Raw genomic sequence first — 72089 nt, 5'->3', positions numbered from 1 at the left:
GTTTGATGGGATATTCTCGGTGGTTATTGATTTTTTTTACCAAGCTCATCGGCCTCTCCTGATTCTCAAATGTATGGGGTTAGTGTTGGTATTCTGAATGAGTTGCTGCTCTACTTATGAGATTAAGGATGCTATCTTTAGTCAGGGTAGTGATAAGGCTCCGGATCCAGATGGATACAGTCTTATTCTTCAAATTTACCTGGCCTGTTGTGGGTAGTGCTTTTGTTTCTGCCGCCCAACATTTTTTTGTCACTTCTTGTATGCTGCCTTTGTTTAATGCTATGGCGTTGGTCTTGGTTCCCAAGAGGCAGAACTCTTACTTGGCTAGGGAGTTTAGGTTGATCTTCTGCTGTTCTTTGGCGCACAGGACGATCTCTAGAATCGTGGCCACAGGCTAACCCTTTTCTTATCTGATATGGTTTCCTTGAACCAGGCTGCTTTTGTAAATGGCCGAAGCATCATTGATAATACTCTTTTGGCTCAAGAATTAGTTAAAGGCTATGTTCGGATGTCTCTTTCGTCGCGTTGTGCTCTTAAAATTGATTTCCAAAAGGCTTTTGACACTCCTCTGCTGCGGGTGCAAAATTTAGTTGGCATCTGGTCGGTTCGTCTAAGTATGAGGGTGGGCTCGGGGATTCAAGGATCTTTGTTCTCGGAACAAGCTTGTTTGTTCTCTCTGATTCGGAATATCTTAGCTGGCCAGGGTTCCCTTTGGGTTATATGGATCCATTCGTATGTTTTGAAGGGTGCTAGCTTATGGCAAGTTAATACCAAACATAACTAAACAACAAGAGAGCCGTGCAAGGAAAAACCAAACGCTAACACAGGATAGATAACAATACTGCCTCCATCTCAAAAACTCCCCCAACAGCCAGCCACCGGAAGGGTTGGATCTTACCACCACGCTTTAAACCCCCCATTGTGTTAAATCTTTAATATTCAGAATCCACTATTCATCCACTTATTCGGAAGTTATACACAGGCTGTCTTTGTCTTATAAGTTATACCAGCGATGAACTTCATCACACCGGGTGGAATTCTGCAACAAGTTTATCCCATCGATTGTCGACGGTTTATCCATTTTAATTTAAATTGAGAGTTGTAACCGATGAGAGAACGATCATTTGATGGTTTTTGAATGAAGAAGGGAATAGATCATCGTGAATAGAAGATTCAAGACGGGTCAATTTTGGTAATGAGCCGTTCATCCCCTCTTTTCAATCTTGATGAAGTCTTTTTTTTAACAATGACAACTGAATTTCATTAATTAAAATCAGAGGAATCAAAATTACAACGTATATAAAGAGAAAATTAAAGATAACAGTTACCAAAAACTCATACATAAAATAAAAAATATTAAACCCAAAGATACGAAGAAAATGAAACCTTCCAAACATCAAAATAATCCACTAACATTTAAAAACTCTGTCTCTGTCGAACGAGACACTTTTCGATGTTTAAAAGATGGTGAGCGAACAAAATAATTTGATAATCTGCTTCGCTATACAATTCTGATTATATTAGCAAACAACTATTTACAAAGAAGGGATCTGACAATACGTATCCACCGAAAAGTCAATCAGAAAACAAATGTCGTGATGATCTTTGTGGAAACACCAACACGACCGTAAAAGTATGCAAAAAACTTACCAAAAAGCATAAGGAACATGTCACAATAAGAGAAAAAAAAACGTTCCACAAGAGCAGAGAAAAGCGTGTCACAAGAATAGAGATTCTTATTTAAAAATGAAAAAAATCAAGAAAAACATAATATGATATTTTCTAATTTAGTCGAATCTTTTCAAAAACTTACTCATCGTTTTCAAGCTTTAAAGTCAAGTTTCCAAAGATTTTTGGCTCAAAGGATCGACCCTTAACACAAAGATCGAACCCCTTAAAAAAGGATCGATCATTTGGATTCCAGTAAGTTTTGGATCGATTTCTTCACAAAAATATCGATTCCTCAAGAGAAAAAAATCGATCCCTTCCCCTAATGGATCGATCCCTTTCTTGCAACCGAAGAATTGTTTAAAAAATGATCGATTCCCGAATTAGATCAGTGGCATGGAGTGCAACTGTGCAAGCGATTCCCGGTCAGTGGCATGGAGTTGAATCAGGCTCAGACCAACTGTCGAGGGACCGAATTGGATCAGATTCCACGGTTACCTTGAGAGCCAGAAGAGAGAGACCATCAGAATTGAGAGACAAAACCAGTGAAGCAAAGAGAAATATAAAAGAAACAATTTTTGGAAGTGAAAGTATCATTCTTTTTTACTACTGATTTCGCTAATGCCACTTTTTCTAAAGCTTCATTCGTTCTTTATCGAAAATATGGGTAAAAAAACCAGTGATCAAAGTCGATCAGACCGAAAACAAAGGAGACTATTGGCATTGTTTACCCTTTTTAAATTTTACTTAAATATTTTTTTCATTGTAATTTTTAGAAAAAAGTTTTAACATTATATTAGATGCAAATGAAAAAAAGGATGTAAAACTAAACAGGCAACAATGGAAATGAATACTGATGAGGAACTCACCAAAAGTCATTGCATGAACATTTCCCATCCTTAAAATGGTGATATCTTTTGGCATCCCGGACAATGATTTCTCTTCTCACTATATCACTAATGAGTTTTAAGACGGCGTGACAATCTCCGCATACGCGGAGATTCTTCACGATCCGTATGACGGTCCCCGGAACGGAGTTAAGAAGCCCATAAGCAACAGCCAACCTCTCACTGTGCCAAAACAGTTGCCTCTCCTTCTCTTGGTGTTCCGTGTTATGCAGAATCCCGCTGGTATCAGGAACATAACCTCTTCTTCTCATCTCGACGTCCAACTCGTTCAACAAACCGAAAATCTCTTCCTTCATCGGATGAGATGATTCGCCGGCGTAAAACATTTGGCTTTCTTTGCCGAAATAGACGTAGCTATAACCGGGTTCTTTTCTAACTTCCAGGGTTTCCAGCATGTGCCTTGATTTCGAAGCATGTTCCCATAAACCGGAACTAGCATAGATGTTAGATAACAGAATATACGTCGAAGGTTCTTCGGGTTTCAAGCTAAGTAGATGGTCAGCAAACCTAATGGCCATTTTGGCATTTCCGTATTGTTTACATGCACTTAACAATGCTGCCCATGTAGGTTCATCTGGCTTAAATGGCATTGAGTTAATGATAGCTTCGGCCTCCTCAAGGTATCCGGATCGACCAAGAAGATCCAGCAAACATGTGTAATGCTGCAAGGAAGGATGAATACCGTAATCCTCAACCATTGACTTAAAAAGTTGACGGCCTCTATTTACTAGACCGACATGGCTACAAGCATAAATCAATCCAACGAAGGTCACTTCATTCGGTTTTATTCCATTCAAAACCATCTTATCGTACAGATAGAATGCTTCCTCAGCCTGTCCATGCTGAGCAGCCCCAACTATTATCGACGTCCAGGAAACAACATCTCTTCGTGACATCCTACTAAAAACATCTCTTGCTGCCAATATATCACTACATTTTGCATACATGTCCACAAGAGCATTGCTTATAAACACGCAAGATTCGTACCCAAGCCGTATAACGAGTCCATGAACCTGTTTTCCCAGTTCCAACATTGCTAAATTAGCAGAAGCACCAACTATGCTCGAAAGAACAAGAGGGTCGATTATACTAATCCGTTTCCTTCTCATCTCAACAATTAAACCAAATGCATCAACCGCATCACCACTCTGTACTAACCCGGATATCAAAGCAGTCCAAGCAAACAAATCTTTCACGGGAACCCTCGAAAACAACTCCAAAGACTCTTCTTTTCTCCCTTTTCTAGCATAGCCATGTATCATAGCAGTCCAAGAAGCCATATTTTTCGACTTAATAGAATCGAAAACTAAACGACCATTTCCGGGTAATCCACATTTTGCATACATATCAACCAAAGATGACTTAACAACATCATCATCAAAAAATGGTGATACTAAAAAGTTGCCGTGAACTTGCTTACCATGTTTAATAGCCCCCAAGCTACCACAAGCCTTAACAAGGCTAGCGAAAACAAAATCATCAGGCAACAACCTGTCAAATGAAAACATTGGAGGGAACATAGATAGGGTCTTCTTGGGTAAATTGGATTGATTTTGAGCAGTAAGAATGGTAGCCCATGAGACATGGTCTCTTTGGGGCATTTCATCGAACAGTTGGAGAGCGACTTCAAGGAGGTTGCATTTCGCATAAACGTTTAAAAGAGTATTGGTTAAATGGATAAACTTAGTCAAGCCGAGCTTGATGAAGTGTCCATGGAGTTGTTTGGTGGAGACGATAGAACGGTGCTTGGCACAGTTTTTGAGCTGGTGAAGATGATGAAGAATTGGCATGCATTAGCCTGTGTTGAAGACCTGTAGCCAAGCGACTCGGTTTAAAGAATCGTTTTCTTTTTTGTTTTTTTTCTCGTTTCTCGTTTCTCGTTTTTATTTTATTTTATGTTTTAAAATGTCAAGAGTCCATATACTATTTCAAAGTTTAAAATATAGTCCTCGTACTTTAATATTGTGATATTGAATCCTTATACTATTTTATTTTAAAATTTGGGTAAAGTATATGAATGGTCCCCCGACTATAGAATACTATTTTGTTAAGTCCCTTAACTATTCAAAGTTATAAAATAGTTCTCTGACTATAGGGAGTTGCTTTTTTTAGTCCCTCGACTGTTAAAAGTTACAAAATGGTCACTTGACTATTAATTATGTTTCAAACTCGTCATTTTCCATTAAAAAATAAAGCTCGTCTGAATCTGACGTTAACACATTTACTTAGATATGGTAGTTTGAGATTATAACATCAAATTTTATCATGTTTCGGTCAGCATGTTTACGTATATCTCAGACTACCATAAAAAATTAACAAAAAAGGATGAGTTTGGGACATAACAAATAATCAGGTGAACATTTTGTAACTTTTAACAGTCGAGAGACTCAACAAATCAATTCCCTATAGTTGGAGAGACTATTTTGTAGTTTTTAATAGTTAAATAACTCGATAAATCATTATCCTATAGTCAGGGACCATTTATGTACTTTACCCTTAAAAATTTTGAACATTTACTAACTTTGATCAATTTTACTTGGTAGTTATAAGAATGGTAAAATAAATTTTTAATCATTTATATATTTATAGTTTTTATCAATTTAGTCCTTAAAAATTATAAATGTATAAAAAGTATTTTTACTAGCGCTCTTAGTACCGTTTAGAGGGTTTTTACTAGCGCTTAAAAACGTTGTTATAAGACTAAAACAACACAGTTAAAAAACCATTTTGTTGTAGTGGACTGTATATGAATTTGGTTTCGTTAAACATTAGAAAGAGGATAACCGTGGTCGAAAGTGATAAACAACCGATAATTTGATTTGATCGGTTAATCGAATTAACCGATTGAACACCGCTACCAAGTATACCCCAGCAACTTCAAGGTCTTCAAGATCAATCCCTAGGGAAAGTTCAACTAATCCGTCAAGTCTACTGATAACTTAATGGAGATGGGGTTTGGGAGGTCCCCAAGGGGACTGTTTTCCTTGTGGGGTTTTCGTGTTTATGGTAGGCATTTTGCAGGTTTGTAGTTGAGTTAGGTTGGCGTTTCTTTGTGTGGCTAAGTTCGATTGGTATTTTCTTTCGTGTTGATTCGGTTAGAGTGAGACCTCTCTGTATTTCGGAAAGAATGTATTTTTTTAATTTCATCTAAGTTTAAGGAGGTTTTTAACGAGATATTTTTTTTATTTTAGTGTTAATAAAAATATTTATTTGACCAGAAAAAAATATGAGAAAGAGGCCATTAGTGATCGAAAGTGACGAAACAATCAGAGTGTATGTAGGAGTCACAAATTTTAAATTAACTTTCAAATAACTATCAATTTCTTATTTGTATGTAGGAGAGTGATAAAGATTCACGAGAAAAAAAATATGAATAAACGAATAACATAATAAACTTAGACCATCTAATAATTTTTCGTTAGGGTACAATTATCGGAGTAAAGGGGAGTATAGAACGAGATGAAATGTCATGAGATCACAAAGATGAAGGTTTACAAATTCAAACTCAAAATATAAGGTTTACAAATTCAAACTCAAAATATTATGGATCAAAATTAAACCACAAATTTAATAATAGAAATACAAGTTAAATTTTACTTGCAACCTTGAGCAACTTCATCAACGAAAGCCTTAAGGTTCATGTCCAAGGAACCACCGTCCACGGCGGCCTCCCTCGCCAAGTCTCTCCATTTTACAACATTCCTTCTCACTTCCTTCCCTTTTTCTCCATCGCCCATCGTCAAATCCAAGCACCTAACGATCTCGCCACGTTCCACTATCCCTTCTTCATTAGCACTCACTCTCACCCCACACTTCCACACATCTTCGATCAGCTTCGCATTGGTCCCTTGATCGTTCCACTGAGGAAACGCCACCACCGGCACGCCGGCGACCAAGCTCTCCAACGTCGAGTTCCACCCGCAATGCGACACGAAGCAACCCAACGACGGGTGAGACAGCACTTTCACTTGTGAACACCATGGGACTATCATCCCAAGCTTCTCTAACTCTTCCCTGAAACTCAGTTTATCCTCTTCCATCTCTTCTTCTCCTCTATCTTTCCGATTTCTCACCACCCACAAGAATGGCCGCCCGCTAGCTGTCAAAGCTCGGGCGATTTCCTCCATTTGTTCCTTGGCCAACACGGACATGCTTCCGAACGATACGTAAACAACACTCGATTTCGGTTTCGAGTCTAGCCATCGGAGATACTCGTTTGAATCGCATTGAAAAAGATCAATTCTTAAGGAACTGTCCAATTGATCTTTAAGAAAAGAAGATGGGATCAAGGGACCGACTGCTGTCATTTTGAACTTGTCGATGGCTTTGAATGCTTCGGGTTCCAAAGAATCGAAGGTGTTGATGAGGATTTTAGCGTTGGGTTCTTCAGCTAGAACTTCCATTTGCTCTTGGAACGTCGAGAGTCCCCACTGGTAAACATTTGAAGAGGCGAAAAACGAGGGAAGGTCGCGGGCGGCGAGTGGCGGCAGGCCTGGTAGTTTTATCTGACACTCGGGGTTGGACTCATCGGCTTGGTCTTTAATGGCGGATTCGTATCCGTTGAAGTAAAAATAGTAGAGGTCGAAGACTGTGGCGGGTTGAATCCAAAGGAGAGCCGATGGGATGTGATATTCACGCGCCACCTCCGCCGCCCAAGGTTGGAGCAAGGTGTAAATGATGCAGGTGACGGGTTTGGCTTCGTTTTCATTAGTTATGATGAGGTCTGAGAGAGCTTCTTTGCTTCGACGTCTGAATTCAGTTAAGTAAATGACAGGGTCGTCGCCGGGCTTAACCCCGTAGTCGTAGCCATCGGAAAAGGGTGAAAATGAAAGGCCTTGAGCGGCGGGGACTTTCGTCATGCGGCGGATGGCTGAGATGGTGGTGACGAATGTGACACGCACGCCGGTACGTATGAGACGCTTGGCGAATTGGAGGGCAGGGTTTATATGGCCTTGTATAGGAATCGTTACTAGGACGAATTGAGGTTGTGCCATGGTGATGAATGCGGCGCGTATTGGCGCGTGGGTAGAATAAATCGGATGGTCTTCTGAAATTGAGGAAGGAAGGAAAGCATCGGGTTTTAATAAGTGGTGGGCATTGAAAAAGATGACGTCTGAGCTAACGAATTTGGCTGGTTTTTTATGGGGAAATTACTCGTTTAGTATCTAATTTATCAGGTTTAACTGTTTTAGTACTTAAACGTTTAATATTTTTAAAATCATATTTAAAATTTAGTTTATGTTCTATTTAAGTATTAAATAGACCAAAACTGATAATTTAAGTATTAAACCTGTTAATTTTTTAACGGCGGGATACTAAAATAAAATAAAAACTAAGCATTAGGTATTATTCTAAAAATTAAAAGTTTAAGTATCAAAACAGATTATAACTAATAATTTAGATATTAAATACGTAATTTACCCTTTTTTTTTATCACAGTTAAAGAACAAATTCCTGGAAACCACGAGTTATCGGAGACTCTATGAGGTTCAAATTCAGTTAGCCAACTTGTGATATTTTTAATGATATTTTTATTATTATTATTTTCGGTAAGTACAAGGTTATGTTGTTAGTTTAAATATAATTTTTAATTATTCGATATTAATGTTGACACTCCTGATATTTTTAATACTCGAATTTAGTTCTTAAAGAATAATAACAATTCATTTCATATCAAGATAGTTTGGTTTGTGCTCTTAATGATGATAAAAGAAGACAATTTGATTTTTTTAGGGTAACTACAAGTGTAGTACCTAATTATTACTTTGTTTTGTTTTGGTCATTCAATTATTATTATTTATTTGAAGTCATACTTAATGTTACGTATGATTTTATTTTGGTCATTCACAGTTAAAATTTTAATGACACATCATCAATAAAATAATTTCAAAAGATGTTACGTCAATAATTATGCTAATTCTTTTTAATGATAGATGATTAAAATGAAACTAAAATTTAGCGTAGTCTTCCCAACATTATTATCGTATATGAATTATTACTTGTAAGCAATTTATGGTGACAATGTGTTAAGAAAATTATAAAACTAAAAGAGATAATAAGAGAAGAACGCAAAATGAGGAGAAACTTTTTATCATTTGTATATTATGAACTTCAAAATGTCAAATATTCATAGGCTTCAACGTTTCATTTCCTCATGAATTATATTATTTGTACCGATTTACTTTCTAAAGTATTTTTTTGAAATGTTTTGTCCCTTAAATTATAAATTGTTATTCTTTTTGGCCAATTTATTAATACCGTTAAAAATAAAATTTACGGACTAATCAGAACCTTCTCCTCCTCCACATCTGATTTGCTTCGATGTGCAACAAAGAAACCAAATCATAACCCATCATTTTCTTCCCCAACCGAATAGATCATCGTGGATAGGAGATTCAAGAAGGGTCAATTGTGGTAATGAGCGGTACATCCCCTCTTTTCAATCTTGATGGAGTCTTTGTTGTTGTTTTTTTAACAATGACAACTGAACTTCATTAATTAAAAATGGAAGAATCAAAATTACAACGTATCTAAAGAGAAAATTAAAGACAATGGTCACAAAAAATTCATACATAAAATAAAAATATTAAACTCAAAGATACGAAGAGAATGAAACTTTTCAAACATCAAAACAATCAGTAACCTTTATAAAACTCTGTCTCTGTTGAACGAGATGATTTTACGATGTGATAAAAGAGTGGTAAGCGAACCAAACAATTTGGCAGACTGTTTCGCTACACAATTTTGATTATATCGGCAAACGACCATTTACAAAAAGGAGATCTAACAATACATGCCCACCGACAAGTCAATTAGAAAATAAATGTCGTAACGATCTTTATAGAAACACCAACACGATCGCAAAGGTATAAAAAAAAACTTACCGAAAACCAAGGAACATACCACAAGAGCAAAGAAAAAATGTTTCACAATAACATAGAAAAACGTGTCACAAAAACAGAAATTCTTATTTAGAAATTAAGAAAAGTCAAGAAAAACATAATAGGATGTTTTCTAATTTTGTCGAACATTTTCAAAAACTTACTTGATTGTTTTCACACTTTAAAGTCGAGTTTCTAAAGATTTTTTGCTCAAAAGATCGACCGCTTAACACAAAGATCGAACCACTTAAAAAAGATCGATCCTTTGGATTTCAGTAAATTTTGAATCGATCTCTTTACAAAAAGATCGATCTCGGTAGGAAAAGAATCAATCCCTTCCCCTAATGAATCGATCCCTTTCTTGCAACCGACGAATTGTTTAAAAAATGATCGATACCCGAATTAGATCAGTGGCATGGAGTGCAACTGTGCAAGCGATTCCCGGTCAGTGGCATGGAGTTGAATCAGACTCAGACCAACTGTCGAGGGACCGAATTGGATCAGATTCCACGGTTACCTTGAGAGCCAGAAAGAGAGACCATCAGAATAGAGAGACAAAACCAGTGAAGCAAAGAGAATATAGAAGAAACAATTTTTGGAAGTGAAAGTATCATCCTTTTTTACTACTGATTTCGCTAATGCCACTTTTTCTAAAGCTTCATTCGATCTTCATCGAAAATATGGGTTTCATGCAACGAGAAGTTGCAGAAGAAGAGACGAGAAAGAACACTTCTTTGATGTGTTTGAAAGTGGGAAAGAGAGTGAACTCAACATGAACATGGCTGGTTTTTCGTTATAGAAAATTTTTGAATTTCTTCCAATAGTGATTTTCAAATTATTATTTGTTTATTGAACATTACTCACATTTCTACTGTTATCGTCAAAGAAGAAGAAGAAACAAGCTCTATTGTTCTGAAGAAGAAGAAAAGAAGAAGAAGACACCCACACACGTGGGTTTTTTATATTTTTATTTTTTTAATTGTCAACACACGTGGGTTTTCTTCCGTTAACTAATGGATGAGGGTCTTGAACCGAACGAATAGACAACGTTAAGAACCAAACACATTTAATTAAAAAAATCGGTAATCAAAGTCGATCAGATCGAAAATAAAGTAGACTACATTTTTTAAATTTTACTTAAATATCTTTTTCATTGTAATTTTTAGAAAAAAGTTTAACATTATATTAGATGCAAATGAAAAAAAAAAGGATGTAAAACTAAACAGGCAACAATGGAAATGAATACTGATGAGGAACTCACCAGAAGTCATTGCACGAACATTTCCGATCCTTAAAATGGTGATCTTTTGGCATCCCGGACAACGATTTCTCTTCTCGCTATATCACTGATGAGTTTTAAGACGGCGTGACAATCTCCGCATACGCGTAGATTCTTCACGATCCGTATGACGGTCCCCGGAACGGAGTTAAGAAGCCCATAAGCAACAGCCAACCTCTCACTGTGCCAAACCAGTTGCCTCTCCTTCTCTTGGTGTTCCGTGTTATGCAGAATCCAGCTGGTATCAGGAACATAACCTCTTCTTCTCATCTCGACGTCCAACTCGTTCAACAAACCGAAAATCCTGTCCTTCATCGGATGAGATGATTCGCCTGCGTAAAATGTTTGGCTTTCTTTGTCGAAATAGACGTAGCTATAACCGGGTTCTTTTCTAACTTCCAGGGTTTCCAGCATGCGCCTTGCTTTCGAAGCATGTTCCCATAAACCGGAACTAGCATAGACGTTAGATAACAGAATATACGTCGAAGGTTCTTCGGGTTTCAAGCTAAGTAGATGGTCAGCAAACCTAATGGCCATTTTGGCATTTCCGCATAGTTTACATGCACTTAACAATGCTTCCCATGTAGGTTCATCGGGCTTAAATGGCATTGAGTTAATGATAGCTTCGGCCTCCTCAAGGTATCCGGATCGACCAAGAAGATCCAGCAAACATGTGTAATGCTGCAAGGAAGGATGAATACCATAATCCTCAACCATAGACTTAAAAAGTTGACGGCCTCTATTTACTAGACCGACATGGCTACAAGCATAAATCAATCCAACGAAGGTCACTTCATTCGGTTTTATTCCATTCAAAACCATCTTATCGTACAGATAGAATGCTTCCTCGGCCTGTCCATGCTGTGCGGCCCCAACTATTATCGACGTCCAGGAACAACATCTCTGCGTGACATCCTACTAAAAACATCTCTTGCTGACAATATATCACTACATTTGCATACATGTCCACAAGAGCATTGCTTATAAACACGCAAGATTCGTACCCAAACCGTATAACGAGTCCATGAACCTGTTTTCCCAGTTCCAACATTGCTAAATTAGCAGAAGCACCAACTATGCTCGAAAGAACAAGAGGGTCGATTATACTAATCCCTTTCCTTCTCATCTCAACAAACAAACCAAATGCATCAACCGCATCACCACTCTGTACTAACCCGGATATCAAAGCAGTCCAAGCAAACAAATCTTTCACGGGAACCCTCGAAAACAACTCCGAAGACTCTTCTTTTCTCCTTTTCTAGCATAGCCATGTATCATAGCAGTCCAAGAAGCCATATTTTTCGACTTAATAGAATCGAAAACGAAACGACCATTACGGGTAATCCACATTTTCCATACATATCAACCAAAGATGACTTAACAACATCATCATCAAAAAATGGTGATACTAAAAAGTTGCCGTGAACTTGCTTACCTTGTTTAATAGTCCCCAAGCTACCACAAGCCTTAACAAGGCTAGCGAAAACAAAATCATCAGGCAACAACCTGTCAAATGAAAACATTGAAGGGAACATAGAGAGGGTCTTCTTGGGTAAATTGGATTGATTTTGAGCAGTAAGAATGGTAGCCCATGAGACATGGTCTCTTGGGGCATTTCATCGAACTGTTGGAGAGCGACTTCAAGGAGGTTGCATTTCTCATAAACGCTTAAAAGAGTATTGGTTAAATGGATAAACTTAATCAAGCCGAGCTTGATTAAGTGTCCATGGAGTTGTTTGGTGGAGACGATAGAACGGTGCTTGGCACAGTTTTTGAGCTGGTGAAGATGATGAAGAATTGGCATGCATTAGCCTGTGTTGAAGACTTGCAGCCAAGCGACTCGGTTTAAAGAAATTTTTCTTTTAGGTTTTTTTTTTCTAGTTTATTGTTTTTTTTTAATTTTATGTTTTAAAATGTCAAGAGTCCATATACTATTTCAGAGTTTAAAATATAGTCCTCGTACTTTAATATTGTGATACTGAATCCTTATACTATTTTATTTTAAAAATTGGGTAAAGTATACGAATGGTCCCCCGACTATAGAATATTATTTTGTTGAGTCCCTTAACTATTCAAAGTTATAAAATAGTTCTCTGACTATAGGGAGTTGCTTTGTTGAGTCCCTCAACTGTTAAAAGCTACAAAATGGTCACTTGACTATTTATTATGTTTCAAACTCGTCATTTTCCGTTAAAAAATTAAAGCCCATCTGAACCGGACGTTAACACATTTACTTAGAGATGGCAGTTTGAGATTATAACATCAGATTTTATCATATCTCGGTCAACATGTTAACGTACAACTCAGACTACCATAATTTTTTTTAACAAAAGGACGAGTATGGGACATAACAAAGTCAGGTGAACATTTTGTAACTTTTAATAGTCGATGGACTCAACAAAGTAATTTCCTATAGTTAGAGGGATTGTTTTGTAGTTTTTAATAGTCAAATAACTCGATAAAGCATTATCCTATAGTCAGGGACCATTTGTGTAATTTACCCTTAAAATTTTTTATCATTTACTAACTTTGATCAATTTTATCAAAACGTGAATTATATTAATTTGATGGAATGACACGTTACTAAAAAAATTATTTCTAAATTGAAACTTAAACTTCTAAAAAATTTATTTTTTCATACTATTATTTCCCTTATACAGAAGTATGAGTTAACAATACTTTAACAAGAATATAAGTTATATATATATATATATATATATATATATATAGCTTGACATTTAGCATCATTTTATAAACGCCGCTATAAAACTCGACATTTAGCGATATTTTATGTTCAGAAACACCTTGTACTACTCCAGCGTTAGATTTAAAGGCATTTCTTGCGACGCTCTTAGTACCGTTTAGAGGATTTTTATTAGTGTTTAAAAATGTTGCTATAAGACTAAAACAACACAGTTAAAAACCATTTTGTTGTAGTGGACTGTATATGATTTTGGTTTCGTTAAACATTAGAAAGAGGATAACCGTGGTCGAAAGTGATAAACAACCGATAATTTGATTCGATCGGTTAATCGAATTAACCTATTGGACACCCCTACCAAGCATACCCCCAGCAACTTCAAGGTCTTCAAGATGATCCCTAGGGAAAGTTCAACCAATCTTTGTGTGGCTAAGTTCGATTGGTATTTTCTTCGACTTTTTGTTGCAAATGAATCACTATTGTGAAACCATGTATACTTGATAACATATTATGGATCAAAATTAAACAACAAATTTAATAATAGAAATACAAGTTAAATTTTACTTGCAACCTTGAGCAACTTCATCAACGAAAGCCTTAAGGTTCATGTCCAAGGAACCGCCGTCCACGGCGGCCTCCCTCGCCAAGTCTCTCCATTTTACAACATTCCTTCTCACTTCCTTCCCTTTTTCTCCGTCGCCCATCTTCAAATCCAAGCACCTAACGATCTCGCCACGTTCCACTATCCCTTCTTCATTGGCACTCACTCTCACCCCACTCTTCCACACATCTTCGATCAGCTTCGCATTGGTCCCTTGATCGTTCCATTGCGGAAACGCCACCACCGGCACGCCGACGACCAAGCTCTCCAACGTCGAGTTCCACCCGCAATGCGACACGAAGCAACCCAGCGACGGGTGAGACAGCACCTCCACTTGTGAACACCATGGGACTATCATCCCAAGCTGCTCTAACCCTTCCCTGAAACTCAGTTTATCCTCTTCCGTCTCTTCTTCTCCTCTATCTTTCCCATTTCTCACCACCCACAAAAATGGCCGCCCGCTAGCTATCAAAGCTCGGGCGATTTCCTCCATTTGTTCCTTGGCCAACACGGAAATGCTTCCGAACGATATGTAAACAACACTCGATTTCGGTTTCGAGTCTAGCCATCGGAGATACTCGTTTGAATCGCATTGAAAAAGATAAGTTCTTAAGGAACTGCCCAGTTGATCTTTAAGAAAAGAAGATGGGATCAAGGGACCAACGGCTATCATTTTGAACTTGTCGATGGCTTTTAATGCTTCGGGTTCCAAAGCATCGAAGGTGTTGATGAGGATTTTAGCGTTGGGTTCTTAAGCTAGAACTTCCATTTGCTCTTGGAACGTCGAGAGTCCCCACTGGTAAACATTTGAAGAGGCGAAAAACGAGGGAAGGTCACGGGCGGCGAGTGGCAGCAGGCCTGGTAGTTTTATCAGACACTCGGGGTTGGACTCATCAGCTTGGTCTTTAATGGCGGAATCGTATCCGTTGAAGTAAAAATAGTAGATGTCGAAGACTGTGGCGGGTTGAATACAAAGAAGAGCCGATGGGATGTGATGTTCACGCGCCACCTCCGTCGCCCAAGGTTGGAACAAGGTGTAAATGATGCAGGTGACGGGTTTGGCTTCGTTTTCATTAGTTATTATGAGGTCTGAGAGAGCTTCTTTGCCTCGACGTCTGAATTCAGATAAGTAAATGACAGGGTCGTCGCCGGGCTTAACCCCGTAGTCGTAGCCATCGGAAAAGGGTGAAAATGAAAGGCCTTGAGCGGCGGGGACTTTCGTCATGCGGCGGATGGCTGAGATGGTGGTGACGAAAGTGACACGCACGCCGGTACGTATGAGACACTTGGCTAATTGGAGGGCAGGGTTTATATGGCCTTGAATAGGAAACGTTACTAGGACGAATTGAGGTTGTGCTATGGTGATGAAGGCGGCGCGTATTGGCGCGTGGGTAGAATAAATAGGATGGTCTTCGGAAATTGAGGAAGGAAGCAAAGCATCGGGTTTTAAATTAAGTGGTGGGCATTGAAAAAGATGACGTCTGAGCTGACGAATTTGGCTGGTGTTTTTATGGTAAATTAATTGTTAGTATCTAATTTATAAATTTTAATCTAGTTTAGTATCAAAACTTTTAATTTTTTAAAATCATATCTACAATTTAGTTTTTGTTTCATTTTAGTATATCACTGTTACAAATTTTAATTTTTTGTTCATTTTAGTACCCTCATTCAAAATTTAACGTTAAGTTTTGAAAATTTTGAAACTGAAATAGACCAAAACTAATAATTTAAGTATTAAACTGAAAATAAAAACTAAGTGTCAGGTATTATTCTAAAAAATAAAAATTTAAGTATCAAAACAGATTATAACTGATAATTTAAATATTAAATACGTAGTTTACCCTTTTTTATCACAGTTAAAGAGCAAATTACTGGAAACCACACGTTATTGGAGACTCTATGAGGTTCAAATTCAGTTAGCCAACTTGTGATATAGTTTCAATTCCGTACTTCCTTATTGTTCTTTTGATAGCGACAAGAGCTTAATGATATTTTATTATTATTATTTTTGATAATTACAGGGTTAATTTTTAATTATTTATATTGGTTTATCCTCTAAATATTTTTTTGAAACGTTTCGTCCTCTCAACTATAAATTATTACTCTTTTTAGCCAATTCTTTAACAACGTTAAAAATAAAATTTACGAATCAATCATAACATATCACGCCACCAATTACTTTTAATTTATTTTATATTAATAAATAAAAATCAATTAAAAAATAAAATTACATAAATTGTCAAAATTGTCCCCTTCTCCTCCACCGCCCACCCTCCCTTCTTCTCCTCCACATCTGATTTGCCTCGATTTGCAACAAATAAACCAAATTCGGAGGTGCAGTCGGTGGTGCAACCACTTGCAGTGGAGGCGAGTGTTCGTGGTGCTGATTCACTGTTTCACCCATCTTCTTCTCGGCTTCTAGTAAATACCCTTTTCAGCGATGCTTACTATAATCTTCTTTTTGTTTTTGTTTTTTATAAAAATATCCTTTGTATTATACGAATAGTATTACAAAGAAAACTCCCCAAAGACCTCGTTAAAAAACCTCCCTAAGCCTACTCGGAGGAAAAAGAGTGAAACAATGGGGTGTTATAGAACATGAACACACTGCAGCACAACATCACTGGACGACAAAAGCAAGGGACAATCCCCAAACAAAACGCATACAACAAAACAACCATCCAAGATATTCAACTAATTTTGACTGTGAACCATGCCAAACAAATAAGCCAATTAGAACCAGAATACGCATAAAGCCAAAAAACCAGAAACACTATTATGGAAATCCAAAACAGAATGAAACCAGAACCAGGAACAACGATGTCAAGTATCCAGAACGATACAGCATGAATCGCCATTATCACACGCCACGAACAATAGCTTCCGGATTCCGAACAAAGTCGTTCGCCACTGGAATTAACATCGGCCATAAATAATTTGCCCAGACCGCAATCTGAATTAAGGCTTTGAAATAAATCTGATCTGCAGAAAACGAATAACCATTAAATCTGGACTTGTTACGACATAACTAGATTATCCAAATCAAACCAAAAAAACCAATGCGCCACAGTGACCGCACTCTCCTCCTAATACTCTGTGCAAACCAGACCTCTAACAATTGATTGACATTCTTAGGAAACACGAGAAATATATTCCACACCCTACACCAACGATTCCAAACTTCTCATACTACCGTACAATGGCAAAGAACATGATTAATCGCTTCCTCCTCACTCTTACAAAACGAGCAGCAAATCTGTCCACCACAATTGACACCTCTTTTGACCAACTCAATCGAAACCGGAATTCTACAGTGCACTGCTTTCCATACGAAGGCCGAAACTTTAGGCGGAACAAATTTGAACCAAACCAGCCTCCAACAAGGATCACCCAAAGACCCATTAGCAGCCACTTTGAAACAATAAGCTTTCGAACTGTAGACACCATCCTGAGCCCCAGTCCAATTGACTTGATCCTGACCATACACAGCATTAACCGCTCTATCTAAAACATGCTTAAAATCATCCCAAATTGGTATTTCCCAATCCAATAAAGATCTTCTCATAGCAAGCCTCCATTCCCAAGTACCCTGAACCCAACATCCAAAATCCTTGATCTTATCGCATTTTTTAACTGCTAAACTAAAAATTCTTGGAAAGTAGATTTTTAGGGAACATTTTTCTGTCCAGAAATCTGACCAGAAATCAATCTTGTCCCCATTACCCATGACACACCTCAAATCAGCATAAAAGTCAGACACCAAAGACCCAGACGAATTCACAATATTACGCCACACCCAAGAGGAATTTCTGATATTTACTGCTTTTGGGATGATTGCATCTTGGTCATACTTATATTTAGCAAGCACTACCTTCCTCCATAGACTATCAACTTCCACACTAAACCTCCAAATCCACTTATTAAGAAGAGCACGGTTTCTTAATTTGACATCAAAAATACCCAACCCCCCATAAGATTTCAGTTTGCAAATATCAGCCCATTTGATCCAATGAATACTCCTACCAGACTTGGTATTCCAAACAAAATTAGCTATGAATCTATTAATCTGATCAGCAATAGAAACGGGCATCGGGAAAATAGACATAAAATACACAGGTAAATTAACAAGGACAGACTTAATGAGAGTTAACCTTCCACCAAAAGAGAGCATTTTTCCTTTCCAGCTTTGAAGACGAGATTTGACTTTATCCAGAATGGGTTGCCATAGAGACTTAGAATTTTTCTGACGCCCTTACGGCAAACCCAAGTATGACGTAGGAAGCTCCACCCAACCACAACGTATCGATTCAGCCCAACGCCTAACTAGACCACCTTCCACATTAATAACAAATAACTTAGTCTTTTCCTTATTAAGCTTCAAACCGGCAATCACTTCAAAGATTTTTAGCACCCAATGGAAATTTAGAATTGACGAATGATTAGAATCAGAAAAAATGAGCAAGTCATCAGCAAATTGAATATGTGTTAGAACAAAACCTGCAGCCCCCACATCCACTCCACGACACATGCCTAGATCCGAAGCCTTCTTAATCATACCGTTAAGAGCCTCACCAACAATATTAAAGAGCATCGGCGATAACGGACAACCTTGTCTGAGACCTCGCTTAATGGTGAAACTTTTTGACGGGCACCCATTAACTAGGACGGCAATAGCAGGAGTAGAAATACAAAATTGAACCCATTTCTCCACCTTCTTCCAAACCCCATTTTCTTGAGAATCAAGTTTAGGAACTGCCAATCGACCGTATCCTAAGCCTTGCTAAAATTTGCCTTAATCAACACAGTTTCTTTCTTGCTCTTCAACAACCCATCGATACTTCATTGGCAATCAAGCTACAATCATAATTTGTTTACCAGCAATGAAAGCAAATTGATTCTCTCCAATCACATCATTAAGGAAACTTCCCAACCTTTTCGCCAAAACACGAGAAACAATCTTATACATACTGCTCACCAAAGAAATAGGCCTGAAATCTTCCGGAGAGTTAGCTTCTGCTTTCTTAGGAATAAGAGCAATAAAAGATTTATTGAAAGAGAGATCACCAATTCTGCCCCAATAAAAATCCTCCATAAAAGTCATGACCTCATCTTTAATATGCAGCCAAAATTTCTTAAAGAAGTCCAAGCTAAAGCCGTCTAGACCGAGCGCTCTTGAACCATCAGATGACTTAACGACAAACCAAACCTCTTCTTCCGAAAAAGGCCTCTCGATGAGTCTTCTACTGGCAGCATTTAGTCTCTTTAGCGGGATGTCAAATTTCTTCAACGGAATAGTATTCACGTCATTGTAACCAGCAGAAAAATAAGAAACAAACGCTTATTGAATTCCAACTTGGTTTTTGAAAATTAAATTCTGAAATTTCAGCTTTGAAATCTGGTTTTTCCGACCTCTGGAAATGGCAGAGAGATGGAAAAATTTTGTGTTTTAGTCCCCTTCTTTGAACCACCTAAGCCTAGACTTTTGTAACCAATCACGCTATTCTTTTCTAGCAACAACCCACAGTCTGGCATTCAACAGTGAAATCTCCGTCTGAAGCTGCAAATTGGAAGGATCCGCCAACCATCTCTCTTCAATCAAATCAATCTTTTTACTGATCTCTTCAGCCGAATCAGGATTCAACTCTCTAAATTCCTTCTCTCTGTTCTTGGTCACATTCTTCGCCAAACCCAACAAATTGGAAATACCTATACGACAGTTAACCACGCATAAGCCTTTGATACTTTTTACTAAAATGGGGTCTTCCGCCCAATGATTGAACTATTTAAACGGATGGGTAGACTTACTAGACCTCTTTTCTTTCAAAACAATCGGGTTGTGATCTGATAATCCCCTAGGCAGTGAGCATTGAACCAACAATGGGCATAAACTGAAAATTTCAGAAGAAACCAGGAATCTATCGAGTCTACTCGCTGCTACACAACCGCCACCCCTATACCAAGTGAAAGCGCAACCCAAATTAGGCACCTCGATCAGATCGCAAGCATCAATGAACTCTTCAAAGATCATCGACGCTGACACATACTCCTGAGTCCCCAATCTTTCAGACTGAAACCTGACAGAATTGAAATCACCGCCTACTATCATCGGAATACTCCAATTAACAAAAAAGGATTTCAAAAGATCAAAGAACTCTTTTCTATCCCCTTGCACATTCGGCCCATAAACATTAAGGATCCCAATCTCCCTACCAGACGAACATAAACTCCCTTTGATAGCAATTACTCTCCTATGAATGAAGTGCTACTAACAGAAAACTGATCTCTGTCCCACAAAGTTAACAGTCCGCCTGAAGCTCCTTCCGCAGGCGCAAAAACAACTTCCTTGGATGAGTTCCCAATTAATCTTTTGAGAAGATACCCATTAAGCTCAGAGATCTTTTTGTTCGTCTTCACTAGAAACAGAAGTCCAATAGACTTTGTCGAGACGTTCTTTTTAAAATCTGTGATGTCGATTAAAATAATCGAAATTTTGTAAAAAAAACGTTCGCCTCGAATAATTTGGGATTCAAGTTTAAAAAATATAAAATCAGTTCGTAGAGTCGCCACTAATATTTGATTAGGGTGTGATTAGGCATCAAGAATATATTTTTCATTTTAATAAAATAGTAATTTTAATTAAACAAAAAATTTACTATATGCTTTACAAAAAATTTGAGTTCGGGAGTCGATTACGCGTGGGGAAGGATTAGCACCCCACAACGCCCTAAATCAGTACCAAATTAATTAATTAGCTGTCTTTGCAATAAAACTTATAAATTCGAATGTAATTTAATTTGAGATCCCATTTAAACACATACAAACTAAGACAAAAATAAATACATACATCAAACAGATACAATTAATTAATTAATTAATTATCGACCTTTAAAGAGAATAAAGATGTTCAATTATTTTACTAACAATATTTTCTCGGTAAATTTAATTAAGAGAACATGATCATTTTCTCAGTCCCAAGTTTTAAATAAAATCAATTTTATTTGTTTCGTTTGATAAGATACCATTTTATTTTAAGCCATTGAAAGTGACCTCTAATTCATTAAGACGATCACTTACAATGAATTTAAAATAAAAAAGATATTACCTTTAATCTCATTATTTGATTCGAATCCGAGTAATGTTTATGAAGATATCATACTTAACTAACGGAATGATGTCAAGAAACCATAAAACACAATAAAATATAACAAAAAACATCAAAAATATGAAATACGACATATAATATTATATACAAATAATATTTATAACATCAAAAAGTATATGAAAGTTATACACAAATATATACGTATATGTAGGATACATACGTAACTTAATAGAAACATATAAAAGATAGAAACACTTAACATATATATATATATATATATATATATATTGAAGAAAATACTAAAATTAAGCGATCTAAACTAAAGTAATTATTATCTGAACAATAGCTAAATCAAAGGGTAAAAGTAAACATCATACTATATGGAACATATATTTACATATGCAACTAAATATATACATCATCACGCAAGGATTAAATCTAAGAAAAATAAGTAATAGGGGTTAGACACGTAAATAATCCATAACAATTAAAATAGTGAACAAAATGCAACACGTTTAAAATTTAAAAGCTAAATTAAAAGAAAACAAACTTTCAATTAATGACTGAAACGAAAAACTTACAAAAGTAGAGGCCCTTTCTGTGCGATTAACCCGTGCAAAAATTCATAAAACTCTAACCCTCAAAACCACGTCGTTTGAATCAGGTATAAATGCCTCATTTCCTTCTTATTTTTTCCTCTCTTTATTTCCATTTCATTATTTTTCTTCTTTTTAAACTCTCTCATCACTCTCTCTTCTCTCTTTTCTCCCATACCCGGTGAGCCTCCGACGAGTGGCTCCGCCTCCAGTCGCCACGTCGGCCACCTTCTGCCATCGTACTCCGACGGCCTTTCGAGCCCTGATAACACTGGTGTCTTCGTCTCAAGCTCTAAGCACGAATCTGGGATCAATTTTCCTGAAAACGCCTCAAGCTCCGCAAATCTGTAAAAAAAAATCGTTCAAATTTCAATCTCTTTGATCTCCTTATCCGGCCATCGGATCGCCTTGATTTCAGAGTATGTTACTCCTCTCTCTCGTGCGCTCATACTCACTGTCCCGATCCACGATCGAACCCTCCAAACGTCAACGAGGAACTCCGATCGAAAGTAAGCCTAATTTCTTTTCTTTTCTTTTTATCTACTTTTTTTCTTTAATTTATCTCTGTTTCTTTTTTTATAACTTAATGCCCCCTCTTTTTTTCCTTTGTGAATTCCTCCTTGATTTGCTCTTCCCCTCTTCTTTTGTGGTTGTTTCCTGCTTGTTTTATTGTGGTTTTGGTCATGATAATGATAGCTATGGGGATTTATTTGATAGGGTAATGGGTCACGACTGGGATTTCGAATTTTTCGGGTATGACTCCCGAATTTTTCGAGATTGGTTGTTGTTATTTTATTTTATTTTATTTTTTATTTTGATTCGATCTAGTTTGGTTTGATGGAACTGAGATGTCTCAGAATCGGTGTGAATGGTGAGGCGTAGATGGCTTGCTTCTCGACTTGGTTCTTCAGCAGTGGACAGTGTGAGCCGCGGCGACAGCGACAACTATTGGTGGCATACAACAACAACTAATAGGATTAAGGTTGGTTAGGATTTATTTAGGCTAGCTTGTGTTGGACTTGTATTTTGGGCCCAAGTTGAGTCTTTGTAATGACCTACAAAATAATAATATAATAAATAAATAAATAATAATATAATAGATAAATAATAATAATAATAATAATAATATAATAGATAAATAATAATAATTGTGTCTACAGACTTTTCAGAAATAATTTATCTACCTCCTTGTGCAACTTCATCAACGAAAGCCCTAAGGTTCATGTCCAAGGAACCACCGTCCACGGCGGCCTCCCTCGCCAAGTCTCTCCATTTTACAACATTCCTTCTCACTTCCTTCCTTTTTCTCCGTCGCCCATCGTCAAATCCAAACCTAACGATCTCGCCACGTTCCACTATCCCTTCTTCATTAGCTCTCACTCTCACCCCACTCTTCCACACATCTTCGATCAGCTTCGCATTGGTCCCTTGATCGGTCCACTGCGGAAACGCCACCACCGGCACGCCGGCGACCAAGCTCTCCAACGTCGAGTTCCACCCGCAATGCGACACGAAGCAACCCAGCGACGGGTGAGACAGCACCTCCACTTGTGAACACCATGGGACTATCATCCCAAGCTGCTCTAACTCTTCCCTGAAACTCAGTTTATCTTCTTCCGTCTCTTCTTCTCCTCTATCTTTCCGATTTCTCACCACCCATAAAAATGGCCGCCGGCTAGCTATTAAAGCTCGGCGATTTCCTCCACTTGTTGCTTGGCCAACACGCACATGCTTCCAAACGATACGTAACAACACTCGATTTTGGTTTCGAGTCTAGCCATCGGAGATACTCGTTTGAATCGCATTGAAAAAGATCAGTTCTTAAGGAACTGTCCGATTGATCTTTAAGAAAAGAAGATGGGATCAAGGGACCGACGGCTGTCATTTTGAACTTGTCGATGGCTTTTAATGCTTCGGGTTCCAAAGCATCGAAGGTGTTGATGAGGATTTTAGCGTTGGGTTCTTCAGCTAGAACTTCCATTTGCTCTTGGAACAACGAGATTCCCCACTGGTAAACATTTGAAGCGTTGAAAAACGAGGGAAGGTCTTGGGCGGCGAGTGGCGGCAGCCCGGGTAATTTTATCAGACACTTGGGATTGGACTCGTCGGCTTGGTCTTTAATGGCGGACTCGTACCCGTTGAAGTAATAATAGTATATGTCGAAGACTGTGGCGGGTTGAATCCAAAGGAGTGCCGATGGGATGTGATGTTCACGCGCCACCTCCGCCGCCCAAGGTAGGAGCAAGGAGTAAATGATGCAGGTGATGTGTTTGGCTTCGTTTTCATTAGTTATTATGAGGTCTGAGAGAGCTTCTTTGCCTCGACGTCTGAACTCAGATAAGTAAACGTCTTTGTCATCGCCGGGCTTAATTCCATCGTTCCATCGGGTCGTAGCCATCAGAATGAGATGCTCGTGAATTGGAGGGCAGGGTTTATATGGCCTTGTGCGGGGTAGGCTAGTAGGAGGAAATGAGGTTGTGGCATGGTGGTCACGGCGGCGCGTGGATACTCCAAATTGGCTTTTTTGGTTTGATTTTCTCGAACGTCGAAATTAGAGTAAATAACAAGGAAAGAAATGGGGTTTTATAAGAAAAACATGACGTTAGAGCTGACGAATTCTGGTTTTGATGAAAGTCTCGAACTGCACGACCCTTTGAGGTTCAGATTCATTTAGCTGATATGGTTTTAAGTACCATGAATTCCATTTTGATGGCGACGAACAGAGAAGTACTTCCGATTTTATGTTAAAAAATAAATTTGAATTTTAAAAATTTTAGATGAACGAATTTAAATTTATAAAAATTTATGAATAAATTAAATTTTTAATAAAAAAAATATAAAAATAATTTAAAATATATAATAATTTTAAAATTTGAAAGAACGACCATCGTACCCTCTACTCGTACCCTCTAATCATCCCTGGCGACAAGATCTTAGGGTGTGTTTTGGTTGGGGGAATGTGAGATTCTCATGGGAATAGAATCCACATTCCCCCGTTTGGTTGGCCAGAAATGTCATTTCCGGTAATCTTAAATTACCAATAGTGGATTTTTTGGGGTATATTACCGGGAATGTTATTACCTCCATTTCCTTATGTATCGTTAGATTACTAGCGTTTTGGACTAAAATGTCCTTAATTTTTTTTCTTTAAAAAATATCATTATTTTGTCATTGAATAATAAAAATTCTACGAATGTTAAATTACAAATTTATCCTTAAATTATTTTAGATTTATAAAAAAATCTATAATTAAAATTTTATATGAAGTTCAGGGTTAAAATAAAATTTTACCATTTCATTAAACCTTTTTATATTTTTAATTTTGTAAAAAAATATATATAAATTTTATGAATTTAATTTTTTTAAAGAAAATATATAAATATTTTCTAACTTGTTAAAACACAAATATATAATAAGGACAATTTGGTCAAATATACATTCCAATAATCTTTTATTTCTTTAATCAAATACGGTAATCTTACATTTATGCTAAACCAACCAAACACAAAATACAACATTCCCAGTAATATTATTTTCTGGTAATCTTTTATTCCCACTGATAATCTTACATTCCGTGAACCAAACGCACCCTTAAAGTATGACAAAGGAGTACGAGTTGGAAAATGAAGTTAAATTAGGTTAGCCAATCAGATATAAAACACAAAAGAATTCAAAAACGTTATTCTTTCTTGGTGATAGAAAATAAGTAAGACTGAGTTTGACTATGAGCTAATTTTGTATTATGTTTTACTTAAGAATGTGCGTTTGTTATTGTCTCTCGCGAGGCAGTCTAATATTTTTTTCGATTAAATTAAAGTGATTATAAAGTAGTATTTATTTTAAATATATTTAATCATTTGACAATAAATATTTAATCATCTTTTTTTTTTACTTTGAGTTCGTGTTGATTTTTTTATCGATTAAATAAAAAATTTCTTATTTAATTTTATTTAATCGACGACGGCATTAGTTTTGATATTGGTTGTTAACAATCAGTTTTCTTTTTCTTTTAGTTTTTTAATAAAATAATTTTACATTTATGACACGTTTATCTATGTCTTTATGTCATTTTTTTTTCATTTTTCTCTAGGTTGTTTAGTCATTATTTTATTTATATTTTCTCAGGGTTATATTTGATGACGCCATCATTGATCAAGATGACATTTATTTAATATCTTGATGATCTTTCATGTTATGGACCTTAAAATTGAATTTGGATGCGTGACTTTTGCATTCGTGGATATTTTCTCACGACACTCGACTCTGATTTATGGTTCTCAGTGGTCTTTCAATAGTCTAATTCATTTTTGTGGTTCGTTTGCCGATGCAATCAGATTTGTCTGCATCTATTTTTGTTCAGTCTTTTGATTGGAATTTCAACATTTTCGTGTATGGTCCTTATATGATATAAAGTGACTAGTTTTAATGTTATAGGAAAATATCCAAATTATGTAAAGATCATACGATAATAGCTGTAAAATCTTACTAATTTTAGATATTTTTACTTTTTAATAATACAATCGAATTCTATTAAATTATGCTTTTTACTTTTTATATATTTTTTATTAAATTTATTTTCGTCATACTTAAAATTTTGTAAGTTCAAATTTATTTTCTTGAAATTTTTTAAGTTTAAGTTTATTATCCAAACATAAAATTATGCTTTCGTCCCGGTCATAGTCTACGATGACAAATAATTTGAATTCTATTAAATTCGTTGTTTATTTTATTAATTATATCTATTAGAATATTTTATTTATATAAAATATTATATTATTAATATATATCTCTACCTTGAAAGATATTTATAAATACGGTACTTCTCGTCCATAAACCAATACTGACAACCCTAATAGCTTTAGTTCATTTACCTCCGTATCTAACTTATCAACAATCATATCATCCACGGACAGATGCAATGCATGGTCATGATTTTAGGTTAAGCACGAATTAAAATTTTAATTGACGAAAATATATTTTTAATAAAAAAATATATATAAATAAAATATATGATAATTTTAAATTTTTAAAGAGTTACAGCCTCTACTTGTCCCTCTCTGTTTATCTGTAGTCATGATAATAAGTGTTTATCTTAGAATCTGATTTTTTTTTATATTAATAGTCCATTTTATTATTAGTGTCTGTCACGTATAAAAAAATTCAATATTTTTTAAAATTGATATATATATATATATATATCAATTTTAAAAAATATTTCTAAATCCGTCACTCGCGTAATTCATTCAATTTTCCCAAATTCATTTACTCTCTATAGAGACTTGCCGATCAAATTGTTCTCCCTTCCTTTCACAAAATTTGGCAACTAGTACTATTACATAGGGTTGTTCATTTAGTTAATTCGGTAGTCGAACCGACCGAATTATCATTAATCGAATTAATCGAATTTTTTTTAACCGTTAACCGAAACGAATTTTTTCCCGAAAATATTAACCGAACTGAATAAATTTCGGTTAATTTTCGAATTAACCGAAAATTTTTAAAATTTTTTAATTTATATAAAAATTAAATATTTTATAATTCAAAAAAACTGTTTATAATTAATTTAAATAATATATAATTATAAAATAAAAATTTTATATAAAATTTTTTAATTAATTAATATTGATTTAAGTTTAAAAGTTATTGGATCTTAAATTATTAATTGTGTTTTAAATGGTTTGAGCTAAGCCCATATGTTATATATAATATATTTAATATTTTTTAATTCAGAAAAACAATTTACAATTAATTTAAATAATATATATATAAAATAAATTTATATAAAATTTTTAATTAATTATATTGATTTAGGTTTAAAGTTATTGGATCTTAAATTATTAATTGGTTTTAATGGTTTGGGCTGAGCCCATATGTATATATATAATATTTAATATTTAAAATTTTATTTCGGTTAATTAACCGATTTCGAACCGAATTAAGCCTTAACCGAATATCCAAAAAAACCTTAACCGTTCTCCGACCTAACTAATTCGGTTAGATCGGTTAAAACCGAATTTTGAACACCTACTATTACTGGACCCATCAAAAATTTGTTTTCTCACACGCACCAACTTCATATTATTGGACACATCACAAGTCCTTTCTATAAAATTACAAGATATCACAGGCTAAATGAAGGCTAGCAGCCGAAGTATGAACCTCCACAAAACTTGAGTCAAAAACACCCAGCAGATTGTTCGGCTAGACCACCACCAACACGACCGGAATGGTTCCCGCAAGAATCCCAACAACAACAACAATTTTGGTCTTCGGATCAAAGGAGACATTGTTCACTGCATCCGACGACGATAGGACCGTCCGTGGGAAGTGGCCTGCTCTTCCATATTTGTTCCCTGCATCTCAGTCTGTTCTAACGCATATAAATAGTCAAGATGTAAGATCCTAGCATTAGCAACAAGGAACCAAGACAGTTGTAGATTTTCAATTTTTCATCATGCACGAGCAAATTCCTTCCATTCCATATTCCATATAAGCGTTAAAAATCCTGCAAAATCAACGATGGAAATATTATTTAATGCAAAATCAATAATGGATATATATCATTTCACCATATAGTGTGAATTGAACAGTATCAACTTTAAGATGTCAGGTGTTACACGTGTCTTCAAACAAAATATGAATACTCCACGATTGTATGACGTCTTAGACAAATGAAGAAGACTCTACGATTACATGGTATCTTAAACAAATAAAAAGGACTTCACAACTGTATGACGTCTACAATTAAATTGAAAAGATCTTAAAAGTGCACAGACTAATAAAAAATCTTAATTCGAAAATAATTTTTTCACAACCATATAAGGCGAGGAATCCCGCCCAAATCCATATTATTTCCCGCTAAATTCAGACAGGTTGTCCCGCCCCATATACATTTATACTTATCGTGTCTCTTTTCCCCGCCAAACCCCATTAATTCTCTCTCTCTCTCTCACACGCACACAGTTTCTTTAGGAGGGTTTACAATGGCGGACTCTAAGAGAATCACTCAGAAAAGGAAGCGCTCTTCTCATTCACTTAGACATTCCCTAAGGGGAATCATAACTCGTAGCAAGTCCCAGGTCCATGTTCACCGCAATCGGTCGGGAAAATCTCGACCCCCGTCCATCGGCGGCGGAAAAAACCAAGTTCTCCAATCCCTTTTCAAAAAACCCAGAAAAAGCTCGCCGCTTGAAGATTCGATTGGGTGCGATTTATCTTCCGTTTCCATCAAAGATCTCCGGTTAAGACGGGTCTTTTCCCCTTCTTCCACTGGTGGGCTAATTCCTATCTGTTTGGGTGATGCTGAGAATCTGGGAAAAAGTGAGCTTGCTAGGAATTGTTTGGATGATGCTTTGAATCTGGGAAAACATGAGCTTGCTGGGGATTGTTTGGATGATGCTGAGAATCTGGGAAAAAGCGAGCTTGCTGGGAATCGTTTGGATGGAATGAAAGAAGATTGTGGAAATGGGGATTTTAAAAAGTCGGAGATGTCGAATGAGCAACTTGTTCGGTCAACTCCACCCGATGCTGAGATCGTTGGAGTTGAGCAAGTGATTGAGAGAAATGAAGGTGAAAAGATCAATAAAGAAAAGGGCTCTCCTGAAGAGATAAATGGAACGAACTGCTCAACGAAATCGGTAAGATTTTAATGTCGTTATGTTTCCAATTTCTCTAACAATGATGTTGAATAAGTTAATTTTCTTTCAATGGCGATTGTGTATGTGGTTTTGTGTAGGTCCTTAGACCATGTTCTCGAGTGAAGCTTTTCAAAGCGCCAGTCTCATTCAGCTTAAGAAGATTGCTTCCTTATTTGATGGATATAAAAAAAGAGTGTCCTGGTAATTCCCCTGCTTTGATTTTGTTCTACTTTCAAGCATTGGTTGCACACGAAACAATGGCATTACAACATTCTTGCATATGATCTTTACAGGCTCCCCGATAATGGTCCGTTGTCCTAAAACCGAAAAGGGTTTCGAAGAGAAGCAATTCTTGGCTTCAAATGTTGAAGAAGCATTGGGAGATAAATCTATGGCGACTGTCTCCTTCACTTCACATGGAAATGGCTCTTTAAATATTGAGGATTCTCATTTCAACAAGGAAAATTCAGCTGGTGTGTTTTCTAAAGATAAAATGTTGGCAGATAATGGTGAGGTTGCAAAAACTAATGCTGAATCTCCTTGCAATGTTCAAGTTATGGACTGGAAATTTTCTCCGGTTAGCGATTATAATGAAGTTACTAAAAATTCCAACGAGGAAATAAAGCAGTCTGAGATTGAAGAGGATGATGCTGAAGCTGTGGAAAAAGTTGAAGACTTGAATGTACAATGTATGTCAGTGACACCACCGGACTCCGACATGATTTCCAAAATGGAGACTGATGATAGCAGAGGCATAGGAGTGGATTGCCTTTCTCAAGGAACGAATCGAGATGGTGAAAAGTCAAAGAACCGAGCCTTTCGCAGAAATGGTGGTCAAGATAGTGACAAAAGCCTGGACACAAGTCCTAAGAACAAGTTGGTAAGATGCTATGGTAGCTCATTTTCACAGTGCATACTTTGCTGATAAGTTCATATGCAACTATACTAGTTGATGGCGAAACTTTAGACATATTTCACGCGAATGTAATTGGCCTTTGTAATGTTGAATAGGTCCCAAACCAACAATTTCGTCCGAAGTTACGAAAAATCCCGGGGTCATTCAGTTATCGAAGGTTGCTTCCGTTTTTGATAGACTTAACAAATGATAACTCCTGTGAGTCCTTTACTTCCTTGACTATCTCCCTCTTATCGAACCCTTCTCGTTTTCGAATAGTTACATTGTTTACTTGGATGCTTTCCTAGGTGCTTCTGGAAATGATCAGTCATTGAAGGTTGACAAGAGTTTAAAGGAAAAACCTATTTCGCTAGTCTTTACTTCTGGCAAAGGTGCATGCATTGAAACTTTAGATTGCAAAACTCGCGCTGTAGAGCAGTATACCGGTGATGGTATTCGGGTGCCTTTGACTGAAGCAACTGCCGTAGGATGTTCATCTAACGATAAACCCACACGAACTCCACCTAAACAACTTGCTGGTTCCTTGCTGATACCTGATTCACAACAGGAACATGCATCAGTTATTAAACATGCTGCATTGGATGCAAACCGAAAGTTGGAAACTAGCCCCAATCATGTGGTTGAGCCATCAGCCATTTCATCTAGTCCTCTCATCAATTCTGGACTTCTCCAAAGAGAAGAAGCTTCTAAGTCAGTGTCTTGTCGGCTAACCTTTGAAACCGAAGGGGATACCACAGAGTCTACTGCAAAATGTGCAAATGATGTAAAGGTAATCGAAGCTGATAGCTCGGGAGAAGCATCTATTCCTATAGGACTTCCTATTGTCGGTCTCAAAAAGGGGATCCTTAAAAGAAATCCTCCTGGATGCAGAGGTGTTTGTTCTTGTCTGAACTGCACTTCTTTCCGGCTTCACGCGGAGAGAGCATTCGAATTCTCAAGAAACCAGATGCAAGATGCTGAAGAAGTGGCCTTGGATTTGATTAAAGAGTTATCGTTCCTACGGAATGTCTTGGAGAAATCCGCTTCCGGTGCTAATGATCAGTCTAGTATATCCATCAATGAGGTGAATGACATGTATACATATTCAACATAATTACATGAACTTGTGCTGAATCTCTACTATGCTCTGTTCAGGTTACATATGCTTGCAAGAAAGCCTCTGAAGCTGAAGAACATGCCAAAGCTCGTCTCGGCGAAATGAACTATGATCTATACATTCATTGCAGAATCCCAGTGAGTATAATTTGTGCTTTTGCTCTCTATAGAATACCATCTTGAACAATTTCCTCATCTTGTCTAACAATTTAAAGTTGTTCATGTAGTGTGGGCGGCGACCGAGCGTGAGATTCGCCAATTACGTCGAAGAACAGATCATTCCGATAGCCGATTCATCAAATAAATAGTTTTCCATGTACTGCAATGGTAGATGCAGTGCTTTCTCTGTGATTGTTGTATCTTAATTACCTATGTTACTCGGATTCGGGTGTGAGTACGAGTCTCTGTATCGAATAGCAATTGTTCTTAAACTCGTATATCGATGCATACATTTTTGTCTATATAGTAGGTATTATTGGATTTACGAACGTTTAAACTCATATATTGTTTTGTCGAGTATTTTAATTATTAAAAGTTATAAGATGATTATCTAATTGTTTATATATTTCAAATTCGTAATTTTTTGTTTAAAAATTGACAGTTTTGAGCTAGACATTAACTTGTTGACTGAGTATGATAAAATTTGATTTCGAATCCGTTTGAGTTGTTTTTTTAGATTGATTCTCCGTTTACATTATATTGTCGAGTCAGTTCTTGAAATATTATATTATCGAATTAGTGTTTGAAAACGACGACGGTACCAATTGACATTATTAAAATATGATTTTATCATATCTCAGTTAGCATATTAACATCTAACTTAGACAATCATATAATTTTTTAACAGAAAAGAATTAATTTGAAAGATATGAATAGTTTAATCGATATTTTGTAATTTTTAATAGTTGATGTATTCAACAAAATAAAATTCTATAGTAGAGGAACTATTTTACAACTTATAATAGTCGAAAACTTAACAAAATATCACCAGAACCATTATACATTTTACTCTTTATATTATTTGTCACAAATAAATCAATAATTATAATAATATTTATAAATTTTATCTATTTATAAATAATAATTGTGATCTTAAGATTGATATTAATATTAAAATTTAATATATAAATCATCATACATAAGTGGAAGAATATGACGAGGTTTATTTTAGAACCTCCGTTTACACTCGGGCGGAACACCCTGAGGAAAACGCTTCAAATCGGTGCAATAGTTGTAGATCATGAAGTGCTTTTGAACCCATCTCAATCTCCGTCTCCAGGGGACGTTGAGCTCGGTGGTTGCCCAAGCACCGTCGGAGACTGAGTTCGTTTAATATCTAAACTATCAGTTTTGATCCGTTTTAGTACTTAAATTTTTAATTTTTTTTAAAACGTAACGTTAAGTTTTTTAACGGATACTAAAATGAAATAAAAACTAAATATTAGACATTGTTTTAAAAAAAATAAAAATTTAAATACTAAAACGAACTGAAATTGATCATAACTCTTATGATCTGAAACTCAAATTACAGCATATAGACTGCGACCAGTATCCTAGAACTTATATTCCTTCACATGTGTTCCTAATTGGCCCGATCCGATGCCTTCGTCGTTGCTGTGCCGACACCTTCACGGCACTCGTCCAATGAATGGTGCTATTCTTACTTTTCAAGTGTTGCGGGGTACCCGGTCTCTCATTCGTAGGACTGATGGGAAGGAAAAGAACCAAATGGAATGGAGGAGGTTAGACGGGATAAGTACTCGCGCTGGCGGAAATTCCGGTACCGAAATGCTACATCTTTCAACTGTTTTCTACGGTCAAGATTGCACGGCCAACTTCTGAAGGTGCTCAAAGAAGATTTGTAGGCTTACGTCGTCGGTAAAGATTACGTCTGATCCGGTAGCCATGTTGATGGGATTACTGTATGTTGCTGATGGGTTCAACTTTGCTAACAAAAACCTTGCCTGCACAAGGAAACCGAAATGTCGTTGGTACACTACAAGCCTGTAAGTAAAATACTGAATTGGCTGTGGAAAGTATAGGAAAACCGGACGGGGAGGGGCAGTTTTTGACTTGGTAGGCGACGTGCAGGAGGCCATGCATGGTCCCCCAAATTGGCAATGCCACGGTCATGGCCCCTCTGGTTTCGGGGACCCGATTTGAGGGGTTCAACAAGGCTCATCTCACCTAACTATGAAACTTTAAGTGCTGACAGACTGCAATTGTTACATTATGAACATGGTTCTGATCACGAAATGTACCGACCTGGGATCCATGCTGATCACATACAACCAATCTAGGGACGGGGAAGCGTTCCTGAATAATCATTTCGGCGTAGACGTGGGGTGCTTGCAAAAGCTGTGCAAATGCCTGTCAAAAGAAATAAGCTCTACACATCAAAACCATAGACCGAGAACCTAGAGATCGGTTGCAAATTGCAGCTTAAGAACATTCTAAACTACTGATATACGATTGCGATCGGAGCCGAATATATGTTCAGACTCGAGATAAAAGAATCACTGAAACCAAAACAACAAATACACATCATACTTTCAGGCTTAAAGAAACAACAAAACCGTGCTACTATGGCTTCAGCATACCTGATGTTCAGGCTGATGCTGGTAACCCATGTTGCGCCACTGTGCTATCGTCATACCATGGAATATAACGACACTGAAATACGCATCGAGCAAGAGAATACGATCAGCTGAAATCGAAGCCACGTCCAATAATGCCGGTTGAGGCAGTGAGTCGAACGAATACGATATTAATGACGGTTGGATCATAACGGCTGCATTCGTAATGTTTTCTCGGTTTAACAACGTGCGAAAATAGGCGGTTTCATCTGGACTGTTGTTAAAAACCTGAAACAGAAAGGAAGGAGAGAAGAATCATAGGTCGATTACATATTCGAAAACAGGCAGGAGATTACGAGAAAAGCAGTTACCTGTATAAACTGTGAGCGCCGCAAGTTGAACATGAACTGAGGAAACAGAGAGAAACAAGAGTTTAATGTAAAGGATGATGGATCATCCTTACTATATTCGCCGAATTTCGAACAAAGTCGAATGAGACTGCGATCTAGCCACCGTGTAGCATCAAATCCCTCCTAAATGAAACAAACAAGTGATAGACACCTAAAGAAACGATAGATCGAAAGTGGATTCGAGAAAGAAATACAGCAACCGGTGCATAACGGAATAGAAGTCGTGTTAAATTACCTCCATCTCCATCTTCAGAGAAGTTATTCTTGCCATTACAACAGCTGCCGTCTCTTGATCGAAACCTTGTACTAGTTCCTATATAGGACACATTATTCACAGTTAGAATAGATTAACGAAGACAGAAATGAAAGTGACAATTATCCAAATTAGCTGACCTCTGTACCGACAGCACTTTCCACCCATCGTCTCGTCACGGTCGTAACTCGAAGCATTGTTTTACCTTGGGGGTCTTGATAACTGCAGTTAAGATACATAAGATCACAATCAAATTATAGAATGAACAAAGTAAAATGCAAATCAAACATATTTTAAGGGGAAAAAAGATGACCATTTTGAGTAGTCCATGCTGCAAACCTTGTAAGAAACTGCAAATAGAGCTGTGAATTTGCACCACCTGGATCATTCGATCGCTCGGTTGCTGAAATATCGAACAAGACCGACAAGCACGTACTCCTGTTGAGGCCACACATTTTCCATGTCGTAGTGTTCCCCTCCCCAATGATCGTGTCAGAGACATTAGTTCCCGTCTGCAACACAAGTAGTAATCAGCTTAAATCTCCATAAATAGTAGTAAATACAGTCCTTCTGTTAAATGATTAAATGGTCCAACCTTCTCCAAAGATGTGCAAGGTCCAATGGCCCCTTGAATTTTGATGTCTTTGGAGCAGTTGACCTCAAGCATGCCACTAAAAAGGAAGGGGAAAATGAGCTTATCAGAAATCGAATGGTTCGAAAATCTAGACCTCAAACAAATAAGAAATGGACAACAAGAACATAAACTTGAAAGAGATAACATTTATGAAAGAAGTGAAGTTAAATGGTTGAAGAAGAAGAAGAACTAACTTAAAACATAGGCCAAGAGATTGTTCTCCATCCTTGAACATACACCTGAAAGAGCCTTTAAAGACAGAATGACCAAAACTTTCAGCTAGAACAACGAGGCCACCTGTTCTCTCAACTGCAACTTTCATTTCAGCAACCCCAACCTGAGACGTCACGAAGATTACAACATAAAGAACAGACACGAAACATCGGAGGAATCGACCTAGATCCGGCATAGCTACTGTTTTATGAACAAAACAAACCTGATCAAGTGCAGATGCAAAAAGGTCTAGCACATGACCCTGGTTGACAAGCTGTTCCGCAAGACTATCGTAAAATCTGACTGCTTTCCGAAAATATGGCGCAGCATCCTTATCGAGATCTTTATGTGAACGTACAGGCTCCGATAAGTCCTTCGAAACAATCTGCAGAAACCGAAAAATCAATAACCGGAAAGAATCAGGCAGCTAAACAAAGAATTTAATGGCATTACCGTCCCAGGCCCTTCGGTGCATGGACCACCAACCAGAGCAACAATCCTAGCACCAGTTCCAGGCGTGCAGGCTCCAAGCAATCCCGATGCAACACTTAAGGCGACTCCGGTGCACCTTGACACCCGATTACCGGGTTGTACAGGCCACTGGTCCGTTTGCAGCTCATCCAACATCTAATTAAAATCAACCAAACACGTGATAAACATAAAGTAAAGGTCAAATATTTCAAAATTGAGTTTCCCGCCATATATTTATAAAACGCACCGAGTTGAGCGTGAATTCGCAATCGGAAGCAGGCAATACAAACCGGTTGATGCCCGAATTTGAGTACCCATTTTGTATCCCTTTCCGAAATCCGGCAGCTGTCCGCCGCCCGGCAGGACCAAGGCCCAACTGTTCCAACACTTGCTCCTTTGAAATCTCCTTATTACCTCTGAAAACATAGACCTTTGATATATCGGAGAATCCCAATTCATGTACATGCACTTGAGTCCCATACGAAACGAACCCGACGAGCGCGTGTTCCGGCAACAACCCGAGAGCCTGCTTCATCGCCGATTTAACGAAATCAAGCTCCTCCTCGACCATGCACGTGTCCAACACGAACACGAACACGGGCGGCAACTGAGGATGAGCGGAAGGGTTGTTCGGATCGGGAGTCGGTTGGAGCGAGTATTGCACGGTGGTGAACTGCGGGTAGAGCTCGCAAGGCAGGTTCGTCTCGGAGATCATGGCGTAGTGCGGCGGGAAATGGTTGCGCTGGTAACAGAACGGGCATATCCAGATTTTAGCGGCGAAATCGACGCGGGCAAAGGCGTTCAGCACCGCCGCACACGACTTGCACCGCAGGGGCGCGTAAGGGAGCGTCGGAATGTCCGGGTGATGACGTATCGGAGCAATGACAACTGCCAACGGAATCACGCAGGCACTCGCCTCCAGTTTAGTACGCGGCCAAACGTTCCACGTCATCCTAACGGCGTCGATCCCTTCAGGATCAGTGTTCGCCATTTCCGACATGGTTGAAACTTATTTTTAAAAAACTGAACAAAAAACTAAAAATAAAAAATCTTTTTTGGATTAGATTCGATTAATAATATAGAGATTGAATAACCGTTTCGATTTTTTTACGATTTTTTTTTTTACTTTTTCTATGATTCCAGGCGACCCCAAAGCTATATCGGGGTGGAAGGGGTCACCGATAGAGACGAAAAGCGAAAACTTTATTGGTTTTATTGAAAGAGAAAGTGATCAGTGGAATTCATCTTCAAGACCGAGTATTTATAAGGGAATGTTTGTAGTAACGAAAGGCTCTGCGCTTTCCATTCTTCTAACGACACGTCTGAGTATTTCTTCTGGATTATATTTCACTACTAAATTTAACTTGAGCAAACTATGTATTTAGTACCTAAACTATTAGTTTTGGTCATTTGAGTACCTAAACTTTTAATTATTCAAAACCATACCTACTGTTTATTTTTAATTTTATTTTAGTATTCTTTGATTAAAAACTTAACGCATTTAGTACCTAAACTATTATTTTTAGTTCGTTTTAGTATCTAAAATTTCATTTTTTTGAAAACTTAACGTTGAATTTTGAATGGGGTACTAAAATGAAACAAAAACTAAAGTTTTTAATGACATAGTACTAAAATGAAACAAAAACTAAAATTTAGATATAGTTTTGAAGAAATTGAAAGTTTGGGTACTAAAATAGATCAAAATTGATAGTTTAGGTATTAAATACATAATTTACCCTAAAAATAAAAGGTAAAGTACATCAATGATTCTCTGACTATAAAGTGTTATTTTGTTAAGTCATCCAACTATCAAAAGTTATAAAATAGTCTATCGACTATAAGTCATTGTTTTATTGAGTCCCCTAACCATTAAAAGTTACGAAATAGTCACTCGACTATTGATATGTTTAAAACTCGTATTTTTTTTTATTAAAAATGATTATTGTATGTGCTGAATATTAACATATTAACAATGATATAGTAAAATATGATTCATAATATCAAACAAAACCATACTAGATCAAAGAATTATAGAATCAAATTTTACCATATCTCAATCAACAGATTAACGTCCAACTCAGACGACAATCAATTTTTTAACGAAAAAAGACGAGTTTAGAACATATGAATAGTCGAGTGATCATTTTTGTAACTTATAGTCGATAGACTCAATAAAACAATATCCTATAGCCAGAAGACTATTTTGTAACTTTTAATAGTCATATGATTTAACAAAGCAACACCCTATAGTTAAGAGATTATTTATGTACTTTACCTAAAAATAAAAAAATATAAAATTTTGTGTATACAAAATTAGAAAGTTATATTACAAAATTAGAAATAAAAATTATAAAATATTAGAAAATGTGAAATTAAATCGGAAATATAAAAAAAAACACCTCAAGTACACGAGAATTTGGAATAACGAAGAGTGTGAGCGCCATCACCCTTCCATCCATCTATGAAGATCATTTAATTATGTTTAAAATAAATTTTTATTGGGTGAAGCATGTGTTTAGTACGTAAACTATCACTTTTAATCCGTTTTAGTACCTAAACCTTTAATTTTTTTTCAAATTCATATATAACGTTTAGTTTCATTTCATTTTAGTACCCATCATTAAAAACTTAACGCGTTTAGTACCTAAACTATCATTAGTTTTGATTCGTTTTAGAATCTAAACTAAAAAAAACCAAAAACGTAACATTAAATTTTGAACGAGATTCTAAAATGAAACAAAAATTAAAGTTTTTAACGACATGTACTAAAATGAAACAAAGAATAAACTTTAGGTATGTTTAAAAAAAATAAAAGTTTAGGTACTAAAATTGACCAAAACTAATAGTTGAGGTACTAAACGTGTAATTTACCCAAAAGATTATATTGATGTATTTTGTTGACCTATTGTGTACTTTACCCCCAAATGTGAAGCGCGAAGATCTCAAACTCGAACGACAATGTCAGGCGCTAGAAAAGAGGAGGGAAAGTTATGGAACTATCTTCATTGCTTCACCTCGATATCACCTTTATATTCCCATAGATTCCGATCTCTTTTGCAAAACCAATCTCCGAGCATTTGCCGGTGAAAGAAAACACCGATCACCCAAAAGCAATCAGCATGGAAGAAGCCTGTGACCCCATCATCAAGGTTGTGAAGAAGGGTCATGATGAGGAGCCCTTTGAGTTCAGAGTTGACGAAGGTGGTAATAGTTTTGTCATCCTTATTTGGTTCGATTAGATGCAATGCCATAGGCACATCAGTTTAATACTTAGCTATGCATGAAGTTGTTCCTAATATGGATAAAATTTGTTGCAGGAAAAGTAGTTGACGGTCTTGAAAAAACTGTGAATACCATGAAGAAAGGGGAGCACCCACTCATCGCCATTCAGCCCGAATACGCTTTCGGTTCATCGGAATCACAGCAGGAGTTGGCCGTTGTTCGGGTACATAGAGCATGACGATTCTTTCAGCCAGGAGGAGCAGCAGCAATGTAAGTTGCTAAAAGTGACTCGCAATCTCAACAATGCAGCTTGCCAATTGAAACTCAAGGAGTACAAGCAGGCTGAGGAGCTATGTACCAAGGTAATAGCTTTAATGCCACCTAGACAGGGACGAACACATAAATTTATATCAGGGATACGAATTTAAGAAATTATATTAAAATTTTATATGGGTGCAACCGCACCCTCGGTCCATCCCTGTATGTAGATCTCGTCTTGAAGAGAAAATGTAAATCAAGCATGCAGGGGCGGATGCACTAAATTCGTTAGGGAGCAAAGTGCATCTCTATTATTTAGAAAAAAAATGTGAAATTTAGTTTATTATATTAAGAAAAAAATAAAAATAAAAAATCACCACTAAAAATTTAAAAATTCAAATTGATCCCTCTAACATAAAATCCTGCATCCATCCTATACAGCCTCAGTCAATTTTTTTTCAAGCATGACAGATGAACGTAGATAAAATTAGTGTTTACCATCGCCATTAATCATGGTTTATTGGTCCAAACTTGAATGCTCGATTAAACTATGCATGCATGTGCATTATGTTCATACCATAACCAATTCAAATTTAAGCAAAGCACATGCATGTGCTAGCCAAGAATGATCCATTCTGCCATAGCTAAAATCTCGACACGTATCGCATTAAAGTCGAAAAACCAGTCACGAGCATTCATTCCTGAAAGCTATTGCATCAATTTAACCGTCTCATGGCAACGAAAGGGAACACGAAAGCATGCATCGTGTACATATTGGAGCACATGAACAAACATCATGTCAAACATGTTATCCTTATCCATTTAATCATAGACATAGGGATACCAACGTCGGATCAGGTTTCTATCAACTCCTCCCTACCCAAAAAATATATATTTTTACTCTAACTTAATTCGACCTGAATATTATATATTCTTCACCTAATTTGGTCCGACACAAAAAATATATATCCTTCATCCGATTATAATCTGATCTGAGTTTTTAGAATACAAATTTGACTCGATCTAACCCAACCCAATATAAAATAAAGACTTAATAAATTTCACATGTTTATTTCATATTTATTAAAGACCATAAAACAAGAAGCTTGTGGTTGTCTTCCCTACGAAATTAAATCAATCTAACCCAAACTATGGGGACCAATTTTGACACTTTTGATACCCAATTCATAAAGCATGGGAACTGGCATTTGATGGTGATTAAATAGGACAAATAGGCATCCTAAACCCTGGCCATACGTCACCAATATGTCCTTATAAATGGTACAATTTAGGGTAAATTATGTATTTAGTACTTAAACTATTAATTTTGGTTCATTTTAGTACCTAAACTTTCAATTTTTTCAAAAGCATACATAAAGTTTTTTTTAATTCTAGTTCCTGCCTGTTAAAAACTTTAGTTTTTGTTTCATTTTAGTACCCATTCAAAAGTTAACGTTAAGTTTTGAAAAATTAAAAATTTAGGTACTAAAACAGACCAAATATGACAGTTTGAGTACTAAACGCGTTAAGTTTTTAACGGCGGGATACTAAAATGAAATGAAATGAAAACTAAATGTTAGGTATGATTTAAAAAAATTGAAAGATTAGGTAATAAAATGGACCAAATTTGATAGTTTAGGTACTAAATGCGTAGTTTACCCTACAATTTAATCATTTTAGCTTTGGGGAAATGGAAAATTACATTTTTGGCCCCTGTTAAAAAACTAATGGTTCAATTAAGTCATTTTAACACAAATTTTTTGACATCACCCCCAATTTTTTTTTAAAATTTATTTCAACATGAACATAAAATTCCTGATTCGATCCCATTCGAGCAAAAACTAATAAATATATAGCATGAAATAAGAAAAAGAAAAAAAACCATCAAATGTAAATTAGAAGATTGCTTGATTCTATCAATGTTTTATCCCATGATTATAGAATTTTGATTTTAACCCATGCATGTCCAAAGCTATGCTTTATGCATGGAATAATTGCTTAATGATTTTGGTGAAGCAAAATTTTAGGCTTTGACATCAAATTTTCAAACAAAAACAATTTGTAACAATTTGTTGATTTTCCATAATAAAAATATCCAAAAAAATGTGTAAAGTACACAAATGGTCCATCAAATATAGGGTACTACTTTATTAAGTCCCTCAACTATTAAAAGTTACAAAATGATCCTCTGACTATATAGTGTTACTTTGTTGAGTCTCTCGACTATTAAAAGTTAAAAAATTGTCATCCGACTATTTATTATCTTCTGAACTCATCCTTTTTAATTAAAAAAAATTAGCGACATTCTGAGCTAAACGTTAACATGCTGACAGTGACATGATAAAATCTGATCCCGGAATCTCAGACGACTATTATATCTCAGTCATCATGCTAACTTCCAACTTAGGCAATTGTCAATTTTTTAACGAAAATGACGACTTTGGAACATAATGAATAGTCGGGTAACAATTTTTTAACTTTTAATAGTCGATAGACTTAATAAAATAATATTTTATAATTGAATGACCATTTTATATCTTTTTAATAATCAATAGATTTAATAAGCAGTACCCTATAATCGGGGTAACATTCTATAGTTGGATATATACCAACCAAAGTTAAACCAATGAACACTTGTTGAGGGTAAAGAAAAGCATAAAATTATGGCGGATGCATAATTTTATGTTAAACACGTAAATTTAAAAAGTTATATTAGTAATTCAGAGCACACAAAATTATAAAATTTTAGAAGATACGAAATTAAATCATTGATAGAAAATACAAAAAAAAATACATAAATCATATGTAAATTTAAAATTTTCAAAAATTTAATTATATCTTCAACACCTATTCTAGATTCATCCCTTCATAAAAGTACAACAAGATTAGTGTAGAATATTAACAAATATAAAGGATGATATACAAGAATTAAAGTGACAGCTGGCATATAGGTACCTCCTAAATCATCATTAATTATATAAACCCCACAAATAAACATATTACATCAAAATCTCTTGATCATTCATTATATATTATTTAAATTTGGATAATTATTGAATATGAATGTCTATTTGATATGTGTTTATTTAATTTTTTTAATTTTTTTGTATATTCAAATGAACATATATCAAATATTGGAGTCAAATTGATAGAGATTTAAAAAATATTTAATAAAAAAAAGAATTAGTATGAAATTTTAATAATTCATTTGTATTAAAGATATTAGTATGGAGGTGTTATTTTATTGAAGTGGATGACATTAACATAAACCAAACTAGAAGATTCAAATTGGTTCTGTTAGCACGAATCAATTCACTTCAGTAGTAAATGAATTGTTATTATTTTTTGAGGTCTCGGATTTGAGTACCAAAAATGCTAGGGGTATGAGCGTTCATTATCAAATAATTAAGAGTCTTTCGAATAAGGGTAAAGTATATAAATAGTCCCCGACTACAGGGTACTATTTTATTAAGTCCTCCGGCTATTAAAAATTACAAAATGATCCTCTGACTATAGGGAGTTACTTTGTTGAGTCCCTCGACTATTAAAAGTTACAAAATGGTCACTCAACTATTCATTATGTTCCAGACTCGTCCTTTTCCGTTCAAAATTTGACGATAGTCTAAGCTGTACATTAACTTGTTGACTGAGATATGATAAAATCTAATATCGTAATCTCAAACTACTATCATATCTCAATCAACATGTTAACGTCCAACTCATATGACAATTAATTTTTTTAACAGAAAATGACTAGTTTGGAACATAATGAATAGTCGAGTGACCATTTTGTAACTTTTAACAGTCAAGGAACTTAAAAAACTAACTCCCTATAGTCAAATGACCATTTTATAACTTTTAATAGTCGAGTGATTCAATAAATTACGCAATTTAGCCACACAATTTGCTTTGGCAATCACTATCAAAATGTGACATTGATGATGGAGAAAGATATCAACTACTTTAATTGATTCAACCATCTAAATCTCATTGGTTGTCTTAGATTTTAAGGATAAATTATGCATTTAGTACATAAACTATCAATTTTAATCCGTTTTAGTACTTAAACTATTAGAGGGACATCATGGAGGAGCCATGTTGTAGGCCACTCTATCATTAAAAAATATAGGGACAATTACCTATTTAGGCCTCTAAGTTTTGATTTATTTTGATTTTGCTCCCTCATTTTTTATTGTTAATTATATTTTTCTCCGTGAACTAAATACTGACTCCGTCGCTGATTGACATAGTACTCGATAAAGAACAGGTCGCACCTTTGCTTATGTGGTAGGAAGATAACTAATGAGAATTTAATTAAGGAAATTAATATCCCCCTTATCACAGGTGAAAAATCTTGTCTAATTAAAGCAAAATCCCTTTGAATGAGGGCAATTATCTCAACTAAATTGTCCTTGATTAATCATAACCATCAACCACATCCATTAATACCTAAAAGTACCACAAATTAATAGTCGAAAACAGGTGCACCAAACTTCCATTACAAAAAGTTGAGATCTTCTTGCTAAAAGCACATCATAAACATATGGATTTGAGTCTGTTATGTGAGAGAATAATCCCACAATTTGCAGTGTTGTGTCAGATTCATTCAATCAAATGATTTCAACATAAAATTTAGAATAAATTATGCGTGTAGTAACTAAACTATCAGTTTCGGTCCGTTTTAGTACTTAAACTTTAAAAAAAAATTCAAAATCATACCTAAAGTTTAGTTTTTGTTTTATTTTAGTACTCCGCAGTTAAAAATTTTAGTTTTTGTTTCATTTTAGTATCCAAAAAAATAAAAGTTTAGGTACTAAAACGGACCAAAACTGATAGTTTAGGTACTACACACGTTAAATTTTTAATGGCGGGTTACTAAAATGAAATGAAAACTAAACGTTAGATATAGTTGTGAAAATTTGAAAGTTTAAGTACTAAAATATATCAAATTGATAGTTTAGGTATTAAAGGTGTAATTTACCCTATAATTTATTACTATTATTTCAAGTAATTGAAGAAGAGAAGACTTCTTGTTTAAATAGCAATGAACCGATAACGAGTTGGAGAATTATTAGGTAGGTAGTGGGGAAAAGAGTAAGAATGGTTATTGGTCGGATCAGATCGAATTTTTATTTATTCGAACTTGATCTAAATATAATACTCTTTCCATTCATATTTTAACCGATACGAGTTTAAAAAAGTTCTATATGACTTGAAGTTTGATTTGGTTTTTAAGGTAAAAATCTGCACTCAACGCGATAAACACATATATATAATCTTTTTTATTAACTAAATTAAGGATCTAATTGAAAACGTTTAGAGATATGTATTATTACAATCATATCTAAATATATAAGAAAAAATATATTATTACCTCGGGTTGGATCGACTATTTCTCACCTCAAATCCAACCTGGCTTTATTCTTTAAAAAAACTCATTTAAACCTAAATTTAAGAAAAACAACAATCGAAACATGTCAAATTCAGATCAAATGTCGGATTAAATTAACAAACGACTCAATTCAAACAAAATTGCTTGAAAAATCATCTGATATTTCTTTCAATTTCAATTAGATCCATCGCCAATTGTCAAAAATTATCGTTGGCAAGACTTTTGGAATTTCAAAGACAACTTTCATGGGGAAAAAGTTATCTTCAAAAGGCCATCTCTTTATCTTTTTTACATATGAGTCCCACTTTTTTCCCCCCACAATGTCATCTTTTAATAGAATTTCCTCTTTTTTGTCAGAATTTTCTAAAGCAGATTGGATTATAAAGACTAAGGGCCTCTTTTTATTATTCATCCAACCAATTTCTTATGGGTAAATTACACTAATCATTACTAAACTTTATTATCTCTCCTATTTCACTTACTATAATTTAAATCCATTCAATTTCCTCACTGAACTTAATATATTGTTTTTTTTATCACTCCTCCGTTTTCTCACTAACGGCTTTATGAACTGGCTATTATATAGATGCAAAACGACGTCGTTTTGGTGCAAATTTCATTTTTCTAAAACGGCTTCATTTTAACGCCGTTAACTATTTAACAACAGAGTAGCCAAAAAACCAAATGTATTAAGTTGAAAATTGAACGGATTTGAAGTAGAATGAGTGAAATAGGAGAGAGATTAAAGCTTAGTGATGATTGGTGTAATATACCCATTTCTTATTTATTTGATCATCCGTATATTTTTCGTGTTTATAATTACATTCGATATGTTTATGTATTCGTATCATGTTTGTATTATTTGAGACAAAATTAAAATTAAAATATTCATAAAGTATACGAACTAAAATCGATTAAATTAGAATGCAGGGACTAAATACACAACTAATGCACAATATAGGACTGATAACAAAATTTGACCAAACAATTAAGAATGCATGTAAACTGGGAGATTATCCTGTTGGAAGAAATGACAATGGATTACAGCTCAAAAACACAAAATCATGGCTAATCATCAGTTGGACTCGAGAGATGAATTGTCCCCGCTTTAACAGCTGTTTACAAGTAAACGAATATCTGATTTTAATTTTTTTCCAGCTAAATCTGAAAGCAATGTGGAGAGAAATGCTGTCTTTTTCATTTTAACTGTACCTTTTGTTTGGTTGCCGAGAAAAGAAAAACAAAAGAAAATGGATAAATTCATTGGACACAAACTCTTTGTTTTGCTGTTGATGTTATCTGCACTTTTTCTTTAACATTAGTCTTGTAAACAAACCCATAATTTGCGGATGAATATTAGCCGAAGATATGGGGATTAATCTAAATTTTCGATTCGATCCGATTCGAAAATCGTAACACATGGTTGAAACAGAAGTATTACATAAAAATTCATCTCTTTTTCAACCTCAGCCGAAGCTAACATGTCTTGAAACTGTGGCATTTAGTCCTAAAATATTACAAATCAGGATTTGTTGTAAGAAATCTTAAAATTGGGGCCTCAGAAACGATTTCTGGGAAATAAAGGCTTTCCGTTTCTATTTACAATGGTGCTGTTTAGTGGTAGCTCACAGCTCCATTTTCACTTGCCCTGTTGGTATTGAGCCTGCACCGGAGATTAAAAAATCGGATCGGATTCGTTATTCGAACTCGAACTTTGCCTGATTCCGAATAGTCGAAGTAAAGTAATGGATCGGACATGGTTGAATTTATGCTTTACCTTGATAGCTTTGTGGCTGATTCTGGGCAAACCCCATTTGAACAATGCTCTGGAGATCATCCTCCCACATCGATCCGACCTGAGGATGAGCATCGGTGAAACGGTCGATCGAAGGCAGCTGAAAGCCTTGTGTTTTCATCGAGAACGGAGTCTCGGTGGTATTCGGTATGCCGTTGTTAAGTGGTGGTAGCCCTTGCTGGGGCTGATAACCGTAAGGGAATGCCGGTGACGAATCGATCGAATAAACTCCGTGCGGCAACGGTCCACGGGATTCGAACATCTGCGGAACACAACGAACGGCAAGATCGTCACTTGAAAATTCGGGATGAGTTGCCAAATAGAGAGACTAATATGAGGGAGATTAACTTACTTCCTTTGACAGAAGGGCTTCCATGTTAACATCCATCCTCGGATTCACAGTGGCCAGCTTCATAGATAGAAACTGCAGACAAATATCAGTTAATCAGACATAACTTTAGGCCCTCTATCCGAAATCGACATTAAATCGACATTACGACCGATAGCGGAGACGTCGGAAATTCAGCTTACCTCAACCTGGCTCTGTAAGGACTGCACATAGTTAATGATTTCATCAAGCATAACTGCTTTACCAGTCACCTGCAACAAATAGACTTCCCGATTTAGTATGCTAATCCGAATGCTCGTTCGATGCACTAATCGAACACGAATTATGCTGACCTTATTGCAACCAGGCACAAGATCCTGAAGGAACTTCATCCTTTCACTTATTTTCTCTCTTCGAACCTGGAAAATTTCGATTCGATACGAACATTAGACGAACATAAACCTCAATTAATAAGCAATGAATAGCTAGTACAGATCATTGATTTTCAAGGTTTTCATACTCTTTCTGCAAGACTATGACTATCAGTTGCTTGACCCCTTCTAGCCCTGACATGGATATAATCCTTCGGCGGCTTCGAATTCTCTTTGCTTTGCTTCTCATTCCCATCATTTGATGCTTTAGCATTCCCATTCCCAGCCGGAGCTCCATCTCGCCTGCTTCGTTTCGAGTTCGATTCGTCGTTCTCCGATGCAACCTGAAACGAATATCTATCATTAGTTTCACTTAGATTTTTCGATAGAATTCGACAATTCGAATAAAATCATCGTTGTCTTCAGGTACCTTGGCATCAACAGCTGCAGGAGAGGGGATTTCTTTTGCTTTTCCCCTTGGAGTTGATTTCCTTTTCCTGGTGCCAGAATCGTTCTGGGATTGGATCTGCTGAGAAACTGAAGATTCTTCCTTGGAAACACCGGATTCGGCATTCTCCGGCGAGGAAGACCTCAAAACCCCACTGTTTTTCTTATCGGAACCAGAATTCTTGTTGCTCTGAGATCCATTAACATTAATGGATTGATTTCCGGAAAGATTAAAGGAATCCATTAATGGATCATTGAAGCCACCGGAATTCCCGCCGGAACCAAAACAGGAAAATCTAGCAGCCCTCTCAGCAAATCCAGGGTCAGCTGAAAACGGCGTCAACGTTGAACGATTCAGCAAATTCACCATTGAAAAATCGAAACTTGGAGGTGAATTCAATGGGGTGGTATAACAAGAAGCATCACCAGAATTACATATGTTCCCCAATTTTCCAATCAATTCCCTCATTATTACATTTTCCCCAGAAACAGGGACATTTGAAGCTGCAGGTGAAGACACCATGGAACTCAATGCTGACTCAAAGGGATCGCTCTGATCCATTGAATTATCCCAATTCGGATTGCGAAAATGATTCCCCACTTTCTCTGTTGCACAATTCAGCACCTCGGTGTTCCATGCTGGTTGTCGTGGTGCTGTCAAAGCCTCGTCTTTTTCCATAATTTATAAAAGAGAAACACAAAATATGTGAAGATTGTTGAACACCCAGATCAATAATCACAGTGGAAACCGAGAATCAAGAAACAGAACCCAGAATTTTTTTCCCTAGAAAAAACAGAGCAAAAGAAAGTAGTGTCTTTTTAAGGAAGAAGCAAATTTGAGTGAAAAGAGTTGTTCTTCAAACAATGATGATGGTGATGATGAAGATGGTGCTTTTGTCACTCGATTAAGGAATTTGAAAGCAAAGAGCAAAAAGATTGTAGGGATTTAGAAAAAGCAAAGCTAAAAGGGAAACAAAGGGCAGAAAGTGAGAGAAAGTGAAGAGCAAGCAAGGATAGATAAAGCAAGCAAAGCAAATGTCTGTTTGACCTTTTCATTTTCGTTTTAATTTTGGGTAAATTACATATTTAGTATATAAACTATTACTGTTAATCTCTTTCAGTACTTAACTTTCAATATTTTTTAAAATCATACCTAGCACTTAGTTTTTGTTTCGTTTTAGTACCTCACCATTAAAAATTTAATGATTTATGCGTGGCACCTTTTTATAGATAAATTGCATCATTCATTGCTCAACCATCTTCTCACTCTTATTTTGATCCCTAAGTTAAATTATTTTTAATCTAATTACTTAACTTTCAAATTACTCCTAATTAAATTAGTTTAAATTTCAAATTTTTTTTTTTTTATTTTATATTAATAAAATAATAATAAAAATGACATGTCACAAAAATAGGAGCAATTGGAAAGTTTAGAGTAACAAAATAGGAGTGAAAAGATAGTTGATGGATGAATGATGTAATTTACTCATAAAAAATGCAGTTCGTTAAATTTTTAACGACAAGGTACTAAAATGAAACAAAAACTAAATATTATATATGATTTTAATTTTTTTTGAAAGTTTAGGTACTAAAACGAATTAAAACCGATAGTTTAGATACTAAAGGAATAATTTACCCTTTAATTTTTCCAATTACTTTAAATCTCATTTTTTGAGTAAATTATATCACATGTCATTAATTATTAGTATGATTACAAATGTGTCACTAATTTTCAAAAAATTACAAATTGATCATTCTACTGATCATTATAACGAACACGTCACCCTGAGTGACTTGTTTATTGTAATCTATAAATAGAGTGATAGGATTGTTATGCTCAATAAATAGAGTAACTTATTCATTAATTTATAAATAAAATAAAATAATTATTACAATATTTCTAAATCCACTAATCACAATGTAATCTTGAAATCGGGAGGGTAATAAAATAATTAATTTTATAATTTTAAATTTAATTCTCTAAATTAAATAATTTAACAATCGGTTAATATTGAGCCAACGTAAGGCTCAATCATTAATGCACACATTCACATGCAACCTTCCACTATTTGACCAAAAAAATAATTCAGCAGGAACGAATTTCAAGGTAAATTCTTTGTCTATTACCATTTAAATAATTAAAATTTAACATTATTATCTCATAAAAAGATTAAATTAATAGTGTAACTAACATTGCAGATATTTTAATTGTTTATTTATTTTATATTTTAAAGTCTCTCTCCCAACCAAAGCTTGGAAAGAATCATTTCCATGGCAGGGTTTATGATTATTTTATATTAATAAAAAATAAATCTCGAGATTAATAGGAAAAAAAATCAAATTTTGAGAATCGGTAAACGGTTTCAGTAGTAAAAGAAAATATTATTCTTCCTAGATATTTCAAGTTGAGTAGATGTGTCTATTAAGGTATGTATGCGTTGTTAATAGGGATGGGCATGGTCGGGTTTTTGGTCCACCGACCGACCGAAACAAGGATCCTCCACCGAGACCCGACCCGACCAAAACAAGGTTTCACCCGACTGGACCCAACCCGAATATATGAATTAGAAACCCTACCCGAAATAAAAAAATATTTTTATTCAATAAAAACAGTGACTTAATTGGAAAAATTATATATAAAGGGTATTGTTGTAATTATTCCTAAATATATAAGATAAAATTATATATTTTTTCGGGTCGGTTTTTCACTTAAACCGACCGACCAATATCACACTTAAAAAAACCCGGTCCGAACCTTTTTTAAAAAAATCCGACCGATCGGTCGAAACCCGTCTGGTTCGGGTTGAATACCCATCCCTAGTTGCTAATGATTAAGAAATATTATACTTAAATACTACATTGTAATTACCCTAGACTATTCAAAACAATAATTGAGTTTGAAAACTGATTTCATAGGTAAAAACAAATGTTATTTTTCTATAGAATTCAGATTCGAACAAATACATTTCTAAGATATGTACATTAAACATAGCTAATAAAATACTCCCTCCGGCCCGTTAAATATGTCTCTTTCGGTTTTTAAAATTGTCTCATTCAAAATGTCTTAGTAGAAAAGTCAAAAAACAACAATACTTATATTTCTTTTTTTATCCTTGTATATCTCACTCTTTTACATACATTAAAACAAATCTGTCAAATCTATCAAGCACCTTTTAAGGATAATTCTGTCATTTCTTTCGATCAAACATATCTCCTAAAATTATGTGCATAATCGATCTTAAATACAAATTATGGGACAATTAGAGTATACAGTATCTTATCCAGGAGTTATCCCTCCTTACAATTATATTTAGACATTTTATTAATTGGTTCTTATTATAATCATATAAATGAATTCAAACTTAATTTAAAAGAAATGGAATATTATATTTACTCATTACTATCGTTTAGGTATAACCTTCTTTCTTAAGGATAACTTTTAGATTTATTTTATGAACCGCCAAATTTTGGATAAGAGAAATAAATCAACCTTCCATTTGTTGCAAGCCCTAAATCCAAACCCTACAATAGCTTAGCCCACAATTTTAATAACTTATTGTTTTAATTATTGTTTAATATGTGTTTCAAACACATCAATTTAGTAGCCTAATTTCGGTTTCGGATTCAGGTTTAGGGTGAAAAATACTCGACCCGACCCAAAAATTATAATTTCACCTTATATATTTAGGGATAATTACAATAATACCCCTCTATATATTATTTTCTTTTAATTAAATCTCTATTTTATTAAATAAAATAATTTTTTTAATAAATATATTATTTCGGATCGGGTCAGGTCGGGTCGAATTCGAATTCAAATTTTATCTAAAAAAATCTATTCGGGTTCAGATTGGGTGGAAGGTGTATATTTTTTGGGTCGGGTTAGGATCAGGTGGAGGATTTATAATTTCGGGTCGGGTTTGAATTTACTAAACTTTATGTATGATTTTGAATTTTTTTTGAAAGTTAAGATACTAAAACGGACAAAAACCAATAGTTTAAGTATTAAACGCGTAAACCCAAAATTTAATTGTACCTCTAGCTCATATACTCTTCGAAGTTTCGAAATTCTATCATTATATTTTTATTTCTAAAAATTTAGTTCATTTACTTGTTTGATTTAAAAATTAAGCCTAGACAATTAATGAATTCTTATTAAATTTAAATATATAACATTTTTATTTTCAGAGGTTTTATTTAAAAACTAATATTCAATTGATAGCATCTATTCAAATTTAATTGAAGTCAATAAGAGTATTATAAAATCAATTTTAATTTTTAAATCAAACAAATGGGGAGACATTTTTATTTAAATTAAAAGCAAGATTAAATTTCAAAAATTGAAGAGTGCAGGGATTGAATGTTCAATTAAGCTTAATATATAAAGTATGGGCCATTTTTGTTAATTAAGTTTAATAAAGAGGTTTTTGACTTCAATCAATCAATTAACTAAATAACTTCTATTGGTCTTGTCTTAACTTATTTCCAAATGCCAATAGTAAATTTATTTATATAAACTAAATTAATATATATATATATATATATATATATATATATATATGGATTGTACCCTTATCAGAAAAGATATTAAATCTGTAAAATTTAAAGAAATGATATCTGAAAAATAATTATTATCTGTCAGGATGATATTTCAGTAAAAAAAAGCCTATGGATTGAGTAGCTGTGTAATTTGCAATAATATAAACCTAAAATATTCAATTGATGATGATTAAAATGAAAAATAAGTTGCTTTGCACCTCACAATAATATTCGATTGGGACCACCAGAGCAGACAAGACATGTAATTAGAAAATTAATCTCAAACTTTAATAAAAAAGGGTAAAGTGCAAAAATGGTCCCCAACTATAGGGTATTGCTTTGCGGATTCCCTTAATTATTAAAAGTTACAAAATGGTGCCCCAGCTGTAGGGTGATGCTTTGTTGAGTCCCTTGACTATTAAAAGTTACAAAATAATCACTCGACTATTTATATGTTTCAAACATGTCCTTTTTCGTTAAAAAAATAAACGATCGTCTGCGCTAGATGTTAAGTAGAATATGATACAATCTGATACCATAACCATTTAAGTTGTATAGTTGTTTGAGATTCTGAGATCATATTTTATCATATCTCAATCAACAGATTAATGTCCAACACAAAAGGTGAACTTTTTTTTTACTGAAAATGATGAATTTGGAATATATGAATTGTCAAACGACTATTTTGTAACTTTTAATAGTTGAGGAACTCAATAAAATAGCGACTTATAGTTGGGGGACTCAACTAATATTTTCGTATTTAATATCTATTCATTTATTATGAGTAAAATTTTTAAAATAATATTAATTAATGTGGGTATATTCTCAGATTCACCTACTCAACTAGATACTCATCATCCATCTCGTATCTGTCTATACTCGTTCATACCCATCAATTTGAGTTAATGAAACACTAATATTTGATTAAATTACAAGACATGTCTTATAAAATTTTAAGATTTACATAATAGTCACTAAAATTATACCTAAATTTATAATAGTCCCAAAACTTATATGGTGAGTAGTTAGTAGATGGGTGAATGTGGGGTGGGTAAGGTCTCAAACTCATCACCTACACACTACTCACGACCGGTATAACTTTTTACATCCATATTCACCCACTACCCACTGAACTTATATTCATCACTACCCCAATTGAAGCGGATACGGTGCTAAATCCATAAAATTATATCAATCTGCCATCCCTATTATTGATAGTTAACTCGGCTATGTACGAATTCAAACTCAACACTTTTCGACTCACATTGTTATAGATCTCGAATGCGGCCTGGACGTTCATCGAATCAAGCACGGACATCTCGACGAAGAACATCCCTTCGTATTCCACCAAACTTTTACCTTCGTCGAAGCTGATTTCCGTTGAGTTTTCCACAGCGTACTTGTTCCCTACCAGCATCCTTGCCACCGTTGTACATGAAGGGTTAAATTTTTTTATCCGTCATTGATATTTTAAAGATAATAATTTAATTATTAACGTTATCATATAATAAATTAATCATTCGACCATTAACGATGATTATTGATTTAATGTAATGTTGGTAATTTAATAAATTTAATAATAAAAAATAAAATATTTTGTTCGAATTAAGAATGAAAAAAGGTAATTTTAATTTCACTTTTCAACAATAGATTTTAAATCTATAAATATATAGTCTTATTTAATTATCATACAGGTACATGGATTAAATTAATCCAGTTTATGGAAGAGTTTGTATGAAATGGTCCCTGTAATAAAGGGATCATAATGAATTTTTTTAATTAATCCGAGTAAGTATAATGTAATATTTGTCTAAAAATAATTTTAAGTTATTTCACATTAAATGTTCACACCCTTAATATTCATGGTACTCAAATGCAGGACTTTAAAAAATAACAACAATTATTTTATCAATGATGTCGCTTAGTTCTTGTTATATTAAAATATACTATCTTATAATCACCATAAATTATAGGGTAAATTACGCATTTAGTACTTAAACTATCAGTTTTGATATGTTTTAATACTTAAACTGTCGATTTTTTTCAAAGCTATGCCTAACATTTAGTTTTTGTTTCATTTTAGTACATCGCCGTTAAAAATTTAAACACACTATATTTTTATGGATAAATTACATCATTCGTTACTCCACTAGCTTCTCACTCTTATTTTGGTACTAAAGTTTAAATATTTTTAATTTAACTACTCAACTTTCAAATTGCTCCCATTTAATCACTCTAATTTATTTTTTTAACAATTTTTGTGACATGACATTTTTTATTATTTTATTAATATATAATTAAAAAAATGAAAGTTAGAGTAATTAAATTAGGAGTAATCTGAAAGTTAAGTAATTAAATTAAAAAAATTTAAACTTTAGTGACTAAAATAAGAGTGAGAAGATAGTTGAGTGATGAATGATGTAATTTATCCAGAAAAAGTTCTATGTGCAAATCACACGTTAAGTTTTTAACAGTGAGATACTAAAATGAAATAAAAGCTAAACGTTAGATATAATTTTAAAAAAATTGAAATTAGATACTAAAATAGATAGTTTAAATATTAAAAGCTTAATAATAGATGAATTTTATATGGATTTTAGGAGTGAATGGATGTGTGTGGGCATGGAGATGACACATAGCTCTAAAAAACTGACCAAATTCCAACTTAAACAAATATACAAATTATCATCCCATCTTCTTCTTCAACCATCAATTTCCTTTCTCACAATGCCTGCATTCACTGCAACATTTGGCTCAGTTTCTTTCTTTTCTCACCTCTTCAACCCTGATGCCTCCTCTTTCTCTTGTTTCCTAAACCACACAAAGCTCTCAAATTTGTACTCTAAACCATCTCTTTTCAAGAGATCCCCATCACCATCATCATCATTGTGTAATCTCAAAGTCTCTGCTTCATCTGCATCATCCAATACCAAAACTGATAACTTTCAACAACCTGAAGCTGCCGTCACCGTAGTTCTTGACAATTCTGTTCCCACTGATGACATCAAACCAGCACGGGTGCGTTTTTATGCAACTCTTTTCCTTCTTTATGATGTGGGATGTATTTTGATTGTTTTTTTGGCAAGCATGATTTTGGACTGATAAAGAAAAGCATTTTCTTTTTGTGTAAATTGTTCCAAGTTCTGTGCTTTAATACTTGTATATACAATCTAATACTTAGTCCCTGCAAAGAAGTAGAGGTCTGCTGATTGGAAGGCTGCCAGGGCATATTTGCACAGTGGTTTCATCTATGGGGGTAGAGTTGAAGGATTTAATGGTGGAGGCTTGTTGATTCGGTTCTATTCTCTTGTGGGGTTTCTCCCTTTTCCTTTGATGAGCCCTTCACATTCATGTAAAGGTACTATATTTGTTGCTGCTCTGAATTTGGTTATGAATTTTAAGCTTTAAAGCCTCAAATTTTCCATTCTTTTGACATTTTTGCATATAGATTAAGTAACATTGGAAAAGAGTGAATTGTATGTTTGCAAATGTGGATTTTGGAGTTGAGAAATGTTTGTTCTTTCCATGCAAGTAAGGTATAGGGGAAGGAGTTGCAAATGTTTGAATTCGAATCTCGAACTTGTTAGATGCCACCTTATATCAATCATTTGAGATAACCTATAGGTTCAGTTAGCCTTCATAGTCTTGACATAGATTTGATATCAAGTTTCTTCCAAATTCAAGTGATTTCTTCTCCTTTTTCCATTCCTTTTCGCCTAATAGGCTCGTAGCCATCGTACATGAACTTAAATGCAATCATTCCTTTCTCTGAAATACAAGTTTATGGTAGCACTAAAACCTAATCTATTACATTTTTTTCATGACAACATATGCTGTAGAACCCAGTAAAACAATCCATCAGATTGCCAAAGGTCTTGTTGGTTCGATTCTTTCTGTGAAGGTAATGTTTCTTTTGCCGTGTTAATGATCTCATAAAAGACATTAGTTCATAATTTTTATAAGCAGGATGTTTAACTTGTTCCTTTTTCCCCTTTGATTTTATTAATTTGAGTATCTCATCTTACTACTTTAGGTAATCCAAGCTGAAGAAGAGAGCAGGAAATTGATATTCTCAGAGAAGGAAGCCGTATGGACAAAGTTCTCTACCAGAATTAATGTAGGGGATATTTTCGAAGGAAAGGTCGGTTCTGTCGAAGATTATGGCTCCTTTGTTCACTTGCGCTTCCCTGATGGTATTTAGGGTCTCTGATTTATATACCTCTTGAGTTTCATTAGGCCTTTGCATTTCGCGAACCTTATTACCGTTGCCTTAAATCTGATGCAGGAGTTTATTATCTCACTGGCCTAGTTCATGTCTCTGAGGTTTCCTGGGATTTAGTTCAAGATGTTAGAGACATCTTGACTGAGGGGGATGATGTTCGAGTGAAGGTTATTAATATTGATTGGTGAGTTTGCTCAGCTTCTAGTGTTAACTACATTATTGAACAAATATCCGGGCATAGGCATGAGAGAATATGACCATTTAAGTATCTTCCAAACACATTGAAAAGCTTACAAAACAATTGAACATACCCGTATCGGGCACATACCCGATTATACAAGGCTTTTCTTGTCCCTGTTAGTTGATCAAATGGCATTTTCTTTAGTGCCACTTGAACCAAAATTTCATTGAGATTTTATGCAGGGCTAAGTCAAGGATTACTCTATCAATCAAACAGTTGGAGGAAGATCCACTGTTGGAAACATTGGACAAAGTGATTCCCCAGGTTTGTGATTTGAAGTGATCAATGATCTTCGATTCGTATATCAGTTTCAATTTCATTGGATAGTAATGGATTTAGACTTCTCAGGATGGTTCAGCTGATTTTGATTCCTTGACCGCAAGCAATAATAGTACCATTGAACCGCTTCCGGGGCTTGACGTGATATTCAAAGAGCTTCTGCAGGAAAATGGGTATGGTTTCATTTTTTTGTTTGGGTTGTTGATGAATCATGTAAAAACTTACTCTGCGACATTCATGTTCTTGTCCAGTATAAATGATGTACGGATTACTCGACAAGGGTTCGAAAAACGGGCAGTCTCTCAAGATTTGCAGCTTTGGCTTTCAAATGTAAGTTGCTTGGACACGTTTGTCTCCAACATTAGTATCCTCAAAATCTTCAAATGGAAGTTCGGATAATGAAGCATCATTTATCTATGTAATCATCCTGTTGCAGGCACCACCTAGTGACAATATGTTCACCCTCCTAGCTCGTGCAGGACGACAGGTAATCCGTCGTATGATCTTTTCTGTTCGTTCGCATTAATTTGTTTTCGTGCTTTCATCGAATCTTGTTCGGCGTTCAGGTTCAGGAGATCCAACTGGCAACATCCCTTGATCAAGAAGGTATCAAGAAGGCTTTACAACGAGTGCTGGAACGTGTTCCTTGATTCGATTTTTCGCTGCAACGATGGTTCTCATTTCTTGTTATATATCTAGTTTTTATGATTTCTTACTGGTTTCAGTGTTGATCTTTGTACAAAAGGTTATAGGACTGGAGGACATACTATAACTATAAATGTTCATAGTTTATATAACATACATTTACCCATAGTTTATATAGGTTGTCAAATAATTTATATCTAAAATATTAAAAATCTTTAGCTACTCTGATTATCATGAAAGATGTGGGAACGTTCAGATTCTATACCCATTCGGAATAAGAAGTGGTTGCTATCGATTCGTATCGGGCGGACGGTACTGGCGTCGTCTTCGTCAACAATCTGGTAACTTATCTAAACTGTGGGAGTGAAACAAACCAAGGAACCACTTCTCCTTCCAGTGTCAACCTGCAAGGTTATCCATTTTTCTTCTCGAGCAGATTCAATCGATTCGGGTCGGTAGGTTATGGCAACTTCGCTGTTGTTTTTCATTGAACCGGGCATCGGACACGAAGCAATACCGGAAGCTTTGATTGTATCGTCTTGATTAGTGTTTAAATTATACATTATTTTATGATTATTTAATCATTGATTATATAATTTTAGTTGTTAACTTAGGCCTTTTTATTCATTTTCGATGTAGGACATAGAATTCTAGAAATTATGTTAAGAACAACAAAATCGTGCAATTTTTTTATTTTTTCTAGATTCATGGCCGGATTAGTGGGTACGACTTGGGACATGATACACCTGACATGACATCTAATCAATAGTTGATGTGGAAACCAATAAACAACTTCTAGAAGGCACAGTCAGCAACTTCTAGAAAATCAAATCAACAGTGGCGTGAAGAATGATACTTAGTCGAATTTTTTATTTTAAATTAGGATTCATCTTATTTTTATTTTTAAGAATTATCTTTTGTTTTTGAATATTATTTTTTAGAGTTTTTTAGGACTATAAAATACCCCATTATGAGTAAACCTCAAAACATATTCAAATCATCACTTAAGCATTCAATCATTTTCAAATTTTCTTGTTTTTTTTCTTTCTTTAGATTTATAAAAGTTTTTATTTCTTTTTATTTTTCTTTTAAAATACTAATTATGGTTTCTACCATGCTTGACTAAGTTTTCTATAGCCAAGGGCTAGAGCAATGACTCGATTCTAAGTTGTGAGAATTGAAAAGAGCTTCATACCGTCAAGGGTTACATTTTGATTTTCAGAAATCAAGGATCGATAATCAATCATCCTTTTACAATCAAAGCGATTTCATTTCAAAAAGTGTACGTTGGAATTGAACTTTGGTTTCGATTAATAGTTGGAAGGAAGGATCAGCCTGTGACACATTCGACTTCATGTGAACACACTTAGTGACATTCTACTAAGGGAAACTGAAATCGGGTTAGATTCTAAAATGAGACGACAAAATCTGAGTCGGGTTTTTTTCATAAGTCAAAAGCGTTGAATTAATAAGCAATTGACGCTATTAACTCACAAAGAGTTGAGATCTAAAAATTGATTTTAGATTCTCAATCCATTTGAGAGAAAAACAAGTTACAGGGATTGACCCCTATTGACTGTAACCGGTGTGAGCCCGAAGGTAAAATTTTATTCGAGGATCTATTTAAATCGAGGTAAAAGCTTTAGCCTAAGGCTGATTTATACCAATTAAAATTTGCCATTTTATTTTATTATTTCGCTTTAATTCTTCAAAATCCCCCTCTAATTTATTTTACAAATCACGCCTAAAGTCATATCAAAAGCGAGGAAATCATCAAACTCCTAATCTTTTTGGATCAACCCTTATTCTTACTGTTCTACTTATTTTTTTTCATTTTATTGGGATTAAGACTATTTAATTTAATATCATAATGACACGTGTCACGTCTTTATCAGAATCTTCATCTGCACTTTGTTGAATTGTATTGGCTTCTTCTGATGATCTAATCAACTCTAGCTCCAATGCCACTTGTTTCATTGTTGGCCTTTTCTTTCCATTGAGATTCAAGCAACTCTTTGCATCAAATTCCAAGTTTCACCATGTCGATGACGATCACTATGACCGTGAAGACCAGTGAAACGAAAAGAGTCTGAAGGAGCCGCAACCTGGACGTCAATGTGAATATCAGAATACGAAAACAAATTCACAGTACAAGAAGATCCCCAAAAAACAGCCAAACCAGAAGAAGAAGCACTAGAAGCAACAATAAAACAGTTCTCCATCCCGAAGCGATACTTCAAAGACTCCAGAGGGTGTCGTGGAAGGCGAGTCTCACGCAGGAAGAGGATATCAGGTCCTTGGCGAGCAGATCAAAAAGAGATCGTTTTAGATATTGGAATTTAGGGATGTACTGATTTTGTCACTAAACTTTAAAAATGTTTAACTTTTTCACTAAATTTTTATGACCACTGTTGGTAGTTAATCGCTGCCCATCATCGATCGTCTTTAGCAGCAAGACCGATATCAAAATGTTCGCATTTCAATCTTCTCTCTTCTCTTAAGATTAGTTTTCAACGAAAGTTTATTTAAAGGTTCAACGTGATAATACTCTGATTTTGTCCTATGAGTCTGGTTTTGAGATATGTAATTCGTCTTCTCGAAATAATGTTTATAATTGTTCGAATTTTCAAACAAACACCTCAAATCCCCTCAAAATAAACGAAAATCGATTTAAAGTGTTGTGTCATATCAAAATGATGTCGATTTGTCTATGTTATCACACTATTTAGATTTTAACAGCCCATTAACATAATTGAAGTCAAAACCAAAATTGAATACTATAGTCGAAGTAATTTAAAGTTCAATTATATAAATGTTACACCACCTAAAGTTTAGTGGTAATTGATGTAGTTTACCCTTCTTATTAATTTGTGCTTTGTACTTCATCTGTGTAGTCGCACGGTGCTATCAAATATTCAAAGACGAAGCACGGCGTTACATCCGTGACGATGGTTGTGCTGGATGATGTGGGAATGTTGATATCCCATACCCATTCGGAATAGAAGTCGGGTGCTACATGAACAAATGGTTCAGAGTAATATGCAACCAAACTACGATGGTCCAAAGCCTTACATAACTAGCATCGGTCTGGAACTACTCAATGTTTCAGTTTGGGACGGCACAGTTGTCGTCAACAATTCAATTACTTATTTCAGCTGCCTCAAAGAAGATGGAGATCTAGCTAATGGCGTCAGTGTCGACCTAAAAGACACCCCTTTCTCATTCTCAGCTTTCTACAACAGCTTCATGGCCGTAGGCTGCGGCAGTTTGGCTACTGATGTTACCAGTCCGACCGATGATTATCCTCTTGGGGGCTGCATGCAACCCGTTTGTGGCAACGAGTCATCTGATGCTACTGCTGCTGCCTGCACTTCGGATTTTCCGAGAGATCTAAGTTCCTTCGCAGTGAACATGAAAGAGATTTCTCCTCTTAATGCCAGTACTGGTAAATCGTATGGATCTGCTTTCATTGTTGATCAGCGTTATCTTGAATTAATGAAGCCCTGTAATATCGATAATGATTGGTCAATGACGCACGTTCCCGTTACACTGAAATGGTCCATGCAAATACGTGGGGTGTGTGATTGCGCGTTTGGAACTCATACGTACTCAGACTCTCGAAAACGAATACATTTGGACAAACTTGAGCAAAAGCCATCTTTGTGTTTGCGGCTCTAATGCCGACCGACACGTCTATACTGATCCATGCCCAGGTATGAATACATGTTTCGATGTTTCATAAATAAAATCCATTATATATCAACCTAACGTTATTTTACTTATTTCGTGATTACAGAGAAGTTGGAAACATGTGACTATACTTATAGGTATAGTTTATGTTTTGTTTGAATGTATCTGGCAACAAGTGTACATCATCATCATCATCATGTCCAGAAGGATATCAATACTCGGGAGTTATCTGCAAGTGTATAATCGTCCACCAATGTTGAGAGATCAGTAAGGCTGTTTACTTCGAAGGAGTTGGCAGAGGTGACCGATTACTTTAACGAGAATCGAATCCTCGGTCATGGAGGTCAAGGAACTGTTTACAAAGGAATGCTAACAGATGGAAGCATTGTGGCTATTAAGAAATCTTACATGATGGATGTGAAGCACTCGGATGAAACAAAGTTAAACGGTTCATCAATGAGGTAATGCTTCTATCGCAAGTTAACCATAGAAACGTGGTTAAACTTTTAGGATGTTGCTTAGAGACGAAGGTCCCTTTGTTGGTTTATGAGTTCATCCCAAATGGTACACTGTCTCATCACATACATGACCCAAATGAAGACTTCCCACTTACATGGGACAAGCGTTTACGAATTGCAATTGAAATCGTTAATGCATTGTCCTGCTTACATTCATCTGCTTCTGCCCCTATCTATCACCGAGACATCAAATCTAGCAACATACTTTTGGACGATGAATATAGAGCAAAAGTGTCGGATTTCGGAACTTCGAGATCGGTTTCCCTCGAGCAAACCCATGTGACCACTCGAGTACAAGGAACTTTCGGATGCTTGGATCCTGAATATTTCCGATCATGTCAGTTTACTGAGAAGAGCGATGTGTATAGTTTTGGAGTTGTTCTCGCTGAAATTATAACCGGACAAAGGCCGGTCTCTTCGGGTGAATCGGAGCAAGAAGTGATAAGCTCGGTAAACATTTTTTTTATCTCAATGGAGGGGCATTCCTTACTCGACATCGTCGATCCAATGGTGATGAATGATGACTCTAAAGAGAAGATTGTAGTAGTTGCTAAGCTAGCAAAGAGATGCTTGAATCTTAATGGAAAGAAAAGACCATCAATGAGACAAGTTGCAATGGTGTTGGAGCAGATTAGATCATCTGAAGAAGCTGATGCCATCGAACAAAACTCCCATGAAGATTCCGATTACGACGACATGACCGAACGATCAGGCACGATTGCGTGTTCATTGTCCAGCTCTATTGTAAACGATAGTGTGACTTTGTCATTAGATGCATAGTCCTTGAGGTCCCGGATTCGAACACCAGGAATGTAAGAATATGAGCGTTCAATGTCAGATGGTTGAGATTAATAAAAAAAAAAGGCAAAAAGGCATTAGAGGTCTTTGTACTATTGAAAGAAAATCAATGTAGTCATTGTATTATTTTTTTCTCTCAATGTGATCCTCCAACTCATAAAACAACCCTAATATGATCATTCAACCAACGTTTTTCGTTGTTACCGGTACAGTACTAGTATGTAAGTTCACGATACTGACGTAACCATCTACGGTACTGACGTGACAGTTCATCTGTCATGTTGAGTTATCAATTTTAATCAATCTTTCATGCATACGTCATGTTAATCTGCCACCCTAGAATGTGACATAAGTATATAAAATAAATATTTTTTTTATAAAATGAGAAGGACAAAAAAAGATAATTACATAATTATAATCATTTTAAAAAAATATATCACTTTCTAATACTGAGAGCATTGTTTAAGTTCATTATTTTTTTAGAATAAAACAAAGTAGTTGCTTTTCTCTTATCCCAATCCTAATTATCACATTTTCCTTTTCGGTCCAATAACCAATACAAGTTTAATTAATTAATAACAAATTTTAATTGATAAAGTGTTGAATATTTTATTTTAATAGAAAATCAATCATTAAAGCTGCAAATATCAAATTGGAGAGGAATAGAAAAATAACACAAATTAATTATGATTTCTTCTTTATTATTTTAGCTTTTATTAAAATTATTAATTCTTTTATTTTGTAAATTTAAATTAATAATATAAGATAATATATATTTAAAGATTTTGATTATTTGATAATCTTAAATTATTGTTTATAGAATACTATTATTGATTGTCTGTTAACTATTATTAAAAAACAAAGTCACTGTTTATGGAATATTATTTGATAATATAAGATAATAAATTTATAAATTTAAAATGAATGATATAAGATAATAATTATTATTATTTGATAATTTTAAAGTAATGATATAAGATAATATCTATTTAAAATTATTTGATAATTTAAAATTATTGTTTATGGAATATTATTTTATAAATTTAAAATGAACGATATAAGATAATATCTATTTTGGTTATAGGATATTGCTTTATTAATTCTCTCCATTAATAAAAGTTACAAAGCTGTCCTTCGACTATAGAGTGTTGCTTTGTTCAGTCTTTCGATTATTAAAAGTTACAAAATGGTCACATGACTATTCATTATGTTTTATACTCATCCTTTTATGTTAAAAATTGATGGTATTTTGAGCTGAATATTAACTTGTTAACTGCGATATAATAAAATATGATTCTAGAATCTCAAACGACTATTTTATCTCAGCCATCATTATGGGTGTTCAAAAATACCCGAACCGTCGACCCGCGGATCCGGTTAAAAAATATCGAGTACTAATATTGAAAATACCCAAATTTTCAGGTAGGGTACCCTGCCCGCTAAATTTTTTGTGTATTCGGGTCGGGACCGGGTCACAAAATGTTGCTTAATCGAGTACCCGCCGACCCGATACCCAATTTATTATATATATATATATATATATTATTTTTATTTTATATTAAATTTTTATTTATAATTTTTAAATTATTTCACTCTAATATTCTAAAATCCTAATTTCTTAAATTTTGCCACCATAACATTCTAAATTCTTAAATTGTTTTACATTAACATTCTAAATTATTTTTTAAAATATTTATTTTAACTTCGAAACACTTGAAATTTAATTATATTTTTATTTTATTATTTAATAAAAAAATTGATTATGTAATTTGAATTTTAAACTTTATGTGTGGATTATATATTACAGAATAAATTTTAGAATTTTAGAATTTTTGTATATATATAAAAAATAATATAATTTAAAGAAAAAAGAAAAAAATATGAACAGGGTACACGTGACTCGAAAATACGGGTACCCGATTTATGGGTATCTGGATGTAATGGGTCGGGACACAGGCTGACATTTGGATACCCGAAAATTTTGGGTACTCGGTTTTGAACACTGTTAGCCATCATGTTGACGTCCAACTAAAATAATTGTCAAGTTTTTAACAAAAAAAGGACGGTTTGAAACATAATAGATAGTCGGGTGATCATTTTGTAACTTTTAATAGTCGATGGACTCAATAAAGTAACATTCTATAGTTAAAAGACTATTTTATAATTTTTAATAGTTGAGGGACTTAATAAATTAGTACCCTATAATCAAGGGACCATTTGTATATTTTACCCTATTTTTAAAGTTGTCAATTAAATCATAATAATAAAATTCAGTTAAAAAACACAATGATAAAATTTACAAACCATCTCATATAAATTTATACCATGTGTCTAATTCTCATGGATAATTACATCGCAAACCACTCTATTATCAGTAAATTATAGCTGGCTCATTATATTTTAAAAAGTTACAATCGAGTCATTAATACCACTGTTGGTGTAACACCCATAGCTCATATATGTCTCGACATACAAGCCACATAAGTCACATCAACTTGACAAACATTTAATGAGCATAAAGACTTAAAATCTCGTTTATTTGTTTTCTAAACTTTCTCTGTTTCAATTTAAAAACTTTAATCTTATTCATATGAAATCGTAAAATAAATTTAATCACTGAAAACAAGTTAATTTTCAATCAGCAAGCAGGCAGTTCAGAACTGTTCATAAATATATATACCATTGCCTAAATACTGCTTAATTTTAAAATCATTTAAAACCAGTCAAAATATTCTTTTATAAATACATTTATAACTAAAATTAACCAAACATTAAAACGGTTCTAAATTGCTATTTCATACCCTTTTTTAATATAAATCTGATAAATTAACCCAACAGATATAATGTATATGCTACTAATAAGTTAAAGTTAGGATGTTTTACTGATACCGTCAGTAAGTTTGATTTCGATAAGATGTTGGCAAGCTCTTCACTTCACGTCCACTACTTTATTCGTACCTACGCATGAAATCATCACGCGCTAAGTAAAACTTAGTTAGACAGAAGTATAGCTAAAACATAAAATCCATAAGATATAAACAATAAACTGAAAATTTAAATAAAACAATTAAAACTTCAAATCGTGCTAGTCATACGTTTTTCTTCTGAAAACTTGAAAATCACCATATCATGATTTTATCAAAAATCATGTAATTCATCATCAAATATCATAAATAACTTTTGTTCTTTTTATTCCAACATATTTCACAACTTTCTTTTCAATTCTATATTATTTTCTTTTTTATACTGTAATGACTTTCACACTTACTGTTATAGCCTAATGTATATGTAAGAGAATATAAGGTACGTGAATATAAGATGCACACTAGACACAACACGAAGTCGAACCATAACTGAAACTGCGATATGATGCACTTCAGTGCAATCAAACCTGAGCACCAACGATGTTGAACATTGGTACACGAATGTACTAAAGCTGAACTGATTACTGATAACTGATAAGCACTCACTTAATAGCATGCCAAATGTACCTACGACTCTCAATACAATATGTAATGGGCTTATGTTTATCATCATAGAATCATTTATTAATCTAATTCTGATAACTGTAAAACATCTGATAACTATAAATATCTGATAACTATTAAATGTTTGATAATCGTAAGCATTTAGAATTCATCATCATAAATATCATACTTCATTTCATACTCAAAATCATTCATAAAACTTGATGAAAAATATTACAGAGATATTACATACTGAAAATTTATAACTCATACTGGAAAATAAAATGAGGTTGACTTATCGCAAGTCGTCATTGATCAAAGTAACTAGATAAATAAACTAGACTCATTTGAACAATTTACTTATAAATCAAATATAAGCCTCGCTAAGCTTTAAAAATTACTTCTACTACACAATTTATTGAAATTTCATATTCTGAAAACAATACTTGATTACGAAGCTAAACATATAAGGAACTCCATCTAGGTCCACTTGTACAATTTATAACGAATTTTCAAAGTTGTCTGATAGAAGTTGTTTTGGATAGAATCTGTTGTCCTGTTTTCTGACTTATCACTGATTAAAAATTCATATTTTTTTGTATAATCCTCTAAATCAGTTTCCGTTTGTTCTAAATGAAACTAGACTGATAGATGAATCCAAAGGTATAAGATTCATCCTCTAATCATTTTTTAAATTTCTGATGATTTTATAAACTTACTGTTTAAAACATAATTTATAGGCAGATTTTACCGACTAGTGTCCTTGACTTATTCACTAGTTCTATTAGCTTACCAGATAAACATATAAACTTGAATCACACTTCACATAACATTAAGAGTCACTTCTTAACGTAACTCCAACACTGTCTCATCGCAAGCCAATGTTTGGTTGAAACATATATACAATTGAAATGCACTCACCTTTGTCTCGCTATCAAATCTTCTCCACGATAATCTTCTCGATCTCACACATTTTCATTCCCTTTCAAGCTACTTGAATCACTAAATTTACCGTGGATTGACGACGTCATATAATAACATAGAATATTCAAACTATTCGTTAGTATCAAACTAACATAATATAAATTTAAATATAAAATTCGATAAAAATAAATATGATACTTAAATTAATATAAAATTAAATCGTACTTCCATCCTAATTTCAAACTTCTCAAAATATTCCTTAAATTCCATGAATATTTTATTTCACTATCAACTCTTTAACTTTACTAATTTTGTAATCCAACCACTAATTATGAATTCATTTTAGAATTCGTATAAACTTTCCTATTTAATCTATAATGACCCTTCACCATTATGATTTCACATTAATCACATAAAATTTCCAACACCTCAATAAAATATTCAAATCAACACTTAAACATTCAAAAGCTTACAATTTCATCCTAAACTTTCTTAGACTTTCCAAATCCAACCACTCAACTTAATAAACTTGAAATTAAATCTCAACTTAAGAATTAAACCCAAAAATCAGCATATTAAATAAATTTCCAGCATTAAAATAATTTACTCAAATGATACTTCTGCATTTAAAAAACTTAAAGTCAAATCCTCGTAATATTGAGACTTTTCAAATTCTACCCTCAAATTTTACCAAATTTGCAATTTGGTTCCAAACAACTTTCTAACTTAAATTTTTAGCATTTTCAACTATAAAAAAATCAGCATTAACCCTTCAAATATTGCATTTCTTGCAATAATGTCCCACAATTCTCAAAACTTGTATATTAGCCCTTTTTACCAACTCAAGCTTCTAAATTGATCTCCAAGTCTCATAGAATACTTCTAATATCATTTCTAGGCCATATGAAATTTTTCATATTTTCCCCTAATTTCTTCATATGGCCGAATATTTCAAGTAGCTTTAGACATGATTTACATTCAATTTCAAGCATGAATCCAACTTTCTAACATCAAACTCATGATATTCTAATCATAATAACATCAAATTACATCAAAATCCAATCACTCTCTAAAACCGTAGCATGGTCGAACATCATATAAGCATGAACAATTAATTTTAATCATTATACATACCTTAGGATTAATCATTAACATGAAAAACATAAAAATCCTTCATCAATTCTTCAAAATTCCTAAACCTTACATAAACCCTAATTTCCAAATCTCATGAAATAAGCATGAACACAATGTAATATTTATACCAAATGATAGAGAATTTCATGTAGACTAATTCTCTATCTAATAGTTTAATCCAAAAATCAACCATAAAGCTTCAAAAATCAAAGTAAAGATCATACCTTGATAGCCATGTAGGTTCCGGCCAAGAGAAAATAGCAAGCTGAAAATGTTGATTTATCTACATTATTCTAGTATTTAATAACTCAATTTAATATTGATTTATCTACATTATTCTATGTACACTTGGCATTTTTATAATATAATTGAATTTAATATTCAATTTAATGAGAAATTTCAAAAATACCATTAATGAAACTTGAAAATTACCAAATGCCATTTCATTTTCTTCCAATAAAATATTCTTTATTCAAATATGAATCAACTTGGCTTTGGCTTTCACTTTGGCCATGCAATTTTCAAAAATTGTATTTTAGTCATTATTTTCCACTGTTCAACCAAATCTGAAAAATGACATTGTTCTAAGCCAAATTTATTTAATATAAAATATGGAAATAATATTTCCAACCATTTTCTAAAATAATTCAAATTTTCATAAAATTTCGGTTCGATCCGACTATCTGATTTTAATACCGAACTTTATCACTTTATACCTTTTAACACAAATCTCGAACTGAAAATCTGATTCCAACGAAAATCCTTGTTTAGGCCAAACTGTTCATTTACGGGATAAAATCTATAACTTTTCAAAATTACATTTTTTATCCCTAAACTTTTACAATGTTTATACTTTAACCCTCAAACTTTCAAAACTTACATTTTAATCACTAGTTAAAATTTGGTGTATTACAGTTGGTCGTCATCTACAATGGTTTAAACCCTAAATTTCATCATAAATTTCATCTTGATTTTTTTGTTTGATTCATTGTATTAATTGCCTCTAAAATCTCTGTAAACAATTACAAAATCTTCTTAAAGTTTTCAAACTTCTTAGAACCTCCACTTCTATTGTCCACTATCATATGCTCTCTGTCTCAAGATATATTCTTCTTCTCATTAATAATGGTCTTTTCTACTATCATATACTCTCTGTCTCAAGATATATTCTTCTCGTTAATAATGGTCTCTTCACTGTTTGATTCGTTGAATTTTTAAATTCTCTTATATTTTATATTTTGTCGCTGTATATCCTATTTGTTATCTAATTTTAAACTCCCTAAAATTGTATAACTCCTCGTCCTTTAAAATTTTTAATATAACCTCTTAGGTCCGCATCTCCTGACATAAATTTTTACATTCGTCTCTGACCACGTGTAATAAAAAATTAATCATTTTTTAACAACACCTTTTAGCGTCTGATTAATAAACACTTCCAGCTGTTATGTATTTGGAATTTATTTTTTGTAATTTTGGGGATTGAAGTCGAAACTTTGACTCGAATAAACAATAGCATTGGAAATGATTGCCACCACTACTTCTTGGACACCATAAGCCTAGAATTATTGATAGTGGCTCGAGACTCAACTGAGTCCAATGTCATTTTTAGTCAACAACTAAATATTTTTATTATTTATTTATTTATAAAAATATAAAACAATAATGGGTAAAGTACACGAAGTGTCCCATGACTATAAGATAATGATTTATTGAGTTCGTTGACTATTAAAAATTACAAAATGATCATCTGATTATAGCGAGTTGCTTTGTTGAGTCCCTCGATTATTAAAAGTTACAAAATGATCATATGACTATTAATTAATTATGTTTCGAATTCATCATTTTCTATTAAAATTTTGACGGCAATATGAACTGTACGTTAATTTACTGACTGAGATATGATAAAATCTAATCTCACAATCTCAAATGACTATCATATCTCAGTCAACATATTAACGTGCGTTAGTCATTAATAATTAGGGATGGGCATTTAAACCCGACCCGATCGGGTCGGGTTTTTTTATAAAAAAAATCGGGTTCGGGTCGGGTTGGATCGGGTTTTTTTGTATGTGGTGTTTGGGTTCGGGTTTAGGGTGAGAAAAAACCGACCCGACCCGAAAAAAATATACAATTTTACCCTATATATTTATGGATAATTACAATAATACCCCTATATATATATTTTTTTCCAATTTAGTCATTGTTTTTATTGAATAAAAATATTTTTTTTATTATTTCGGGTCGGGTTTTTATGTCATATATTCGGGTCGGGTCGGGTGGAACCTTATTTTGGTCGGGCCGGGTCGGGTCTCAGTGGAGGCTCTCTTGTTCTCGGGCCGGGTCGGGTGGACCAAAAACCCGACCCATTCCCATCCCTATTAATAATGGCTAAGCTGGCAAATGCGTTGTGCTGGCACAAAAGGCTTACGAATTTGTTAGAGCATGTTGAATTTGCCGATTTTCTCATTGTTTTTTGCTCATACAAAATGCCTTATTTTATTCATTCGCCAAACTCGTATATAAAGGAAAACAAAACCCTAGAAGCTTCCATGCAATTCTGTTATAACCGTCTAACAAATTCGTAAGCCTTTTTGTGCCTGCATAGTCCATTTGCCAGCTCAACCATTGTTAATGACTAACAACGTTCAACTCAGACGATCATTAAATTTTTAACGGTAAAGAACGGATTTGGAATATAATGAATAGTCGAGTGATCGTGTTATGACTTTTAGTTGTCGATGGACTCAATGAAGTAACTCCTTATAGTCGAAGGATCATTTTGTAACTTTTAATAGTCAAGGGACTCAGTAAAGCATTATCCTATAATCTGGGTACCGTCTGTGTACTTTACCCAATAGTAATTAGAAATCTCAGCTTTTAGAAAGTAAAATCAGTGGCGTTCTTCCATGGTCCTACACTTTAATCTCCAGGTTTCGACAACTCCTAATCCCAAGCAGATTCTCCTTTGATTTAATCTTTGCTTTGATCATCATTAAATTATGCGTCAAAATAATAAAAACCCTAATATTTGTATACTACTTTGACTCAACTTTAGTAAGATCAGTCAAAGATTATCATTTTTATTCGAGTTTGATCCAATTCTTTACTCTATTCTCATCATCAAAAAGAGGGAAATGATATTTTAAAAACTTTATTTTATAATTAAAATCGTTAAATATTTAACATCGTTTAAATATATACAAAAAAAAACTCAAAAACTTTCCTCTCGAACTTATATTTTCTTTTTCTCTTAGATTTACTGTGATAAGAATATTTTTTTTTTCCAATTGGAGATCTCGATTTCATAATGATTAGATAATAGAGATCGTAGATCGAAACAAGATAACATGAAACTTTGATTTAAATTTTATCAATTTTAAGAATATTTTAATTTAAATTTTAAAAATCTCAACCTTACTAATAAGTAAAATTCTTCGTTGATGAAGTAATGTTTTGAGTCGGTGGGATATTGATGGGATGTGTGGTTCATGCATGACTTAGTCGTGTCCACATAATTTCACAATCTTTTGGTTGTTTTTTTATATATTTTTTTAGGTTTTTGTCCTGATTATATCATACATTTGGTTTTGGTCGATAAATTTTATAACAATTTTTTTTTACATATACAAGATCTTAGACTTGAAATATACTTAAATAATATCAAAATATTTATTATTTAAACTAATCCCGTCGATAATTGTACATTTTTGTCACTATAAGGGGACAATAGGACACATATGACCAAAAGATTATTATGGTGAGTTGCCTAACAAATACGGTGTTGCTATCGGAAAGGATGTACATACATTGGACCAAAGCATGTCGCTTTCGGTTATAACAATTATTTCTGATCAATCACATCCGAGATACCTAAAATA

General features: G+C 34.4%; 6 protein-coding genes and 4 pseudogenes across 9 annotated transcripts; 3 read left to right on the top strand and 7 right to left on the bottom strand.

Annotated features, from left to right (window-relative positions):
* Positions 1 to 2474: 2474 nt before the first annotated feature.
* On the bottom strand, positions 2475 to 4379 carry LOC120204849 (pentatricopeptide repeat-containing protein At4g14050, mitochondrial-like). The gene has a single exon (XM_039204863.1). It carries the CDS (start codon positions 4364 to 4366, stop codon positions 2534 to 2536), a length of 1833 nt encoding a protein of 610 aa, XP_039060794.1. The 5' UTR covers positions 4367 to 4379; the 3' UTR covers positions 2475 to 2533.
* A 1752-nt stretch (positions 4380 to 6131) lies between these two features.
* LOC120204853 (phloretin 4'-O-glucosyltransferase-like) lies at positions 6132 to 7585 on the bottom strand. Its single transcript, XM_039204864.1, has one exon. The coding sequence runs from the start codon at positions 7568 to 7570 to the stop codon at positions 6170 to 6172; it is 1401 nt and encodes a 466-aa protein (XP_039060795.1). The 5' UTR covers positions 7571 to 7585; the 3' UTR covers positions 6132 to 6169.
* Positions 7586 to 10714: 3129 nt separating this feature from the next.
* On the bottom strand, positions 10715 to 12560 carry LOC120204851 (annotated as a pseudogene).
* A 1437-nt stretch (positions 12561 to 13997) lies between these two features.
* Positions 13998 to 16442, bottom strand: LOC120204778 (annotated as a pseudogene).
* A 6470-nt stretch (positions 16443 to 22912) lies between these two features.
* On the bottom strand, positions 22913 to 24308 carry LOC120204854 (annotated as a pseudogene).
* A 4380-nt stretch (positions 24309 to 28688) lies between these two features.
* On the top strand, positions 28689 to 31847 carry LOC120204846. The gene is made up of 9 exons (XM_039204860.1): positions 28689 to 29373; positions 29472 to 29574; positions 29667 to 29910; positions 29953 to 30253; positions 30385 to 30487; positions 30577 to 30654; positions 30685 to 31352; positions 31424 to 31522; positions 31612 to 31847. Exons 1-9 carry the CDS (start codon positions 28720 to 28722, stop codon positions 31690 to 31692), a joined length of 2331 nt encoding a protein of 776 aa, XP_039060791.1. The 5' UTR covers positions 28689 to 28719; the 3' UTR covers positions 31693 to 31847.
* A 1032-nt stretch (positions 31848 to 32879) lies between these two features.
* Positions 32880 to 37184, bottom strand: LOC120204848 (protein transport protein SEC23-like). The gene is made up of 12 exons (XM_039204862.1): positions 36189 to 37184; positions 35924 to 36097; positions 35694 to 35855; positions 35452 to 35594; positions 35219 to 35294; positions 34963 to 35135; positions 34764 to 34845; positions 34606 to 34683; positions 34332 to 34493; positions 33985 to 34248; positions 33650 to 33754; positions 32880 to 33348 (listed from the first exon to the last, which is right to left on the bottom strand). Exons 1-12 carry the CDS (start codon positions 36939 to 36941, stop codon positions 33202 to 33204), a joined length of 2319 nt encoding a protein of 772 aa, XP_039060793.1. The 5' UTR covers positions 36942 to 37184; the 3' UTR covers positions 32880 to 33201.
* Positions 37185 to 46182: 8998 nt separating this feature from the next.
* LOC120204847 (transcription factor bHLH62-like) lies at positions 46183 to 48699 on the bottom strand. Its single transcript, XM_039204861.1, has 8 exons — positions 48639 to 48699; positions 47738 to 48545; positions 47457 to 47651; positions 47290 to 47355; positions 47140 to 47208; positions 46961 to 47032; positions 46591 to 46870; positions 46183 to 46476 (listed from the first exon to the last, which is right to left on the bottom strand). The coding sequence occupies exons 2-8, from the start codon at positions 48431 to 48433 to the stop codon at positions 46439 to 46441; spliced, it is 1416 nt and encodes a 471-aa protein (XP_039060792.1). The 5' UTR covers positions 48434 to 48545; positions 48639 to 48699; the 3' UTR covers positions 46183 to 46438.
* Positions 48700 to 54950: 6251 nt separating this feature from the next.
* On the top strand, positions 54951 to 57848 carry LOC120204845 (30S ribosomal protein S1-like). 4 transcript variants are annotated; one of them, XM_039204856.1, is made up of 10 exons: positions 54951 to 55311; positions 55492 to 55651; positions 56133 to 56194; positions 56327 to 56486; positions 56579 to 56699; positions 56939 to 57020; positions 57105 to 57208; positions 57287 to 57365; positions 57472 to 57522; positions 57602 to 57848. In XM_039204856.1, exons 1-10 carry the CDS (start codon positions 55021 to 55023, stop codon positions 57683 to 57685), a joined length of 1194 nt encoding a protein of 397 aa, XP_039060787.1. In that variant the 5' UTR covers positions 54951 to 55020; the 3' UTR covers positions 57686 to 57848. The 4 variants fall into 4 exon arrangements, with proteins under 4 accessions (XP_039060787.1, XP_039060790.1, XP_039060789.1 ...); XM_039204859.1 differs by having other exon boundaries at positions 55170 to 55311; positions 55489 to 55651; XM_039204858.1 differs by having other exon boundaries at positions 55170 to 55311; positions 55486 to 55651.
* Positions 57849 to 61622: 3774 nt separating this feature from the next.
* Positions 61623 to 62668, top strand: LOC120204777 (annotated as a pseudogene).
* The last annotated feature ends 9421 nt before the right edge of the window (positions 62669 to 72089 follow it).

The sequence above is a fragment of the Hibiscus syriacus genome, unplaced genomic scaffold, assembly GCF_006381635.1.
Source record: "Hibiscus syriacus cultivar Baekdansim isolate YM2019G1 unplaced genomic scaffold, ASM638163v2 tig00011718_pilon, whole genome shotgun sequence".
Lineage (NCBI taxonomy): Eukaryota > Viridiplantae > Streptophyta > Magnoliopsida > Malvales > Malvaceae > Hibiscus > Hibiscus syriacus.
Note: the sequence above shows the minus strand (reverse complement) of the source record. Positions and strands in the feature narration are given on the sequence as shown.

Coding starts and splice junctions, on each gene's coding strand:
- LOC120204848 (XM_039204862.1), bottom strand. CDS start 36,941: ATGTCGGAAATGGCGAACACTGATCCTGAAGGGATCGACGCCGTTAGG. Junction 35,595..35,693: donor TTGCATCTGCACTTGATCAG/GTTTGTTTTGTT, acceptor GTGACGTCTCAG/GTTGGGGTTGCTGAAATGAA. Junction 33,349..33,649: donor GTGATCAGCATGGATCCCAG/GTCGGTACATTT, acceptor TTCCTTGTGCAG/GCAAGGTTTTTGTTAGCAAA.
- LOC120204846 (XM_039204860.1), top strand. CDS start 28,720: ATGGCGGACTCTAAGAGAATCACTCAGAAAAGGAAGCGCTCTTCTCAT. Junction 29,575..29,666: donor TATAAAAAAAGAGTGTCCTG/GTAATTCCCCTG, acceptor TGATCTTTACAG/GCTCCCCGATAATGGTCCGT. Junction 31,353..31,423: donor CTAGTATATCCATCAATGAG/GTGAATGACATG, acceptor TGCTCTGTTCAG/GTTACATATGCTTGCAAGAA.
- LOC120204853 (XM_039204864.1), bottom strand. CDS start 7,570: ATGGCACAACCTCAATTCGTCCTAGTAACGATTCCTATACAAGGCCAT.
- LOC120204847 (XM_039204861.1), bottom strand. CDS start 48,433: ATGGAAAAAGACGAGGCTTTGACAGCACCACGACAACCAGCATGGAAC. Junction 47,356..47,456: donor GTCATAGTCTTGCAGAAAGA/GTATGAAAACCT, acceptor GAAATTTTCCAG/GTTCGAAGAGAGAAAATAAG. Junction 47,033..47,139: donor CCTTACAGAGCCAGGTTGAG/GTAAGCTGAATT, acceptor ATTTGTCTGCAG/TTTCTATCTATGAAGCTGGC.
- LOC120204849 (XM_039204863.1), bottom strand. CDS start 4,366: ATGCCAATTCTTCATCATCTTCACCAGCTCAAAAACTGTGCCAAGCAC.
- LOC120204845 (XM_039204856.1), top strand. CDS start 55,021: ATGCCTGCATTCACTGCAACATTTGGCTCAGTTTCTTTCTTTTCTCAC. Junction 55,652..56,132: donor CCCTTCACATTCATGTAAAG/GTACTATATTTG, acceptor CATATGCTGTAG/AACCCAGTAAAACAATCCAT. Junction 57,523..57,601: donor TAGCTCGTGCAGGACGACAG/GTAATCCGTCGT, acceptor TTCGGCGTTCAG/GTTCAGGAGATCCAACTGGC.